A 60,948-nucleotide genomic window follows, 5' to 3' on the forward strand; every position below is an offset into this window, starting at 1 on the left:
GAAAGATGATGCTGTGAAAGTGCTGCCCTCAATATGCCAGCAAATTTGGAAAACTCAGCAGTGGCCACAGGACTGGAAAATGTCAGTTTTCATTCCAATTTCAAAGAAAGGCAATGCCAAAGAATGTTCAAACTACCTTACAATTGTACTCATCTCACACGCTAGTAAAGTAATGCTCAAAATTCTCCAAGCCAGGCTTCAGCAATACGTGAACCGTGAACTTCCTGATGTTCAAGCTGGTTTTAGAAAAGGCAGAGGAACCAGAGATCAAATTGCCAACATCCACTGGATCATCAAAAAAGCAAGAGAGTTCCAGAAAAACATCTATTTCTGCTTTATTGACTATGCCAAAGCCTTTGACTGTGTGGATCACAATAAACTGTGGAAAATTCTGAAAGAGATGGGAATAGCCGACCACTTCACCTGCCTCTTGAGAAATCTGTATATAGGTCAGGAAGCAACAGTTAGAACTGGATATGGAACAACAGACTGGTTCCAAATAGGGAAAGGAGTATGTCAAGGCTGTATATTGTCACCCTGCTTATTTAACTTATATGCAGAGTACATCATGAGAAACGCTGGACTGGAAGAAGCACAAGCTGGAATCAAGATTGCCGGGAGAAATATCAATAACCTCAGATATGCAGATGACACCACCCTTATGGCAGAAAGTGAAGAGGAACTAAAAAGCCTCTTGATGAGAGTGAAAGAGGAGAGTGAAAAAGTTGGCTTAAAGCTCAACATTTAGAAAACGAAGATCATGGCATCTGGTCCCATCACTTCATGGGAAATAGATGGGGAAACAGTGGAAACAGTGTCAGACTTTATTTTGGGGGGCTCCAAAATCACTGCAGATGATGATTGCAGCCATGAAATTAAAAGACGCTTACTCCTTGGAAGGAAAGTTATGACCAACCTAGATAGCATATTCAGAGAAGGCAATGGCACCCCACTCCACTACTCTTGCCTGGAAAATCCCATGGATGGAGGAGCCTGGTAGGCTGCAGTCCAGGGGGTTGCTAAGAGTTGGACACGACTAAAAGACTTCACTTTCACTTTTCACTTTCATGCATTGGAGAAGGAAATGGCAACCCACTCCAGTATTCTTGCTTGGAGAATCCCAGGGATGGCGGAGCCTGGTGGGCTGCCATCTATGGGGTCGCACAGAGTCAGACACGACTAAAGCGACTTAGCAGCAGCAACGGATAGCATATTAAAAAGCAGAGACATTACTTTGCCAACAAAGGTCCGTCTAATCAAGGCTATGGTTTTTCCAGTGGTCATGTATGGATGTGAGAGTTGGACCGTGAAGAAAGCTGAGCACTGAAGAATTGATGCTTTTAAACTGTGGTGTTGGAGAAGACTCCTGAGAGTCCCTTGGATTGCAAGGAGATCCAACCAGTCCATTCTAAAGGAGATAGGTCCTGGGTGTTCATTGGGAGGAATGATGCTAAAGCTGAAACTCCAGTACTTTGGCCACCTCATGCGAAGAGTTGACTCATTGGAAAAGACTGATGCTGGGAGGGATTGGGGGCAGGATGAGAAGGGGACGACAGAAGATGAGATGGCTGGATGGCATCACCGACTCGATGGATGTGAGTCTGAGTGAACTCCGGGAGTTGGTGATGAACAGGGAGGCCTGGCATGCTGCTATTCATGGGGTCACAAAGAGTTGGACACAACTGAGCGACTGAACTGAACTGAACTGAAGTCTATTTAAAAAGCCATGAGACCCTAATGACTCCAAATAGAGAAGTTTTTTTTATTTTCAAATAAAAAGTCCTATACTCAGGTTAATTTTATTCAGGTCAAAAATATTTTGTTTAAATTTAACTGTAAGTAATAAACCATAATGGAAAGGAAAAATATTAACTGAAAGGATATTTTCAGGATGTTTTCATTATACCCTTACAAAAGGTTAAGACTCTTCCCATGGATTGTCAGTGATGATGCTCATGAGACTTTCTGCTCTGTCAACGTATGATGTTGGAAGGGGAGGAGAGGGGCATGGAGGGTGTTGGGGAGCAAACTAAAGACTGAAATGACAACCTCAAATTTGCAAAATAGGTTTGTATCAGACAACCTAACATTACTAACTAGATTTTAGCCATCTTGTGCCATAAAATGATTTGATTCTCCCTAAATTCCATCCTTTGTATCCTAGCCAGCCACAGGGTGAGTTTTGTTGACCCTCACAAAGGCTCTAATTCAATATGGTATGTGGAATTTTTGTAGCCCGGTAATCCTTAAGGTATTGTCTCATAACTGTACTCTCTTTGATGGTGAATGTACATGTTTAAGAACACTTTTAAAATTATGCCTAGGACCATGGAGCTTATAATGTGATGTAGGATAGTGTGCCTTTCCCAAAAGAGAAATCTATTAAAACCCTACCAGTTCCCTCTTCTAAGCAGAGGCAAACAGCTTATTTCATGTAGTAAAAAGATTGGAGAGGGTTACCTAGGAGCTGGAACTCCCAATATAGAGAGTAAATGAGGATAAATGGAATAAATGCACAGAGTCCTTCCTTAGTCTGGGTGGTAGAATTTGATGTTGGAAAATTCCTAGACTGATAATCAAATCAGAATCCAATGCATTATAGTTCTGTTTTTAGAAGCGTCCTGGCTTCACCCATCTTGGTGATGATTCTTCCATGTGTTCTAGAACATTGAAAGAAGACTTCTCTGGATGGAATTTTAATTGTACCAAATTTGAATTAACCACTTCATAAGTTGAATTATTTAAAAGGTCTATATGATCAACTACATGCTTAACATCAAAATTTATTTTTTCTGAGTGAAATAATGTATTTGCAGCAACATGGATAGACCTAGAGATGATCATACTGAGCAAAGTAAGTCACAAAGAGAAAGGCAGATACCTTATGATATCACTTATATGTGAAATCTAAAATACAACACAAGTGAATCTATCTCCGAAACGGAAACAGACTCAGAGAACAGACTTGTGGTTGCCACAGGGGGAGGGGGAGGAGGAGGGAAGGGTTGGGAGTTGGGGATTAGCGGATGCAAACCATCACATATAGAATGGATGAATAACAAGGTCCTACTGTAGCACAGGGAGCTATGCTATAATGAAAAAGAATGTGTATGTATAACTGAATCACTTTGCTGTACAGTGGAAATTCATACAATATTATAAATCAATTATACTTCAATAAAATTAAAAAAAAACAACAATTTTTTACAGTGCACATGAGAAAAAACACTCCCCTCCATATTTTACAAATAGAACTTATATTTGTAATTCCTAAGATAATTTTTATATGATTTTGATTATTTTTCATGTATCAAAAAGAAATAGAGTTACATCCCACATATAAAGGCTGTGCGGTTTATGCCATGCTACTTGGCATTATTAAGAATGGGACAACCAGTTGTACTGTGTCTCTTGAGATGCAGAATGCAGTGCACAGCTGCACATCGGCAGTGCTCTTGCCTGAAAAAGAAAAAAATCTTGAACCTGAATCTAATCAACCAGTGGATCCAACCACACTTTAAACAACATCACAAGGATATAATCGGCCTAAAGCTACTTTTATGTTAAAGAATATCACTACCTTTCAGATAATTGGTATACACATTTAAACTAGTTTCAGAAAATTAAATGTTAATTCACCATAGTCAACAAGAATTCATCTTACTGCACCTTGACTAGAATTGCTTTTATAATTAATTTTTAATAATGTACACTATTTGAATTAAGCAAAATGGCTTTTGTTATATTAATTTGCATACAGTTGAGGCTAAATATATTTTAACCTATTAATTAGCTAATTAATTAATTTTTCTTTTTTTTGAACTATTTATATTTTTTGTCTGTTGATCTGTTTGATCCTTGATGGTTTTCTTATTTCTACGTGAGATCTTTATTTGGTAAAGACATTTATTATTCATCATATTTACTGCAATCTTTTTCTAGCTTCTAGTTGGTCTTTTAATTTTGTTTATAGTCTCATATAGATTTCAAACATTTTAATGTTGTTAAATATGTTGCTACTTTCCTTTGAATTTCTAACATTGCTCTTTAAATATGCAACTCTTTTTTTCTATTTATGGCTTGATGCTTATATACTTAACTCCTTGATCTACCTATATATTTTTTGCCATAAGGTATGAAGTAAGTATGAAAAGAACTTATTTCCCCCAAAATAAAAAACCAGAGGCTTGAATACCATATTGAATAATTCCTATTTTCATGTAATTATTAGTAAGTGAAGTTATAATGTTATTAAGACCCTGTGTTCCTTCTGTATTATTGATCTAGAAAGACCAGTTTTGCCGAAACCTGAATGGCTTTTGTCTGAATATATTTTGCTCTATTTTGTTGTTTCTTTAAGGTGGAAATGGGGACTAGCTTTTTCCTCACTCATATTACTGAGTAACAAACAAGGAGATCAACTCATTGGCACTGATCTTAGTGAATATTTTGCCTGTTTCACATTTTGTAAGTTAATATCATTTAATTTTCACTGGTAGCAATCACATTTTGATTCTGTTTGCATGCACTAGTCTAAAGTTAGGAAAGTCAGTTTCTTAACTCTCTAAAGGTGAAATCCTGACTGATTCTGGCTTTAAAATATACTCCTAAAGGGAAGTTCAAAAAAAAAAATCAATTCACAGTGAGAATAAATAACAGCCAGCATGTCTATTGAATTGAAGGATCATATGAAATAAAGAGAAGGTGAATTTTGTCATGGGAGGAAGTGAGAAGAGGGCTGCCTGTCTGCGGACAGTGCCAGAGCAGAGCGGGCTGCCCAGACATTCCAGAGTCGCTGTGAGATCCAGGGAGAACCCAGCAGGGCTGCATTCTGGTATGCTGCTGGAAGACGTCTTTTAATATATTTTTAAACCCCGTGGTGAAAACACTGTCTGCCTCAGATATACCACTGGGTTTAGATATACTAAATGATGCCAAAGACGGAGCATATGCCAAGTTTATATGCACCTTCTACAGCCATTCCTGTGTGTCAGATAGCACAGGGACTGAGTAGAAAAACCATCCAGGGAAGATAGTGGAGTTGTGTTAGCCATTGAATTATTAATACATTATTAAAATATTTCAATCTTCACACATCTGACATTTTGAGTGCATTCCTTTACACATTAGTAAACAAACAAGTCAAATTGTTCAGGCTAAGTTATACAAACTTTTCAAAGGTAAGAGCAGAAAATGTTCATTGAGGGCACACACCCAGCTAGACCGGAATGTCTAAATAAAGATGCACCTTAGTTTACCATGCTTCCATAGCAAATATAAAGTGTTTGTATTGACATTGCATTTTATGCTCTCTCCCCAAAGGGGGTAAAAACACTCATAAATGTCTGTCCTTAGAAGCAGAGAGTATTAATGATATGACTCATCACTGAAGGGTAGCCTGGAAAGAAAATGGAAAGCGTTGGAACAACCTGTGCCTTCATTGGACATGTAAAACATCTCCACCTGATGTCATTACAGCATAATGGAACACTCTGTGCCTAAGGTCTGTTTATCTACTGGACCAAGGTGGAATTGGCCATGCAGGTGAGTGACACAATGCAGCATCTTCAAGTGTATGCTATAGGTCTCTCCCCAACCACAACCGTTAACTCCTGGGACCCTTTGTGGGTCTCACTTTGCCCATGAACTGACAGGGATGGGGCACTAACCCCTGAATGTTCTTGCTTCTGGTCTAGCTCCCAGCAAACTCTCTACGCACTCACTGAAGAGCATTCCACAGGGGCCCACAGTTTACAGAGACGCTGTCTGGAAGGTCTCACAGACATTCATTTATATTTAGAAAAAAAGGAAAAGAAAACATTTGGGAGAACCATGGCTACTTTTGTGTGCAAAATAAAATTCTGCACAAAAAGATGTTTTGCCTTTTAAACAATAGATTCCTTTGCCGCTGAACTTCTAGACCCACAGTTTTTAGTCCTTGATTTATACTTGAAAAACGAGCAAAAGCAGATGGTGAAAGATGTCTGCAAGGTTGTGGAGAGTATTGACGTCAGAGTCAGAAGAACAGAGTTTAAATTTCTGTTCATTTAGTTTCTAACTGTGTGATCTTGAGCAAGCCACTTGACCCATAAAAGACATAAACAAAATAGAAGAAAAAGTTAATATTAACAGATACACACTAATGTATTTAACATCCCGTATCCTCTAAATAATCTTTACAAGATTGTTTTCTATAATAATCAGTAATAATAATTTTCTTGATTTGTTCTTTAGCTTTGTAACAACTATTTAAAAATAATAATCAATATAAATCTTAAAGAAATTTCACACGTGAAGTAAAATTTGCACTTACCAATAAAAAATATATTTCACAATGGACACGCTATTTCAATTTTCAATTTTAAACACAAGTAAAAACTCCAAGTCAAACCAGTCAATCCTGAAGGAAATCAACCCTGAACATTCATTGGAAGGACTGATGCTGAAGCCGAATCTCCAATACTTTAGTCACCTGATAAGAAGAGCCAGCTCTTTGGAAAAGACCCTGATGCTGGGAAAGATTGAGGGCAGGAGGAGAAGGGGACGGCAGAAGGATGAGATGGTTGGATGGCATCACAGACTCAATGGACACGAGTTTGAGCAAACTCCAGGAGATAGCGAGGGACGGAAGCCTGGAGTACCGCAGTCCATGGGGTCTCAAAGAGTCAGACATGACTGAGCCACTGAATAACAACAAGGGAAATACTCCCAAGAGGTCATGAAGAGTGATGAAATTGAAGTACCTCAGGCTCTGCTTCTTCATCTTTATAACTTGTGTCATCTTTGCTTATGTCAAATTTACCATCTAAACGCATCTAAATGCACCTAAAATTGCATCACAAGCTCTGTGGGCGCGTACAACATCAAAGAGAACTTGAAGAATCATGAATGGTTTGAGCTGAACCTCAAAACTAAAGTGCATAGGTGAGTGTTGGGGTCAGCTATATAACTGAGAGTTTTTCAAATTAGTCTCCACGTAAAGTATGATGCTTACCAAAGTATGTGATAGACAAATGTGCTAATTTGGAGCTTACACGTATGTTCTTAAAATTCAACAATAACTACTATTGTTTAGAATGTAGACCAATAACATTTTTTAGAGGGGGAGGGAAGAGTATTTTTTAAAAAAATTTATTGAAGTATAGTTGATTTATAGTGTTATGTTCATTTCTGCTATACAGTAAAGTCACTCACATAAATATCTGAGTCATATGTATATGTCTCTCTGAAGCATATATATATATATATATATATACACATACATATACATATATATATATATACACATGCTGCTGCTAAGTTGCTTCAGTCGTATCCGACTTTGTGCGACCCCATAGACGGCAGCCCATCAGGTTCCACCGTCCCTGGGACTCTCCAGGCAAGAACACTGGAGTGGGTTGCCATTTCCCTCTCCAATGCATGAAAGTGAAAAGTGAAAGTGAGTCGCTCAGTCGTGTCCGACTCTTAGCGACCCCATGGACTGCAGCCTACCAGGCTCCTCCGTTCATGGGATTTTCCAGCACATATACATACAGTCTTCTTGGGTCAGCAAGATCCCTGGAGAAGAAATGGCAACCCACTCCAGTATTCTTGACTGGGAAATCCCATGGACAGAGGAGCCTGACGGGCTACAATCCATGGGGTTGCAAGTCAGACATGACTTGGTGAATAAACCACCATCACCACCACTATATATATATAAATCAGATTCTTTTCCATTAGTTTATCACAGGATACTAAATATAGTTCCCTGTGCTATACTGTAGGAACTTGTTGTTTAATCCATCCTAGATATTAATATAATAGTTTGAATCTGGTAATCCCAAACTCCCAATGCTTCTCTCCCCCTGGAGAAGAGTATTTTATCATTGACATTTTTTAGAATTGTCAAAAGTAGTGATAACAGAAAGCAGATCAGCTTTTAGTCAGTTTTAATATTTTAAAATTCTCTTCAATGTTTCCCTGTTGCCTGCTTCCTTCACCCTTGGTAATCCACCCTCCCAAGTTACTTGCATTTTGTGACTTTAACGGTGAGACAACCACTGACTCACTCCCGGCCTCACCCACCGGCCGGCCTATCATGGCCCAGACCTCGTATTCACAGATCTGCCATATATGAGGCTACACTTGTGGCCACAGAGATAGACCAGCAGGAATGAAGGAAGATGTTCACCTTACAATTTTTGACTTGTGTCATTACTGGACTGCTACATGTACATTAATTTTGTTTAAAAATCTGAAATTTTCTTGTGATTAGCGCAAGCATAATGGATTGTACATTTGAGGTATTTAAAATAGGTGTATACCCAAAGCAGAAACTAACATCACATTGTAAATCAACTATACTCCAATAAAACTTTTGAAAAAAGTTATAAGTAAATATTAAAATGTACCACAATTTTTAATAACCGTTTTGTCATTTCTACAAAATGACAAAGTAGTAGGTGTATTGAGCCTGTAAGCACTGCTAAAGTGAGCAATCCTATGAGTTTTCCAGGGACTCGGGTTTTCCAGGATACAGGACATTCAGTGCTAAAATTGGGACAGTTCAGGCAAACCCAGGTGGTGAGCCACCCTACCTGAGCCCCTCGGAGAGCAGCACACCATGATCTCACAGAAGGCTGGTTTCTCACTGGCTGAGTCTTTTCTGGAGGGATGGAGAAGCCAGCCATTTCTTATTGATGCTGAAACTGGCTCTCAGACTAGGAGGCTTCAGCCTAGAAGCATGGCCGCCTCTTTATACTGATGTCCTCTCCTCCCTAAACTGACCACCTTTCTCTGACTCAAACAGAGCATTTGTTTGATGACAACAGCAAATGCTATTAGGGAATGTCCTTTATATAAGTCACCGTAGAGTGTTTTACAACTAAACACATGGTGAATGTAGAAATTTTGCAATTTTTAAAGAACATAGCAGAGACTTAGGTTTCTGAAGATCCCCGAGGCTGCTGCCACACCTGTGTGATGTAAATCAGAAAGCCCTAGATTTGGGGTTCCAGAGTTGAAATTTGAAGTGTCCAAGATAGTTGGGGGATCCAAACCCTTGAATATGTAATGAAACAAGAGGCTTGGAAAGTATATTATCCTGCTAAAACTGTACCCCGTGTGAGTTAAATAACTAAAAAATCAATACATAGTGTTACTGACAACCAAGCTATTGTCTTTTGGCGATTTTGTGCTGAAACAGACAGTTGTAAAAGAGAATGATGGTGTTTTTCATGCATCATATGTTGCCCTCAAACCAATGGCATGATCTATAAATAATGATTTGTGGCCAGACTCAAGCATTGAGATAAAGTCATTTGTGAAAGTTTGATGAACACCTTTGCCTGTTTTTATTTTCAAAACAGTAAAATAAAAGACATCCAAGCCTGAAAGATAATGTTTAAAGAATAGGTTACAGCTTTCTGATGGCAAAGTCTGAAAAAGATGTGAAGAAGTGATACTTCACAAGGGGAATGAAAGAAGGAAGAACAGGCCATTTTCTCCTTCAGGTTTGGCCCTCAGGTGGCTGGAGAGAACAAGTATGTGGTGTTGCCACATCTGTGCACTCTGCAATGACACTTTTGTGCACGTCACTGATCCTTCTGGCAAGGAAGCCATCTCCTGTGTAACTGGTGGGATGAAGGTGAAGACTGACTGAGATGAATCATCTCCATATGCTGCTATGTTGGCTGCCTGGGATGTAGCCCAGAGGTCATGGAGCTGGGTGTCATTGCTGTCCACAGCAAACTCCAGGCCACAGGAGGAAATAGGACCAAGACTCCTGGCCAGGGGTCTCAATCAGCCCTCAGAAGCCTGCTTGCTCAGGAATGAAGATTGGGCAGATTGAGGATGTCACACCCATCCCCTCTGACAGCGCTCACCAGAAGGGGGTTGCTGTGATTGCCATCTGTGAACAGGACTCCTCAAATTATTATTGTTTTCTGTTAAATTGCTGTGACGTAAGCTCAAAAAAAAAAAAAAAAAAAAGACTAGGTTACAGAAACGTCATCCACTGACCACTTAAAATTTGGCCTTTTGCCACACCTGTGAGGCTTAAACTTCAAGGTCAGTCAAAACAAAGGCAGTTGTTGTTGAATGATTGAACATGCATTAGCTTTCTGAAAGTGGAGCACCAAACAGGAAGGTCCCACTACTAGAACACTAGCATCTGTGTTTGTTGGAAGGTATATTGGTACAAATTTTTGGAAGATCATTTGACCTTATAAACAAAATTTTAAATGCAATGTCCTCTGATCGAACAAGGCCATTTCTAAGAATTTGGTACATTAACATAATGGCACAGATTTGCAAAACAAGGAAAGCTTATTGCTGAACATTGATAATATTTGTGATAGTTGTCCATCTAGACAACCTGAATCTAACAGTAGAGTTAAGAACTTTATTGTAGTTACCAGAGGCAGAGGTATGGGGAGGGAGGACTGGAAGAAGATAGTCAAAAGGTACACACTTTCAGTTATAAGTACTAGAGATGTAATGTACTACGGATGTAATAAATGTCATTAACACTGCTTTAATTTATATAAGAGTTTAGAGAATAAATCCCAAGAGTTCTCATCATAAGAAAAATATTTTTTTTCTATTTCTCTACTATTGTTACCCATATGATCACTAAGTTTACTGTGATAATCATTTCATATGTATGAAAGTCAAATCATTGTGCTTCCACACCTTAAATTTATACAGTGCTGTATGTTAATTGTATGTCAGTAAAACTGGAAGAAAAACAACTTTATTGGTGTTCCACATTGAAGAAAACTAGCCACCAGGAAGAAGGAGGTAGGTTATGTGCATTGGCTTGGGAATAAGGCTGGAATATACTGGGGAGAAGATGACAAGTTGCAGAGCAGCATGCATCGTGTGATTTTATCTTGTAAAATAAATATAAGAAAACAATCTGCATACACATTTGTGTGTGCACTCATAAATCATTTAGGAAATATGTTCATGGCAAACTGTTGAGTGGTTAATGCTTAGAAACGGGAGCAGAGGTGCTCCATTTGAATTTTTTGGGATGTACTTACATTACTTTCTCTGTTTGAAGGCAGAATTTCCTTTTTGTTTCTTTTAAGAACAAGGAAGCATGTTTTCAGTTAGGTCCTGACTGAAAATCACTGTACTTCTTTCTTGCACTGACCATATCAGAGACGGATGGCAGTGTTGACTGGATATAAAAAGACACCATGGACAGTAGGTAAAATCAGTCCTCTCCACCTAAAGAGAGAGCCGCTCTATCCTACAGTACTTCTGGCAAAAGGCTTCAACCAGGTAATGTACTAAAATCACTTATCAAATAAAGGTAGTATATTATTTATGGAATTAAAATTATCTATTTGTATCTATTTATATCACTCTATTTCAAGTTTGGAGGATGAAGGATGCTTTTTCCTCTTACCCAAGTTATTTCTCTTCCCAGGCCTACATCTGTCTCTCCCTAGACACTACTCAATTAAAATAAATTTTAAGATATTTTAAAACAGGAGGCAGAAGCTATCTCACGAATGGTTCTAAAAGAAGTGTTATTTCTGGAAGTTTCCAAATGGGCTAAGGGAATAGAGTGGGTCAGCACATACTTGTGGGATCCAACAAGTAACCCAACAATTATTAAGAGACCGAAGAGCAACTACCCGAAGACCAAGAGTAACTCACCAATATGGCACTTGTATCTCCACCTGTTAACAATGCCTGTCTATCAAGTTAGTACCTGTGAAAGCAACCCAAGAACTAACAGAAAGTGTTAAAAATATATTACTCAATTACTTTGAATAATAGCAGTTTAATCTTGTAAAACATCATTTGAATTTTTAAAAGGGATTAAAAAATGTTCACTGCAGTATATAAACACAAAATTACACATATAATAAATGAACAGCTTGTTAGATTTTCACAAACGCAACTCTTCCATATAAACGGCATCCAGATTAAGAAACAGTACATTATCAATACCCCAGAAACAACTAATTTTTTTAAATGTCAGGGGACAATACATTTGTGGGCCTGTTTTTGGATTGTCTTGGGAAAGATCAATGTCACAATATTGAATTCTCCAATTTATGAAGGTGGTTTATCTTTGTAATTTAACAGGGAAGCTTTGTAATTTAACAGCCTTCCTGGAAATGCTGGAAAATCAGGAAGAGTGACTAAGTCCATCAGTTTCCTCTGAGAGTCCCTGCAGGGAGATGTCCTGCTTCACTGCGTCCTCCTTGACTTCGTGGTATGGGTAGAAGTGCCCAGGTGAAGCCTCCAGTTTTCTAGCCATCACTCTCATCTTACCATCCCAGTCACGGCAGGCGTTCAGTGTCTTCCTCCCTGCACAGAACATGCTCCATCATCTTATGCCACTTTTTCCCCTCCATTTCCTCTGCCAAGAATTTGTAGGTTGGCTCAGAGCAACGCACTTTGGTGATCTTCCATCTTAGTGTGGGGCTCTTGGTCCAGCCTCCTTCTTTGCTGGTCATTCTAGTGGTGCTGCTGGCTGGTCCTTGTAGATTTTGACCTCCTATCCAGGAACTTTCCTTAATTTGTTCTTCATACAAGTATGTCTTCAGGGCAAACAGGGATATATTCTTAAAGTATACTTCTATACGTTAAATAGAAGTATATAAAGTATATATTGATGCACAATATAAGTCACAGGTATACAACATAGGATGCACAACTATTAAAGGTTACACTCCACTTATTATAAAACATTGCCTGCATTCCCTGTGTTGTATAATATATCCTTGTAGCTTAATTTATACCTACTGGTTTATACTTCTTAATCCCTACCCCTATGTTGGCCCTCCCTTCTCTCGCCCCACGGGTAACCACTAGTTTATTCTCTATGTCTGTCAGTCTGTCCTTTTTCTTATAGTATTCACTAGTTTGTATATTTTTAGATTCCATATATAAGTGATACCATACAGTATTCGTCTTTCTCTGTCTGACTTCTTTAACTTTAGCATAATGCCCTCCAAGTCCATCCATCTTGCTGCAAATGGCAAAATTTCATTCTTTTTTAAATGGCTGAGTAGTATAGCATTGTGCGTATGTATACCACATCTTCTTTATACATTTATTTGTTGATGGATGTCAACAAATATCTTGGCACGTTCCATATGCCATATCTTGGCAATTGTAAATAATGCTGTTATGAATATTGAGGTGCATGTATCTTTTTGAATTAGTCTTTTAATTTTTATAGCAGTATAGTTGATTTACAATGTTGTGTTAGTTTTAGGTATAGAGCCAAGTGAATCCATTAAACATACACATATATCCATCTTTTTTAGATTCTTTCTCCATATAGGCCACTACAGAGTACTGAGTAGAGTTCCCAGTGCCATACAGTAGGTCGTTATTAGTTATCTATTTTATATAGTAGTGTGTGTTTGTAAATTCCAATCTCCCAATTTATCCCTTCTCCTTCTTCCCCCCGGTGACCATAAGTTTATTTTCTACATCTGTAGATATAGCTAGAAGTGGATCTATACCCAGGAGTGGAATTGCTGGGTCATATGGTAGCTGTATTTTTAGTTTTTTGAGAAACTGCCATATTGTTTTCCACAGTGGCTTTACCAATTTACATTCCCACCCACAGGGTACAATGGTGCCCTTTTCTCCACATCTTCCCAACGTGTGTTATTTGTGTTCTTTTGGATGATTGCCATTCTGACAGATATGAGATGATATCCCAACGTGGTTTTGTTCTGCGTTTCTCTGATGATTAGCGATGTTGAACATCTTTTCACGTGCAGTTTGGACACCTGCATTTCCTCTTTGAAATAAGTGTCTATTGAGGTCTACGGCCCATTTTTTGATTGGGTTATTTGTTATTTTTATGCTGAACTGTATGAGACAAAAGGGATACGTTCTTAACCTGAAATGCTTCCCCCTAATTTCCATGATAAAATTTTTAACATAAAAAAAGAACAAATTGAATAGTTCATCAAATAAGCTAGAGTTAACAATTGTTAATGTTGACCATATTTGCCACACTGATCTTGTTAAGATGTTATAAAACAGATATTATCATATTTCACCCTAAATATCAGAAGGCATCTCTAAAGTTAACACCTTTTCCTACATAACCAGAAAACATTATCATCTCTAACAATATTAACAATAATTTCTTCGTATAATCTAATATCTAGAAGTTACTTAAGATTTTCCAACTGTTTCCAAAATATCTTTATACCTGGTTTATTCATGTTATTTCATTGTATGTTTCATCTTTTTTATGTGTACCATTTTAAAAGTCTTTATTGAATTTGTTATAATATTGCTTCTGTTTTTTATGTTTTGGGTTTTTTTTTTTTTTTGGCCACAAGGCTGTAGGATCTTTGTTCCCTGATCAGGGATCAAAGCTGCACTCTCTGCAAAAAAGGCGAAGTCTTAACCACTGAACCACCAGGGAAGTCCCTACATGTTTCATCTTCAGCTACCTTACCATTCACTTGTTGAAGCACCGTCTAGATTTATCTGTTTGCTTCCTCACAGCAGTGTGAGTTGTTTCTTCATCTCTTCTACTTCCTTTTACCTAGAAGTTAAACATTTTTCGGCAGAAAATACTTCATAGGAGAGGTGATATATACTTTCTATTTCATCATATTAGAAGGCTCATGAGTCTGATTCTCTTAATATTTGCAACGCTAAGATTGATCCTTGGATTAAGATGATAACAGCCTGATCCTAGGATTATAAAGTTACATTTTCTTGCTTGTGCATAGCAAGTAATCTTTGAGGTGAAATTTTGCAAATATGTAAAACACTGGTTCCCCATTGATCTTTCACATAATGCTTTTAACATCTTTGTTGATCCTTGCCTGAATAAACTATTTCACTAAGGGATTGTAAATTGATTTCCTAACTCTATTATTTTTTACATTTATTATCTAACATTCTTCTATTACTAAGACTCTCATCAGCAAGGTTTAGTTGATTATGCTGATAATAATTCCTAATGGAAAGTGGAATAAATGCCTAATTACTTTCTTTTAAAAACCTGTTTTCAAAGTAAGAAAGTAATTAACAATTTTCAAAGTTACTGTTATAGCCACCACCACTGATAAGAAGTGAGTTTATTGTTTTATTCTTATTTGAATATTTTTTGTGGATTTTTAGTATGATATCATTATGAATTCTAAATATTTCAAACAATAACATTAAGTATTTTTTGGTGTTCACATTGTTATACTTTTGGCCAGTAAAACCCCTTCAAGCTGGCTTATTCCTTTGACAAACTTAAAAGCCTTTGAAAGTTCTTTACTTTCTGACATAACAAGATCACCCAGGCTCACCAGTTCATCAGCTTGAACAAGTTTCTTAAACTTTCCAAGCTCCAGCATCTTCATTTATAAGATACTAGCAGTGGTACCTACCTCATAGGATTAATATGAAGAATAAATGAGATAGTGTGGTTTGGCATGGTAACTGACATTCAGTAGGCAGGTAAGGAGTTTCAGTATCTTTTATTATTATCGGCCCAAGCTCTGCCTTTAACAACACTAGTGTTCTTGTTGTTTAGTCGCTCAGTTGTGTCTGACTCTTTGCAACCCCATGGACTGTGGCTCACCAGGCTCCTCTGTCCATGGGATTTCCCAGGCAAGAATACTGGAGCGGGTTGCCATTTCCTACTCCAGGGGATCCAATTCAGGGATCAAACCTGAGTTCCTTGCATTGGCAGGCGAATTCTTTACCGCTGAGCCACCACGGAAGCCTCAATAACACTAGTAACCTTGGATAAGACATTTGTCCTCTTTGGGCCTCAGCTTCTCTCTCTGTACAATGGGAGATTTAAATTTGAAGTCCTTTCCACTTAATTTTTTTGGGTAACCAGATCAGTGGTTTTGTATGAACTTAATAAGAAAACACAAACAAAACAACAGAAAAGTCCCAAGAAGGGAATTTATGAAAATCCCATGGCTAACATTGTATTCTGGAGAAGGCAACGGCACCCCACTCCAGTACTCTTGCCTGGAAAATCCCATGGACGGAGAAACCTGGTGGGCTGCAGTCCTTGGGGTCGATAAGAGTCGGACACGACTGAGCAACTTCACTTTCACTTTTCACTTTCATGCATTGGAGAAGGAAATGGCAACCCACTCCAGTGTTCTTGCCTGGAGAATCCCAGGGACGGGGGAGCCTGGTGGGCTGCCGTCTATGGGGTCACACAGAGTCGGACAGGACTGAAGCGACTTAGCAGCAGCAACATTGTATTCAATGGTGAAAGACTGACAGTTTTCTCCTTTCTCCTGAAAGTTTGATCCTTAATATCAGAACCAAGACAAGGCAAGAATGTTCTCTTTCATCACTGCTGTTCAACATTATACTGGAAGTTCTGGCCAGAGCAATTGGCAGTTGAAACAAGTTGAGGAAGCATTGGAGGAGTGCCCTAGGATGGAGCCAGAGTGAAAGGGTTAAGAAAGGTTTTTTTCTCTGTGTATCTCTTTATGTCTGTCTCCCATTCAGTTTGTGGTATCCAAGGAAATCTGTCAAAATGTTAGCTGAACGTAAGTTAAATGCTAGCTGAACAAAGCTAATGGAGGTGATGGAATTCCATATAAGACTTCAGAGATCACATATAATGGAGATTACAGACTTTACAAAAATAATTTAAAAAAGTAATTCAGCAAACAAACAGCTAAAGCCTACAGTAAACAATGAAAACAAACACAGAGAAAAAGAACAAACTGAATTTCCAGAGTTGCTACATTATAACATTCAAAATGCCCAGTTTTCAAAAATTATGAAGCATGAAAAGAAACAAGAAAATATAGCCCATTCACAGAAAATGTTAACAGAAACTGTCCCTAGGGAAGTTATTGAACTTAAAAGACTTAAATCAATCATCTTTTTTATTCTCAAAGAACTAGTGGAAACCATGAACAAATAGATAAAGGAAAGCTGGAGAACAATATGACAAAATATGAAATATTAACACAGAAACAAAAATGCTAAAAAGAGCCAAACAGAAGTTCTGGAGCTGAAAATTACTATAATGGAAATGGAAACTCACTAGAAGACTTCAAAAACAGACTTGAGCAGGAAGGAGAGAAAAATGGTAAACTTGAAAATAGATCAATTGAAAATACCCAGTTTTAGGGACAGAAAGAAAAAAGAATGAATAAAACCTAACAGAGCCCAAGAGACCTTTCAGACACCATCTATCATACCAATGTATGTACAGTGAGAAAAGAGAGAAAGGTACACAGAGAATATTTGAAGAAATAATGGTCCAAAACTCCCCAAATTTGATATAACATTGTGAATCTACACATTCAAGAAAGTCAACAAATTTCAAGAAGGATGTGTGGATCCTGTGTGGATCACAAAAAACTGTGGAAAATTCTTGATGGGACTATCAGACCACCTTACCTGCCTCCTGAGAAATCTGTATGCACATCAAGAAGCAACAGTTAGAAGTGGACATTGAACAATGGACTGGTTCCAAATCAGGAAAGGAGTACATCAAGGCTGTATATTGTCACCCTGTTTATTTAACTTATATGCAGAGTACATCATGTGAAGTGCCAGGCTGGATGAAGCATAAGCTGGAATCAAGATTGCAGAGAGAAATATAAATAACTTCAGATATGCAGATGACACCACCCTTATGGCAGAAAGTGAAGAGGAACTGAAGAGCCTCTTGATGAAAGTGAAAGAGGAGAGTGAAAAAGCTGGCTTAAAACTCAGCATTCAAAAAATTAAGATTATGGCATCTGGTTCCATCACTTCATGGCAAGTAGATGGGGAAATAATGGAAACAGTGACAGACTTTCCTTTCTTGGGCTCCAAAATCACTGCAGATGGTGACTGCAGTCATGAAGTTTAAAGACGCTTACTCCTTGGAAGAAAAACTATGACCAACCTAGACAGCATATTAAAAAGCAGAGACATTACCTCGCCGACAAAGGTCCATCTGGTCAAAGCTATGGTTTTTTCAGGAGTCATGTATGGATGTGAGAGTTGGACTATAAAGAAAGCTTAGCACAGAAGAATTGATGCTTTTGAACTGTGGTGTTGAAGAAGACTCTTGAGAGTCCCTTGGATGGCAAGGAGATTCAACTAGTCTACCCTAAAGGAAATCAGTCATGAATATTCATTGGAAGGACTGATGCTGAAGCTGAAGCTCAAATCCTTTGCCCACCTGATGCGAAGAACGGTCTCATTTGAAAAGACCCTGATGCTTGGAAAGACTGAAGGCAGGAGGAGAAGGGGATGACAGAGGATGAGATGGTTGGATGGCATCATCAACTCAATGGACATGAGTTTGAACAAGGTCCTCGAGTTGGAGATGGACTGGGAAGCCTGGCGTGCAGCAGTCTATGGGGTCACAAAGAGTCTGACATGACTGAGTGACTGAACTGAACTGAAAGGAGAAATTGAAACATCCCTGTGTGTGTGTGAAGTCAAGTCAGTCCTGTCTGACTCTTTGTGACCCTATGGACTGTAGCCCACCAGGCTTCTCAGTCCATGGAATTCTCCAAGCAAGAATATTGGAGTGGGTTGCCATGCCCTACTCCAAGGGATCTTCCAGAACCAGGGATTGAACCCATGTCTCCTGTGGCTCCTGCATTGCAGGCAGATTTTTTACCACTAAGCCACTGGGGAAGCCCTAGGACATCCCTAGATGGATACAAGCTAAGAGAATTTATTGGTAATAGAACTGCCATACCAGAAACACTGAAGGTGTTCTTTAGGTTGAAGGAAAAGGGCACTAGCAGTAACCCAAAGCCATATGAAAAAAAAAATCTTTTGTAAAAATAACTACATAGGTAAATATAAAAGCCAATATTATTGGTTTCTAACTCCACATTTTACATCCTACATGAATAAAGACAAATGCATAAGACAATTATAAATTTGTGTCAGAGGGTGCAAACATATAAAGATATATTTTGTGAAAACAACAATATAAAGGGGGAAATGGGGCTGTATAGGAGCAGTTTTGTACGCTAATGAAATTACGTTGGAATAAATTCAAGCTACATTGTTATAAATTTAGAACATTCATTGTAATCCCCATGGAAACTACTGAGAAAATATCTAAAAGATACACAAAAGCAAGTGAGAAGGAGGCAAAAATTGCACACTACAAAAAATTAAGTGCAAAAGAAGGCAGTAATAGAGAAAATGAGGAACAAAAAGGTGTAAGACATACAGAAAACAAATAGCAAAGGGCAGAAATAAGTCCTTCCCTATTAGTAATTACTTTAAGTGTAAATGAGTGAAATGACTCTAAAAAAAAGGCAGAGATTGGCAGAACTTTAAAAAAAATTATCCAGCTATATGTTGTCTATAACAGAGGCACTTCAACTCTGAGAACATGCATGGGTTGAAACTAAAAGGATGTAAAAAGATATTCCCTGCAAATGCTAACCAAAAGAACTGGAGTAACTAAACTGAAATCAGAGGAAAGAGACTTTAAGTTAAACACTATTACAGGAGACAAAGAAGGACATTATATATTATTTGTAAAAGGGTCAATTCATCAAGAAGTTACAGGGACTTCCCTGGTGGCCCAGTAGTTAAGAATCTGCTTTCCAGTGTAAGAGATGCTGGTTCAATACCTGGCTGGGGAACTAAGATCCCATATGCTGCAGGCAACTGAGCCTACATACTGTACAGCCCAGGCCACAGCTAGAGAGAAGCCCGTGTGCCACAGGGAAAGATCCTGCGTGCTGCAACTAAGATCCAACACAGCCAAAATAAACATATGACAGGCCCCCCAAATACATGAAGTGAACAGCCACGGAAGAAATAGTCCTACAATAGTAGCTGGAGATTTCAATATTCAACTTGCAATAATGAATAGAACATCTAAACAGAAGGTCATAAGAAAATAGCACGACAATATAATAATAGAGCGACACTATACACCAACTAGATTTGACAGACATATTGGACAGTCTACCCAATAGCAGCAGAATACACATTCCACTAAAGTGCATGTGGAACATTCTCCAGGATAGCCCACGTTTTAGGCCACAGAAAAATCTCAGTACGTTTAAAAAGGCTGAAATCCTCTGAAGTTATCTTTTTCAACCACCATGGAATGAGGCTGCTGCTGCTGCTGCTGCTAATTCGCTTCAGTTGTGTCCGACTCTGTGTGACCCCATAGACGGCAGCCCACCAGGCTCTGCCGTCCCGGGGATTCTCCAGGCAAGAACGCTGGAGTGGGTTGCCATTTCCTTCTCCAATGCATGAAAGTAAAAAGTGAAAGTGAAGTCGCTCAGTTGTGTCTGACTCTTAGCAACCTCATGGACTGCAGCCTACCAGGCTCCTCCGTCCACGGGATTTTCCAGGCAAGAGTACTGGAGTAGGGTGCCGTTGCCTTCTCCATGGAATGAAGCTAGAGCTGAGCAATGTAAGGAAAACTGGGAAGTTTTAAACTGTGTGCAAATTAAACAATGTAGTCTTAAACAACCAAGGGTCAAAGAAGAAAGGGAAATTGCAAAGGGTTTAGAGATGAGTGAAAATGAAAACACCATATACCAAAACATATGGAATGCAGTGAAAACAGTATCTGGAGGAAAAATCTATAGCTGTAAATGCCTATGTTAAAAAAGAAGAATGATCTCAAATCAATAACCTAAATTTACAACTTAAGGAACTAGAAAAGGTATAGAAAATTAAACCCAAAACAAGCAGAATGAAGTATAAAGATAGAGAGGAGATAAGCAAAATAGAAAATAGAATTATCTATTTTTATAGAGATTATCAATGAAATCTGAAGTTGGTTCTTAGAAAAGATCAATAAAATTTACAGACTGTTAGCTAAAATTACCAAGAAAAAAAAAAAAAAAAAAGAGAAGAATGAATTTAAACAACTAAAATCAGAAATGGAAGTGGGACATTAATACTGACCTTATGTGAATAAAAAAGTTCGTAATAGAATATTGTAAAGAACTGTATGCCAACAAATAGGATAACCTAGATGAAATGGACAAACTCCCACCAAACTGCCTTAAGAAGAAACAGAAAATCTCAGTAGACTGCTGGGAGCCAGCGAGAGACATTCCACTCGTGACAAAGGTCATGAGGAAGGAGGCTCGACATACGCAAAGGCGGGATCCAGCCTCGGGAGTCCCCCCGGATATTCTCGAGCATCTTCCCCCAAAAACCAGAGTCTGCCTACTTTATTGCTTTGTGCTCTCACCTCTGACTTTACTGGGGTCTGTCCCCCACCACCATCTCACTCTCTCTGTCAAAGAGCTAACTTACAGCTCCAGTTAATAAAGTTCCTGGGCAACTAGGAGTGTTTAAATCCAAACCCCTCAGATGGCTCTCTAACTCGCCTGACAAGTTTACCCGGACTCCTACAGCTATGCATACGATTGTTTACAGTCTCCCAGCCCCGAGAGGCACGGGAAGCTTAAGATATTCAAATAGCTTAGAGCCTCTCAGAGAGTTAGAAACTGTCAGAATAAAACTAGTAAAAGATTTCATTGATGAGCCAATGTTTGTTGCCAAGTTTTCACATCCCCTGAATTGTATCCTTGAATGTGTATTAATTAATATAGTTGGTATGTAGAAAAAATAAGTAGTGGCCTTGGTGTTAGTAACTTTAGACCCTTAAGGTAATAAATTCTTTCCTTTGTTGTAAACCCATTACACATCCGCCCTATAGGAATGCAATTTTATCTTCGGAAGATGGCGCCAAACCTTAAAATAATTACTCTTAGAGAAGATAAGTCTTTGTTGATAAGTCCTTGTCAAGAGTCATAAAATGTTAATAAGCCTTCTGGCCAGAAGATGATGTAAATCACCTAAACCATTTGTATACGATAAATTTGCAGGAAAGAAACCCTGGTTTTTGATAAGGATCAAAGACTGCTGACTTTGCACCCCCTATTATCTTCTATGTGTAACTTAGGGTATAAAAGCCCCTGTTGAAAATAAAGCTACGGGCCTTGCTCACCAAAGCTTGGTCTCCCCATGTCATTTTTCTCCTTAACCTCCAGCTGAGTCTCCATCTGGAGCGCGGATATCCTCTGCAACCATTTATTTGCCTGGGCTTCTAAGACCCACTCGAGAAGGTGTCTAAGGTGGGGCACCTTCCGCTATTCGAGAGGGCGCCTGCGGCCTCCGTGGTCAGAGCTAACCTGGTGTCATGGGTTATATTGATTTTCTGCGTAAACCAAGCTACTCAGCTTCTTTTCTCCACTGAATTTTCCTACTGAGCTATCCTCATTCTATTACTCTTTATATCTCTAATTAACATTTGAATAGGTCGCCAACGAAGTCTCCCCTTCGAATACCCTGGATCAGCCGGGGCTGGACCTCGGCAGTAGACCATCAACAAGTAAAAAGACTGCATCAGTAATTAAAAAAATTCTCAATGTAGAAAAGTCCAGAACAAGATGGTTTCAATAGTGAATTCTGTGAAACTCTAAAGAATAATTAATACTAATTCTTCTCTAACTCTTGCAAAAAATAGAAGAGGAGGGAACACTTCCTCAGTCATTCTACAGAGCCAGTATTACCTTGATACCAAATCCAAAGATGTCATAAGAAAGAAAACTATAGAACAGTATATAAATATAGATGTAAAAATTCTCAACAAAATACTAGGAAACCAAATTCACAGCATATTTAATAAGGACTATACACCATGATCAAGTGTGGTTTGGCTTTTTTCATTCAGAGTTCTTTGGAGATTCATCCAAGTTGTCACATCAATAACTCTTCTTATTGCTGAGTAATATTCTGTGGCATAGATGTACCAGAGTTTGTTTAACCATTTATCCATTGAATGACAATTGAGTTGTTTCTAGTTTTTTGATTATTATGAACAAAGTTGTTCTTCACATTCAGTTTTTGTATAAGTACATTCTTAAGTATCTTGGATAAGTGCCCAAGACTGTATGTAATTCCTGAGTCATATAACTGTTTCATGTTTAATTTTAAAAGAAAATGCCCAACTGTCTTCTAGAATGGCTACATAATTTTATATCCCACCAGCAATTCCTAGTGATCCTGTTTCTCTTATCATCAGTAACATTTGATGGCGTCACTATTTTTATTTTAGCTATTCTAATGTGTGTGCAGTGGTATCTCATAGTGATTTTAATTAGCAGTTCTTGAAGGGGACAGAGGATGAGATGGCTGGATGGCATCACTGACTCGATGGACGTGAGTCTGAGTGAACTCCAGGAGTGGGTGATGGACAGGGAGGCCTGGCGTGCTGCAATTCATGGGGTTGCAAAGGGTCGGACACAACTGGGCGACTGAACTGAACTGAACTGAATGACCAATGATGTTGAACATCTTTTCATGTGTATTATTTGTCACCTCTATATCCTCTTCAGTGACATGTCTGTTTATATCTTTTGCTTATTTTCTAATTGAATTTTTTTCTTTTAATCTTCAGTTTTGAGAACTCTTTATATATTCTAGATACTAGTCCTTTGTCAGATTTGTGGTTTGCAGATATTTTCTCTAAGTTGGTAGCTTTTCACTTTCTTAACAGGGTCTTTCTTTGAGCAGATGTTACTAATTTTTATGTTGTCTAACATCAAATTTTCTTTCTTGTATAGATTATGCTTTTAGTTTCAAGTCTAAGAATTTTTCACTTAGTCCTAGATCCTAAAGATTTTATCCAGTTTTTTTTCCTTAAAAGTTTTATACTTATATCTGTAATTCATTTGAAGTTAATTTTTATATAAGGTGTAATGTTTGGGTCGAGTTTCATTTTTTAAACTATAAATGTCCAATTGCTTTAGCACCATTTCTCCAAAAAAAATTATCCTTTTCCATTGAATTGTTTTTGCATTTTGGAAAATATCAGTTGAGCAGATATGTCTGGGCCTATTTCTGGATTTTCTATTCTGTTCCATTGATCAATGTGTCTATCCTTCTGCCAATACCACATAGTCTTGATTGCTGGTTAACACTTTTAAAGCTCTGCACTAATTATAAAGTGCAGTAAGGACTGCTGGAGTTAGAGAAAAGGTCCCAAGAGATATAACATTTGATGACAAGTTTGCTGCACTTAGATTCAAATGACTTGGGTTTTGTAGTCATTGCATCAGGATGTGACTGGGTGACCTGGCCAAATCATTTAGTCTGGGACTCATTTTTCTCATCCATAGAATTGTGATGCTAATACCTGTGTAGCCTACCCTCCCAGTATCCTTGTGAGCATAAAAGAAAAATATAGAGTCTATAAGGTTTAGACTAAAGCCAGTATTCAAATATAAAGGGTTATTATTTGAGGGATAAGGACAACAGACATTAAGGTCCTTCTTACCTAAGGTCGCCTCAAATCCCTTATGATTATACAGTGGAAGTGAGAAATAGATTTAAAGGACTAAAATAGATAGAATGCCTGACAAACTATGGACGGAGGTTCATGACATTGTACAGGAGACAGGGATCAAGACCATCCTCATGGAAAAGAAATGCAAAAAAGCAAAATGGCTGTCTGGGGAGGCCTTACAAATAGCTGTGAAAAGAAGAGAAGCAAAAAGCAAAGGAGAAAAGGAAAGATATAAACATCTAAATGCAGAGTTCCAAAGAATAATAAGGAGAGATAAGAAAGCCTTCCTCAGCGATCAGTGCAAAGAAATAGAGGAAATCGACAGAATGGGAAAGACTAGAGATCTCTTCCAGAAAATGAGAGATACCAAGCAAACATTTCATGCAAAGATGGCCTTGATAAAGGACAGAAATGGTATGGACCTAACAGAAGCAGAAGATATTAAGAAGAGGTGGCAAGAATACACAGAAGAACTGTACAAAAAAGATCTTCATGACCCAGATAATCATGATGGTGTGATCACTGACCTAGAGCCAGACATCCTGGGATGTGAAGTCAAGTGGGCCTTAGGAAGCATCACTATGAACAAAGCTAATGGAGGTGACAGAATTCCAGTTGAGCTATTTCAAATCCTGAAAGATGATGCTGTGAAAGTGCTGCACTCAATATGCCAGCAAATTTGGAAACCTCAGCAATGGCCACAGGACTGGAAGTCAGTTTTCATTCCAATCCCAAAGAAAAGCAATGCCAAAGAATGCTCCAACTACCGCACAATTGCACTCATCTCACACGCTAGTAAAGTAATGCTCAAAATTCTCCAAGCCAGGCTTCAGCAATATGTGAACCGTGAAATTCCAGATGTTCAAGCTGGTTTTAGAAAAGGCAGAGGAACCAGAGATCAAATTGCCAACATCCGCTGGATCATAGAAAAAGCAAGAGAGTTCCAGAAAAACATCTATTTCTGCTTTATTGACTATACCAAAGCCTTTGACTGTGTGGATCACAATAAACTGTGGAAAATTCTGAAAGAGATGGGAATAGCAGACCACCTGATCTGCCTCTTGAGAAACCTCTATGCAGGTCAGGAAGCAACAGTTAGAACTGGACATGGAACAACAGACTGGTTCCAAGGAGTACATCAAAGCTGTATATTGTCACCCTGCTTATTTAAGTTATATGCAGAGCACATCATGAGAAATGCTAGGCTGGAAGAAGCACAAACTGGAATCAAGATTGCTGGGAGAAATATCAATAACCTCAGATATGCAGATGACACCACCCTTATGGCAGAAAGTGAAGAAGAACTAAAAAGCGTCTTGATGAAAGTGAAAGAGGAGAGTGAAAGAGTTGGCTGAAAGCTCAACATTCAGAAAATGAAGATCATGGCATCCGGTCCCATTACTTCATGGGAAATAGATGGGGAAACCGTGGAAACAGTGTCAGACTTTATTTTTGGGGGCTCCAAAATCACTGCAGATGGTGACTGCAGCCATGAAATTAAAAGACGCTTACTCCTTGGAAGAAAAGTTACAACCAACCTAGATAGCATATTGAAAAGCAGAGACATTACATTGCCTACAAAGGTACGTCTAGTCAAGGCTACGGTTTTTCCAGTGGTCATGTATGGATGCGAGAGTTGGACTGTGAAGAAAACTGAGCGCCGAAGAATTGATGCTTTTGAACTGTGGTGTTGGAGAAGACTCTTGAGAGTCCTTTGGACTGCAAGGAGATCCAACCAGTCTATTCTAAAGGAGATCAGTCCTGGGTGTTCTTTGGAAGGAATGATGCTAAAGCTGAAACTCCAGTACTTTGGCCAACTCATGCGAAGAGTTGACTCATTGGAAAAGACTGTGATGCTGGGAGGGATTGGGGGCAGAAGAAGGGGACGACAGAGAATGAGATGGCTGGATGGCACCACTGACTCGATGGACGTGAGTTTGGGTGTACTCCAGGAGTTGGTGATGGACAGGGAGGCCTGGCATGCTGCGATTCATGGGGTCGCAAAGAGTTGGACACGACTGAGAGACTGAACTGAACTACCTAAGGTCATCTTCAATTTGATTAGGTAGCATTAGCCAGAAAGTTTCATATGTTATTCAATAGATACTTACACATTCTTCCAGACACTGTGAAAAGTCCGTGGGACATAGATACAAAAATACAAAGTCCTGTCCTTACAAATCTTCCTTTTTTGTGGGAACGTATTCCATTTTTCAAAAGTTAAGTGAATTCAAGTTAAATGTATATTGAGCACTTCTTTAGAATTCTGGGACCTTTCTAGGTCGATGGATCCATGGAGCAAAAAATCATAGTGAATTCTATGAAACTCTAAAGAATTAATACTAATTCTTCTCAAACTCTTCCAAAAAATAGAATAGGATGGAACACTTCCTCATTCATTCTACAGAGCCAGTATTACCTTGATGCCAAATCCAGACAACTATGCCACAGGAAAGACTGCTGCTGCTGCTAAGTCGCTTCAGTCGTGTCCGACTCTGTGCGACCCCATGGACTGCAGCCTACCAGGCTCCTCCGTCCATGGGATTTTCCAGGCAAGAGTACTGGAGTGGGGTGCCATTGCCTTCTCCCAGCAAAGACTATAGAACAGTATATAAACATAGACATAAAAATTCTCAACAAAATACTAGGAAACCAAATTCACAGCATATTTAATACAGATTATACACCATCCTCATATTTTCAGGAGCTGCACACTGACCCTAGCAGAGCCAAAAGGAAAAGGGGAGGATTTTCCTGGACAAAAGTAAAAAACTCTGAGGCTCACATTCTTGTCACCCTTTCCAGCTAGTTTCATCTCTATTTCCATTTCTTTGCATGCATTTATTAAAATGAAACGAAAACATCCCATGGAGCCAATTTAGAGTCCTGTACATTGTGAATAAAAAAATCGCATTTGCCTACCTCAAATAGGACAGAACCTGTTGAAAGGATCAGCCGGCCTCATCTCTATTTTCCCAGGTCTCGTTTTACAAACTGACTGCAGTCCCTTGTCTGCATCGTACATTGCTGAAATCAATTTGTAAAATGAAGTAGTTTTAACAGTCAGAGAAAGACCGGTATGCATCATTCCTCTAGACAGCCTGCAATAAAGAAAATCTCACTTGGAGAAAAAGGCTATTGTCCTTTAAAGTGTTTTTACATGCTACTTGGTGTATAGAAAACAAAGCATGAGCGTAAAACAAAACACACAACAGCAAAACGTGCTTCAGCACAACAAAATCAGAATCCTGTTCCTAGACTCATAGCTGGAGGGATATTTGGAAATAATTGCCAAGTATAATCCATCCTAGCCATTGGTGGGGCTCTGCTGCCCCCAGGTGGCTGAAGCCCTTCTCTGACAACTCCAGTGTTCAGTTCAGAAGTTAGTGATTTTTAGAACGGAGCAGAGAATGGATGGATAGGGTGATGATTGGGATTCGTTCATTTATTTATTCAATTAATAAATATAGAATTTCAACTATATTGCCAGTCACTGTGTCAAGTGCTGTTAGGAAATGACATTTGAGATCAAAGATCTGAAAACTGCCTTATCATTAAGAAGTCAAGGGCCATGCTCAGGGCTGCCCTGGGCATTGGTCTCAGGAGAACAGTAGGAGGGAGCAAGGACTGGGGAAGTGACCGATGATAATGGAGGCAGGGTTTTCCAAATATTTTTCTTCCCCCAGGGGCACAAACATATCTTATAGCCTATTATTAATAATTTAAATCCATTGGGTTAACAAGAATAGGAAGTAAAAGTAAATGTGAGCATTAGATATACACTAGAAGGTTTATACAAGGAAAGTTTGAGGTGGGGACAGGAAGAGAAAATAGGCAAAACCCTTTGCTTCACTGAAAAAAATAAACAGATTAATAAAAAGCAGGATGCCATATTTAACATGGCTTATTCTCAGAGATTACGACAGCCAGTATTAGTAAGTCACTGTAGTCTTGATAGGTATGGAAACTGGCGCATTCCATTTGACACAGCAAACCCAGCATTAGGAATTCATTGTCCGGAACTACTTGCGGAGGTATGTAGAGAAAAGAGCAGATGATAAGACCACGTGCCCTTCATTTCACCTAGGCTTAAATGGTGGCATCACAGATGCTTAGAGTTCCTCAGGGGTTCCTTCTTGAGATCAAAATTGTGTTGGCAGTTGTCTCTGTGGCTGGTTACTACTCTTATCTCCTGCTATGATTCTGTAAAAACATTTATAAAATCCCCAACCTTTTAATTTCAGTTGACCTCAAACATTCATTTGCTGAGCTCCTGTTGAATGTAAGACTTTGGCTCGTTGGGAAGAACAATGAAGGAATGACTTAGATTTGGTTCCTTGCACTCAAAGACCTTGGTCTAGAGAAGTTTGACTTGTAAAAACATAAGCTACAGTAATTCAGTAAAATAATGGCTATAACACAGCATTATGGAAATATGTGATAAGGAAGATACAGTTCATTCTAATTAGAGAGATAAGGGAGGGGTGGATTCCTAGTAGATGTTATATTTGAGACTTGAAATATTTGAGTCAGGTGGCACTGTGATAAAGAACCTGCCTGCCAATGCAGGAGACACAAGAGATGTGGGTGTGATTCCTGAGTCAGGAAGATCCCCTGGAGTTGGAAATGGCAACCTGTTCCAGTACTCATTCCTGGGAAGTCCTGTGGATAGAGGAGCATAGAGGGCTACAGTCCATGGGGTCACAAAGAGTTGGACATGACTGAGTGAGCACACACACACACCACTGCCCCCACCTCCTCTAAGCTTCTGGATTTTGGAAAAAAAAAGTTATTGTTTTTATTTTCTATCAATCATATAAGCAATGCATGTTTGTGTTTTTTTTTTCCCCAAATGATCTCTAGTGTATTTATGTGAATATATAACTCTGCTGTGATTTTACATAAATGGATATATGTGTTTTTCTGCACTTCAGGAAAAACTCAGTACCATATTTTGGATATTTTTCTATGTTAGTACATACAGTTTAAACTCTTCCTTAACTAGAATTTCACAGTAAGGCTATTTCACCATGTCCATTTTGATGGTCCATAAAGTGAGAGAAACTAAGGTCTTATTTGCATAAGCAAAGCAAGCAAAAAAACCCACCTCAACTCTGGACCTAACAAACAGACATCTTTTTTTTCATATTTATTTATTTTTATTGAAGTATAGTTGATTTGAAATGTGTTAATTTCTGGTGTACAGCACAGTGATTCAGTTTTATATATATATATATATTTATATTCCTTTTTCACTATAGTTTATCATAAAATATTGAACATAGCTCCCTGTGATATATGATCGTGTTTTTATCTACTTTATATATAGTAGTTTGTATCTGCTAATCCCAAACTTCTAATTTATCCCTCCGCCACACTTTTCCTCTTTGGTAACCATAAGTTTGTTTTCTATGTCTGTGAGTCTGTTTTTTAAATAAGTTCATTTGTATAATATCTTAGATATATAAGGGATATCATGTGATATTTATCTTTGTCTGATTTACTTCACTCAGTATGATAATCTCTAGGTCCAGCCATGTTGCTGTGAATGGCATTATTTCATTCTTTTTATGGCTGAGTAGTATTCTATTGTATACATAATATACTACATCTTCTTTATCCATGTCTCTCAAACAGATATCTTATTTTAAACTCTCACTTAAAGCTCCTCACCCAATTCCCTTGAACTCTACCCTGGAAAGAGAGACACAAACAATCTTTGCAACCTCCAAACCTGTCCAGCGTTCTGTCTGAAAACTGCAAACTTTCTTCTCTACTCCAAGAAATTTTACTCTTCGTGGGGGAAGTAGATCTTCCATCTCCTGAATCCACCCCAGTCTATGGACTTTGCTCTCCCACATGTCCAGTTTCCTTGATTTTTGATATCCAAAGCAAGTATATCCACTAAAATACAAACAAAACAAGTTTACAAAACAAAACTTTTTACCTGAGCAGTAGCTCCTACAACTGTATTTTGACTTTCAATCTCACCATGAATTGGTAAAAACTCAGGTCCTCTTTTAAGTCTCTGAGATTCTAGCTGGCCTTCTCTAAGGCAAGTGCATTGATATCTCAATGGTGGCATGAAAGGGAACAGGACAAGGAAGCCCAGATGATATCTCAAATATGATCTACTAGAACTTGAACATTTTCCCAAATTAAGTATATTTTATAAGCATCATTTTAATGGTTGCCAAGTATTCTAACCAACAAATATAATTTACTATTCTCTTATTTTAAAAAAATATATTATAGATGATCTATTATGGTTATCTTATGACATATTCCCTCTCACCCTGAATTTGTGTAATTTACACAATCGTCAGTCAGTCAGTTCAGTTGCTCAGTCACGTCCAGCTCTTTGCGACCCCATGGACTCCAGCATGCCAGGCTTCCCTGTCCATCAACAACTCCCAAAGCTTGCTCAAACTCATGTCCATCGAGTTGGTGATGCCATCCAACCATCTCATTCTCTGTTGTCTCCTTCTCCTCCTGCCTTCAATCTTTCCAAGCATCAGGGTCTTTTCAAATGAGACTGTTCTTTGCATCAGGTGGCCAAAGAATTGGAGTTTCAGCTTCAATATCAGTCCTTCCAATGAATATTCAGGACTGATTTCCTTTAGAATGGACTGGTTGGATTTCCTTGAAGTCCAAGGGACTCTCAAGAGTCTTCTCCAACACCACAGTTGAAAAGCATCAATTCTTCGGCACTCAGCTTTCTTTATAGTCCAACTCTCACATCCATACATGACTCCTGGAAAAACCATAGCTTTGACTAGATGGACCTTTGTCAGTGAAGTAATGTCTCTGCTTTTTAATACGCTCTCTAGGTTGGTCATAGCTTTTCTTCCAAGGAGCAAGCGTCATTTAACTTCATGGCTGCTGTCACCATTTGCAGTGATTTTGGAGTCCAAGGAAAGAAAGTCTGTCACTGTTTCCATTGTTTCCGTATCTATTTGCCATGAAGTGATGGGACTGGATGCCATGATCTTCGTTTTTTGAATGTTGAGTTTCAAGCCAGCGTTTTCACTTTCCTCTTTCACTTTCATCAAGAGGCTCTTTAGTTCTTCAATTTCTGCCATAAGGGTGCTGTCGTCTGCATGTCTGAGGTTATTGATATTTTTTCTCCCTGCAATCTTGATACCAGCTTGTTTCATCCAGCCTGGCATTTCGCATGATGTACTCTGCATATAAGTTAAATAAGCAGAGTGACAATATACAGCTTGACATACTCCTTCCCTGATTTGGAACCAGTCCATTGTTCCATGTCTGGTTCTAACTGTTGGTTCTTGACCTGCATACAGATTTCTCAGGAGGCAGTTAAGGTGGTCTGGTATTCTTATCTCTTTAAGAATCTCCACAGGCTGTTGTGATCCACACAGTCAAAGTCTTTGGCGTAGTCAATAAAGCAGAAGTAGATGTTTTTCTGGAACTCTCTTGCTTTTTCAGTGATCCAATGGATGTTGGCAATTTGATCTCTGGTTCCTCTGACTTTCCAAAACCAGCTTGAACATCTACAAGTTAACGGTTCATGTACTGTTGAAGCCTGCTGGGAGAATTTTGAGCACTACTTTGCTGGCGTGTGAGATGAGTGCAATTGTGCAGTAGTTTGAGCATTCTTTGGCATTGCCTTTCTTTGGGATTGGAATGAAAACTGACCTTTTCCAGTCCTGTGGCCACAGCAGAGTTTTCCAAATTTGCTGGCATATTGAATGCACTTTCACAGCATCATCTTTTAGGATTTGAAATAGCTCCACTGGAATTCCATCACCTCCACTAGCTTTGTTCATAGTGATGCTTCCTCAGGCTCACTTGACTTGGCACTCCAGGATGTCTGGCTCTAGGTAAGTGATCACACCATCATGGTTATCTGGGTCACGAAGATCTTTTTTTACAGTTCTTCTTTGTATTCTTGCCACTTCTTCTTAATATCGTCAGCTTCTGTTAGGTCCATACCGTTTCTGTCCTTTATTGAGCCCACCTTTGCATGAAATGTTCCCTTGGTATCTCTCATTTTCTTGAAGGGATCTCTAGTCTTTCCCATTCTATCATTTTCTTCTATTTCTTTGCATTGATCACTGAGGAAGGCTTTCTTATCTCTCCTTGCTATTCTTTGGAACTCTGCATTCAAATAGGTTTATCTTTCCTTTTCTCCTTTGCCTTTAGCTTTAGCTTCACCTATCCTATTTGCTTCAAATGCCAAATGACAGTAGAATGATTGACATTGAGTTCTTTGACAACTTCTCCTGTAGCTATAAGAGGATTATCTTTGATGACTGCTCTCAACTGGTCAGTTAACTTCAGGTGGCTGGCCACTATGCTTCCCCATTTTGACATTTCCGAGTTGTTGTAACGGCCAGGCTATTTGTCTGTCTTTCTACCAGTCACTTCCTTCTGCACAGCGATCTTGTTTTAGGCACAGCAAGTCCAGTTCCTGGAATAGGCAAAGGCCACCGCACTCACCCTTTAAAGCCTCAATATTCCCCTGGGCATCAAGATTTTGCCCTGCCTTCCCCTGATGGAAACCCACTCCAGTATTCTTGCCTGAAAAATCCCATGAACGGAAGAGCCCGGTAGGCTACAGTCCATGAGGTCGCGACTTCACTTCACTTCACTTCCCCTGATAAGGCCTTCCAAGGCTTAGCAACCATGTGTAGGAGGGCGGGGCCAGGCGCCGTGGCCCCACCCACTGTGTGCGGCGCTAATAGGGGGCGTGGCCACGGCCGTTCGCGATCCTCAACCCCGCCCCCCTCCCCAGGGCTTCTGCGCTTGCGTGCTGGTGACAACCGTTGCGGGGCGCCCGGGGCCCCGAGGAAGGACGGTCGTCCCGCCAACCCCCTCCCCTTTCGGACTGAGGTACCCGGCCTGGTGGCCCCAGGACGTTCCCAACGCATGGCGGAGTGCTGTGGATGATGCCCATGAAGTTCTTAGTCCTTCTAGTTGCGCTGCTGCTATGGCCTTCGTCCCTGCCAGCGTATCGAAGTGAGTGGCCAGAGGCGGCTGCCACTCCAGGGGACACTTGTGGGGGAACCTCCCAGGGTTCCCGGGCCCGCCTAAGACCCAGCTCTTCCTTTTCTGGGTCCTACATGCCTCCCAAACCCCATTCTCCAGGGGCTTGGCCTCAGGTGCCGAGTTGTGTCCCAGTTCTGGTCCGCCCCACCTGCGCGTGGTGAGGCAGTGATCCAGGCTTTGGGTCCCAAGCGTGGCTGGGGTGAGCCGGACTGGGCACCTGGGACACCCTGGGCAGAGACAACCCTTGTTCACCTGGCCTCGTTTACCGGAGAGTCGCTGCAGGTGTGGTAAAGCAGGGTGGGAGCACCTGCGGCCAGGAGGCCGGGGTGGCCGGGTTTTGGATGGCTGCCTGGCTGGCTGGGGGGCATGGTTTTTACATTGTTCGCTACCTTTTTCGCTGTAAATGTAATCTTTCGTAACATATGCAAAAGTATGAAATTCCAGTTTCATTGTTCGTCAAGTTTTGTTGAAACACAGCAGTCCAGGTTGCTTTCCCGCCTTTTAATAGCAGAGTTCAGTAGTTGCCACGGAGACAGGATGGGCTGCAAAGCCTGAACTGTTCTCTTTCTGGCCCTTGACAGAAAGACTTTGAGCCCATGTTTAGACAGGGAGAGTGTGTGGATTGTGGACAGCTGTCTAGGACTCTCGCTGACCTATGCACGCCCACTGAGCATCCTCAGGTGCACAGAATTCAAAACCTTAGTAGAGCAGAATTATGACTTAACTACTTGTCCCTCCCCAGTGGCTGAAAACTAAGGTCATATTCAGGGGTGCTGAGACTGCTATATTAATATCACATGAACACCTTGAGGTATTTAAGTGTCTGATATCTGGTATTCCAGATAGACCATGAGGCCTATTCATCTAGACTAACTTTAGTTCACTGTAGTATCTAGTGATGTTGGGGTTTGGTTTAACTATCTAAATAAAATTTAACAGGTAGGTGTGAAAAAAGTACTAAAGTGCATGCTAGTTATGCAGAGCTATATTTCAGACTTGTTAAAAGCTCTTAGTTAACAATTAAATTTCAAAAATGAAAACACAGAACAACCAAAGTCATAAATAGTAGTGGTTAAAGTTCTGAATAAAGTGCCCTAGGTAACTAAAGTCAGCCCTTTCAGTACTAGCACTTAATGATTGTTAGTTGTTTTAAACAAAAGTCTTTGCAAAAATTTTTGCTGTAAAGAACTGAGCACTGAAGAATTGATGCTTTTGAACTGTGGTGTTGGAGAAGACTCTTGAGAGTCCCTTGGACTGCAAGGAGATCCAACCAGTCCATTCTAAAGATCAGTCCTGGGTATTCTTTGGAAGGAATGATGCTAAAGCTGAAACTCCAATACTTTGGCCACCTCATGCGAAGAGTTGACTCATTGGAAAAGACTGTGATGCTGGGAGGGATTGGGGGCAGGAGGAGAAGGGGATGACAGAGGATGAGATGGCTGGATGGCACCACCGACTCGATGGACCTGAGTGTGAGTGAACTCCGGGAGTTGGTGATGGACAGGGAGGCCTGGCGTGCTGCGATTCATGGGGTCGCAAAGAGTCGGACACGACTGAGCGACTGAACTGAACTGAGCAGAGCATACTGAAGATGATAATTGTCTTTTCTGGCTGTTACTAGTGGTCATTATTACTAACACCAGAGATTGAATTTTGGTAGTTGTAGAGCAGTAGGTCACAACTGACTAATATATATGCAGACTTCAGCTGAAGTGAAATACTGTCACACAGTATTCTCTGAGACTGCTTGAAAGCAATACCTGGTTACTCAACTCAGTTCAATCTCTTGTCTAACTCCAAAACTCCATGGCCTGTGCTCTTTCTTTGTACCCTCTTAACCTAAATTTTCTTAAGTAGAAAATGAAAAGATACTTCTCAGAAAAAGGAATGATTTTGTGTTGAATATACAGATGATACAAGAGAAAAGGAAATATATATACAGGTCATAGATCATGAAGATCTCTTAGAAAATGTACTTTACATCTTTTCCATAGAAGTAGATTAAGGGGGATATGTAGGGCAGTGCTAACATGGCTACTTTTCCTGTGAAACCAGGTTTATCACTGTGTTCAATTTAAATCGGGTATGTATTCTTTGATTTGTATGTCTGCTCTTCCAACAGTACTGTCAAGAGAACCATATAAAACACTGCTCTCTCATGCCAAATAAAAGACACATTGGTTTTTTTAAGGAAAAGTGCATCTTTAACAATTTTTTTAGAATACTAGATAGCTTGGAGGTTATCTTAAGCAAACATCACAGGAATTATTATACTTGTTGAAAATATCAGTACTTCTTTGGCATCTGTCTTTGTCTTTAGGAAGACTTTAGTCTTAATGGACCACAAAAGGCAAGGGAAGTAGTAAGGCAATAAATACTCATATCTATTGGCAACTGATTGGAATTGAAAGGGAAAGCAGATTGCTTTTATTTCAAGAACACTGAGAAATTCATTTGGTTCTGCTGCTGCAAGTTCATTTTTCACTATTTCAAGGCTCAAGGCCATGGCACTTGGGAGAGTCTTTCAAACCTGTGAATGGAATGTTATGACACACTTCATTAATGTTTTGGATAATGAGGAGTGTGTCTTCTAATGCAGATGTCAAAGGGTGGCCTTTGGGGATATAGTAGTTTCATTAGCCTATTAATATTTTATGGGAAAAATTCTGTCTTTCTGTTCTTTGGAGCTCTTGTCCGTGTTCTTTTGATAGGGTTTCATGTTTTTTAAGACTTCTTATTTTCTGACAGTAACCAGTTGTACCAAGACCACTTTGTATATTCTGTGTTCTGAATGGGATTAGCCGTCCTTCTGAGAAGACAAAATAGTACATGGTGTTAGAGAGCCAAGTACTTGGGATATATATCAATGCTGAGGTAATATTATTATTTAGGTCATTTTACTCAACAGAACTAGAAGAGATATATTTCATGGTCATGAATTTGTTTGGGTTCTGATTAAATTTTAACATTACTCATAAGATAACTTTCTGATTTTTGACTCTTCACCTTAACTAAATGTGTATTCCTTTTTCAAAATAAATTTAGTATAGTTATTTTGGTTTTCTGTTGCAGCATAAAAGACCACCCTCAAATGTTATCATTTCTCATGATTCTGTGGGTTGTCTGCACTCAGCTGAGCCGTTCTGCTTCATGTGGTGGAACTGAAGAATGAAGAAGCTCAGTTTGGATGAGAACATCCAGCATGGCTGCTCATCTTTCAGGGTCTTTCTCTACATCACTTCTCATTTCTCAGTAATCTAGCCCAAGTGTCTTTATATCATGGGAGCTTGCTTCCCAGACAGAACTTTATAAGCCCTCAGTATGCAAGTTTTTATAAAGCCTGTGCCACTTTGGATTTGCTAGTGTCCTGTAACAGGCCAAGACAGTCACACGAGGAGAACCTATATTCAGCGTGGGAAGAGACACGTTAACCCAAAACATAAATACCAAGAAGAGTAAAGCCATAAAGTAATGTTTCTTCTTTTTTCAGCTTCATTGAGGCACAATTGATTAATAAAATTATAATATATTTAAAGTGTACAATATGATAATTTGACATATGTATTAATATATATATATTAACTCCCACCATGGAATTAATTAACACATGTCACCTCACATCTTTACCTTTTTGTGTGTATCATCAACTATTTTCACCATATTATACATTAGATCCTCAGACTTTATTTTTCTTATAACTGAAAGTTTGTATTTTTTTTTTTTTACCAGACTTTCTCCCCATTTCCCCTATCCCTGACCCTGAAGTTGTTTCCTTAACATGAACACTTAATTAATATAACATAATTACTTGTTTGTTTTACCTGCTAGCAAAAGTTAAAATTTGAATTAACAAATTCAAATTTTGAATTAACAAATTCAGGAAAACTGCTGCATGAATAACAAGATACGACATTTTCTTTTCTGATCATTCTTTGAGTATACCCTACTAATGAAGCATAGTTATTACAGCTTTGAATTGGAAGTACTTCAGCTCAGTTATTCAAGTTTCTTATAATTTGAAGGTGTTGGTGTTTTAGCTGGAAGTTCTTACATGCTGACAGCTTTCAGGTATTCTTACTTGCAACACTTCTGTAGAGTATGGGAAGTCTGTTCTTTATGAGCTCATTTCATGATTTGGATGGAAAATACAAGCAATTTGTTCTCTAGAGCTAAGACATTCAGGCAGAGTCTGGCCCATTTATAAATGATTCAATGCGTGGGTATATGTTAAGCTTTATATACATGAATTCTTTGTTGACAAAGCCACTCACTCTTGTGGTAATACAAATCCTAGTTATATTTGAATCTTTTAAAAGATGAGCATCCACGATTCTTGTTTTAAATTGGGTGCAATCACCAAGTACTATGTTAAGATTACAGTAAAAACATATGAGTTCTAAAGCACAATGACCAATCATATTCTGTTGAACTTTAACTTCTTTTGTCTGTATCTGAAAAGTTTAAAAATTTATCTTTCCTTCTTTACCGAGCTACTATGTTTCCCCCAGTTATATTGAACATTTTGTTGTTACCTTTAACTTACCTGGTATTTATTGTTATGCCAATTTTTTTTGGTTTAAATCAATAATATTATTGGGCTTTAAGGCCTTAGTTTTTAAAAACATAAATTACATTTTAAGCACATGATCAGATAGCACTCATCTTATTTTGTTGTTCAGTCGCCAAGTCGTTTCTGACTCTTTGTGACCCTGTGGACTGCAGCACGCTAGGCCTCCCTGTCCCTCATCATCTCCCAGAGTTTGCCCAAGTTCATGTCCACTGAATCGGTGATACATCCAACCATCTCATCCTCTGTTGCCCTTTTCTCCTTCTGCCTTCAATCTTTCCCAGCATTGGGGTCTTTTCCAGTGCATCAGGTGGCCAAACTATTGGAGTTTCAACTTGAGCATTAGTCCTTCCAATGAATATATGGGGTTGATTTCCTTTAGGATTGACAGGTTTGATCTCCTTGCTGTCCAAAGGACTCTCAAGAGTCTTCTCTAGCACCATAGTTTGAAAGCATCAATTCTTCAGCACTCAGCCTTCTTTATGGTCCAACTCTCACATCCATATGTGACTACTGGAAAGACCATAGCTTTAACCATACGGACCTTTGTCAGCAAAGTGATGTCTTTGCTTTTTATACGCTGTCTAGGTTTGTCATAGCTTTCCTTCCAAGAAGTAGTCATCTTCGAATTTCATGGCTGAAGTTACCATCTGTAGTGATTTTAGAAGAGGCAGTCTGTCATTGCTTCCACCTTTTCCCCATCTGTTTGCCAGGAAGTGATGGGACCAGATGCCATGATCTTAGTTTTTTTAGTATTGAGTTTTAAGCCAGCTTTTTCACACTCTTGTTTTACCCTCATCAAGAAGCTCTTTAGTTCTCTGCTTTCTGCCATTGGAGTGGTGTTATCTGCATATCTGAGATTATTGATATTTCTCCTGGCTGTCTTGATTCCAGCTTATAACTCATCCAGCCCAGCATTTCACATGATGTATTCTGCATATAAGTTAAATAAATGAGGTGACAATATACAACCTTGTCATACTCCTTTCTCAATTGTGAACCAGTCAGCTTTTCCATATAAGGTTCTTGACCTGCATACAGGTGTGTCTTCTGCATACCTCAGAAGACAGGCAAGATGGTCAGATATTCCCATCTCTTTGAGAGTTTTCCACAGTTTGTTATGATCCACACACTCAAAAGCTTTAGCATCATCAATGAGATAGAAGTAGATGTTTTTCTGGAATTCCCTTGCTTTCTCTATGATCCAGCAAATGTTGGCAATTTGGTCTCTAGTTCCTTTGCCTTTTCTAAACCCACCTTGTACATCTGGAAGTTCTTGATTCAAGTACTATGGAAGCCTGGCTTGAAGAATTTTGAGCATAACCTTACTAGCATGGCAAGTGAGCACAATTGTCTGATAGTTTGAACATTCTTTAGTACTGCCATTCTTGGGAATTGGGTGAAGAATGATCTTTTCCAGTCCTGTGGCCACTGCTGAGTTTTCCAAATTTGCTGACATTTAGAGTGCAGTACTTTAATAGCATCATCTTTTTTTTTTTTTTTTAAGATTTTAAGTAGCTCTGCTGGAATTTTATCACCTGCACTAGCTTTATTGGCAGCAGCGCTTCCTAAGGCCCACTTGACTTCACACTCCAGGATGTCTGGCTCTAAGTGAGCGATCACACCATCATCGTTATCTGGGTCATTAAGGTCTTTTTCCATACAGTTCTTCTGTGTATTCTTGCCATCTCTTCTTGATCTCTTCTGCTTCAATTAGGTCTTTACCCTTTCTGTCCTTTATTGTGCCCGTCTTTGCGTGAAATGTTACTTTGATATCTCCAGTTTTCTTAAAGAGATCTCTAGTCTTTTCCCTTTTGTTGTTTCACTCTTTCTTTTCATTGTTCATTGAAGAAGGCCTTCTTGCCTCTCCTTGCTATTCTCTGGAACTCTGCGTTGTTAGGTATACCTTTCTGTTTCTCCCTTGCTTTTTACTTCTCTTCTTTTCTCAGCTATTTGTAAGGCCTCCTCAGATAACCACTTTGCCTTCTTGCATTTCTTTTATCTTTGGGATGGTTTTGGTCAGTGCCTCCTGTACAGTATTACAAATCTCTGTCCATAGTTCTTCAGGCACTCTGTTTACCAGATCTAATCCCTTGAATCTATTCATCACATCCACTGTATAATCATAGGGGATTTGATTTAGGTCATACCTGAACTGCCTAGTGGTTTTCCCGGTTTTCTTTAGTTAAGCCTGAATTTTGCTAAAAGAAGCTGCTGTTCTGAGCCATAGTCAGCTTACGGTCTTGTTTTTGCTGACTGTATAGAGCTTCTCCATCTTCGGATGCAAAGAATGCATAATCAGTCTGATTTCAGTACTGACCACTTGGTGATATCCACGTGTAAAGTCATCCCTTGTGTTGTTGGAAAAGGGTGTTTGCTATGATCAGTGTGTTCTTTTGGCAGAATTTTGTTAGCCTTTGCCTTGCTTCATTTTGTACGTCAAGGCCAAACTTGCCTGTTACTCCAGGTATTTCTTGACTTCCTACATTTGAATTTCAATTCCCTATGATGAATAGAACATTTTTTGTTGATAGTAGTTCTATAAGGTCTTTTAGGTCCTCATAGAACTGGTCGACTTCAGCTTCTTTGGCATCAGTGGTTGGGGCGTAGACTTGGATCACTGTGATGTTGAATGGTTTGCCTTGGAAACGAACTGAGATCATTCTGTTTTTGAGATTGCATCCAAGTACTGCATTGGGGCTCTTTTGTTGATTATGAGGGCTACTCCATTTCTTCTATGGGATTGCAAGGGAACTCATCTTACATTGATAGATGTTTTTTTAGGATTTAGGGTTTTTTAGGATTCTATCTTGTAGTGTTTTTGAGCATATTTCTTTGTACTGCCTGGGTATTACATTATGTATACATAACTTATTACAGTCTATTGGTATCAGCATTTTGCTAGTTTCAGTGAAATGTAGAAACCTAACCTCCCTTTATGTTCTTTTACCCTCTCTCATTCATACTGTTAATTGTCATATATATTTCTTTAGCATACATAGAGAACCACATCAGATAGTATTATAATTTTACTTCAGCTGTCAATCATAGTTTGAAAAACTCAAGAGGAAAAGAAAAGTTCACTGAATTTTCCCATATTTTTGCTCCTTCTGTTACTCTTTCTTCCTTGCCGATGTTCAGGATACCTTCTTTTATGATTTCCTTTTTTTTAATGTTGTTGTTTTATCCCATGGATGGAGGAGCCTGGCAGGATAGTCCATGGGGTTGCAAAGAGTCGGACCCAACTGAGCCACTTCACTTGTTTAGTTACTAAGTTGTGTCTGACTGTTTTGTGACCCTCTGGACTATAGCCCACCAGGCTCTTCTGTCCATGGGATTTTCCAGGCAAGGATACTGGAGTGGATTGCCGTTTCCTTCTCCATGGAATCTTCCTGACCTAGGAACTGCACCTGCGTCTCCTGCATTGTAGGCAGATTCTTTACTGCTGACCCACTAGGGATGCCCTCCTTTCTGTTTAATGAGCTTAGTTTAGTCATTCTTTTAGAATAGGTCTTATGGCAACAACTTATCTTAATTTCCCTTCATCTGAGAGGTATTGATTATCCTTTCATTGCTAAAGGATATTTTCCCTTGATAAAGAATTCTGGATTGTTAGTCCTTTCCTTTTATCACTTGAAAAATATTATGCCTTTTACTTCTGACATTCATGATTTCTCTTGAGAATTCAAATTGTAATTTAACCTGCTTCTTTTCAAGATTTTTTTCTTTGTCTTTAGAGTTTTTCTTTGTCTAAGATGACCATGATACATCTTAACATGGATTTCTTTGGGTTTATTCTGTTTTGAGATTCAGATTCTTGAATCTGTAAATTCATGTCTTTTGCCACATTTGGGAAATTTTCAGTAATTATGTTTTTGAATACCTTTTCTGTTTATCCTTTTTCTTTTCTCTTTCCAAGGCTCAGGTGACATGAATGTTAGATCTTTTTGTTACAGTCTCACAAGACCCTGAGGCTCTTTTCATTTGTTTGCATTTCATTTTTTCTCTTTTATTCAGATTGGGTAATTGCTGTTATTCTATCTTCCAGTTCACTGCTTATTTCCTCTTTCCTCTCCATTCTGCTGTTGAATCTATCTACTGAGTTTTTCAGTTCAGTTATTGTGTTACTCAATTCTAAAACTTAATTCATCCTTATATATGCTATTTCTTTGCTGAGATTTTCTACTTATTTATTAAGACTTTTTATTTTTCATTTGTTTCAAGAAATCCATAATTGCTTGTTGAAGCATTTTTATGATGGCTACTTCTAAATCCCTGTCAGATAATTCTGACATCTGCATCATCTCAGTGTTGGCATCTGTTGGGTTTCTTTTCTTAATCAAATTGAGATTTTTCCTGGTTCTTGTAATGACCACTAGCCTTTGATTCAAACCTGGATATTTTGGGTATTATGTTGTAAGACTCTGGACCTCATTTAACTCTTTTGCTACAGATTTAAATAGGTCTTTGACACCACTTTAATGGTGGATGCGGGGTGTTGCCTTGTTACCACAGGAAGGAGCTGAAAGTCCTAGCTCCTTACTTGGCCTTCTCTGCTTGAAAAGAGGAGGTATTCATATTTGTTGCAGCACTTTGTGGGATAAGGGCAGAGGAATTGGGGAAGCTTAATGAAACTTGATGAGGGTGAAAGTCTATGTTTTCCACTCAGCCTCTGCTGATGGGGGTAGGATTGCAAGGTTTTCTGTGCTTTTGGCTTTTTTTTTTTTTAATTAAAGGATAATTGCTTTACAGAATTTTGTTGTTTTCTGTCAAACCTCAACATGAATCAGCCATAAGTATACATATATCCCCTCCCTTTTCTGTCTTGCCAGTTTACTCTTTTCCTGGTCCTTTGGCCATGAAGAAAGCAGTCTTTCTCTTTGAGCCTTTTTGGTCTGTGTCCATTGGTGTTTTTGGATTGCCAGCATCTCCAGTTCCCAGTCTAGGATATATATGGCAAAAAGAAAACCCAGGGAACTCACTGCTGTGTCGTTACTCAGGTCCTGAAGTCCCTAGTTGGTCTACCTTCATCGCTCTGCCTTTCAGAGTCTTTTCATCTCATGCTTGTCTTACATATAATGTTGAGGATTTTTAACTGTTAGTAGGAAGGATAGAGGGAAAATACATATTGTCTATCTTTTTGGAAGTAGAAGTCCAAATATATTGTTTTAAAACATTTTATTTGGGGCTTATGGAAGAGGCATTATGTTTTACAAGTAAACAAGATTACCTAAGTAGAACACACATAGGAATTGTGTGATGACCTGTTTTTAATTTTGGTCAAAATATGTTGGAATTAAGTTTACAGTTGTCTTGTCTATGTTATTTTCCAGTTTGTGTATAAGGTATGTCGACTTAAAAAAAATGCACAATGTGAGTGTTGTGAGTTAAGTTTTATTTGGGAAAAAATGAGTGTAGCCCGGGAGACAACACCTCAGATTTTGGAGGAATTGCTCCAAAGAGGCAGGGGGGAAGGTCAGTATATATGTGATTTTGGTTAAGGAGGAATACATGCAACCAGACACATATTTTTCCAGAAAGCTTCTGCTAGTCTTGTGAAGCTTTCTGCCTGTCATGAGGATCATTCATCACCATGCAGGATTTTAGTGCTTTTTAAAATATGAGTAGATACAAGAATTGGGCTCATAAAATCGGCTCCTGAAAACATCTAACTATCTGAAGACCTGTCCTGCCAGTTTTTCCCTGAGTAGGGTGCCTCATTTCTGTTCACCCTGAACTCTTTTTGAGGGGGGCAGGTATTGAAAATCAGCAGCTGCAGTAGCACATGATTTAATCCTTGTAGAGGTGGATGGCAAGTGCCAGTGGCAAATGCCAATTTGTAGTTGATAGGTACTAGTTATTGGAAAGAAGAGAGAAGTCTTAATTGACTATCAGATATCTAAGTTATTTAGATACAATTTTATCTGAGTAGTGATTCATAGTACTCTAAATTAGAAAGAGACTATAAATAAACTCAGTATTTTGAGAGTTTATTTAAAATTGTCCTTTAATTTTTTATTATTATAAGCAATTAACCAGTATATTTTACTAGCAAAAGTAAAATTGTTTTTACTTTAAAATGTTTGATACCAAACCTCAAGTTTTTGTCTTTTAAAAGCCTTTAGATTAATACATATGCTATTAATTTAAAATTGTTTTAGTTTGCAGGTTCATAATTAAGAATGTCAGGAATTATAACCAAGTTAATGTCAAAATAAAATGGAATTCATATTAAATGTTGTCAGAGAATTATAGCAGTTAAAGACTATACATAGAATATTTTAATGGAAAAATTTTATTGGTCCTTATGATTTTACAGTATTGTATAAGTTTTATAATAACCAGTTTTTGAGATTCCAAGTGTTTGGTTTGTAATACATTTCAAGTGAAATCCCATATTTACATTTTATGTATGTGTTGTTTGATACTGTTCTTGAAAAGTTTAGCTATATGGACTTCAAGTGCAAAAATCCAAATTCTGCATAGATTTGGATGTGTCCTTACTTTCCAGTTTTGTATTCTGCGATAACTACACAATCACCACATAAATAAAACACAGAAAAATATGTTTTTAAAAGTAAAATTTTTTAAAAGTCTTAAGATTTACCACTTTTCTTTTGAGATTTTAAATTGTTACATTAAATAAGGAACTTACCAAAGAAATATTAAAATTACCTAGTTTTCTTACAGTCCTACTTTTTATTACCCTTTGAAGTAAAGATTTCTCATATTAAAGCTTCCAAATTTGAGGGTATACATCTTTTAAAAATTGTAGCTCCTTTCCTTTTTTTTAACCAAAAAGCTGGAGTTTTTAGTTTAGTTTTTCTTTTTATTCAGCTTAGAAGCTATTGGTTCTTTGATCAAGATTTAGGGTGACATTTTTTTTTCTTTTTTTTTGTTGTTTATTTTTTTTTAATTTAATTTTATTTTTAAACCTTACAATATTGTATTAGTTTTGCCAAATATCAAAATGAATCCACCACAGGTATACCCGCGTTCCCCATCCTGAACCCTCCACCCTCCTCCCTCCCCTACCCTCCCTCTGGGTCGTCCCAGTGCACCAGCCCCAAGCATCCAGTACCGTGCATCGAACCTGGACTGGCGACTCATTTCATACATGATATTATACATGTTACAATGCTATTCTTAACACTTTAGTCTCAAAGGAACTAAGTAGGAATCTTTCTAATAAGCTTTTTAATGTTAGCATTAGTGTCATTGCTTTTTATTGTTATTTTTGGCATGTAGTCATCTCACACGCTAGTAAAGTAATGCTCAAAATTCTCCAGGCCAGGCTTCAGCAATACGTGAACCATGAACTTCCAGATGTTCAAGCTGGTTTTAGAAAAGGCAGAGGAACCAGAGATCAAATTGCCAGCATCCGCTGGACCATCGAAAAAGCAAGAGAGTTTCAGAAAAACATCTATTTCTGCTTTATTGACTATGCCAAAGCCTTTGACTGTGTAGATCACAATAAACTGTGGACAATTCTGAAAGAGATGGGAATAGCAGACCACCTGACCTGCCTCTTGAGAAACCTATATGCAGGTCAGGAAGCAACAGTTAGAACTGGACATGAAACAACAGACTGGTTCCAAATAGGGAAAGGAGTACGTCAAGGCTGTATACTGTCACCCTGTTTATTTAACTTATATGCAGAGTATATCTGGAGAAGGAAATGGCAACCCACTCCAGTGTTCTTGCCTGGAGAATCTCAGGGACAGGGGAGCCTGGTGGGCTGCCGTCTATGGAGTCACACAGAGTCGGACACAACTGAAGTGACTTAGCAGCAGCAGCAGCAGAGTACATCATGAGAAACACTGGGCTGGAAGAAGCACAAGCTGGAATCAAGATTTCCGGGAGAAATATCAATAACCTCAGATATGCAGATGATACTACCCTTATGGCAGAAAGTGAAGAGGAACTAAATAGCCTCTTGAGGTTAAAGAGGAGTTAAAGAGGAGAGTGGAAAAAGTTGGCTTAAAGCTCAACATTCAGAAAACGAAGATCATGGCATCTGGTCCCATCACTTCATGGGAAATAGATGGGAAAACAGTGGAAACAGTGTCAGACTTTATTTTTCTGGGCTCCAAAATCACTGCAGATGGTGATTGCAGCCATGAAATTAAAAGACGCTTACTCCTTGGAAGGAAAGTTATGACCAACCTAGATAGCATATTAAAAAGCAGAGACATTACTTTGCCAACAAAGGTCCGTCTAGTTAAGGCTATGGTTTTTCCAGTGGTCATGTATGGATGTGAGAGTTGGACTGTGAAGAAAGCTGAACACCGAAGAGTTGATGCTTTTGAACTGTGGTGTTGGAGAAGACTCTTGAGAGTCCCTTGGACTGCAAGGAGATCCAACCAGTCCATTCTAAAGGAGATGGGTCCTGGGTGTTCTTTGGAAGGAATGATACTAAGGCTGAAACTCCAGTACTTTGGCCACCTCGTGGGAAGAGTTGACTCATTGGAAAAGACTCTGATGCTGGGAGGGATTGGGGGCAGGATGAGAAGGGGACGACAGAGGATGAGATGGCTGGATGGCATCACCGACTCGATGGACGTGAGTCTGGGTGAACTCCGGGAGTTGGTGATGGACAGGGAGGCCTGGCATGCAGCAGTTCATGGGGTGGCAAAGAGTTGAACACGACTGAACTGACTGAACTGAGTCACTTTTTAGTTGCATAGAAACTCATGCCCCACCCCACTTTTTAGTGTAAGTTTTCTGGAAAAAATTTTTAGTTAGAACAGTTAATGTACTTTGCTGCTGCTGCTAAGTTGCTTCAGTTGTGTCCGACTCCTAGTGACCCGATGGACTGCAGCCCACCAGGCTCCTCCGTCCATGGAATTTTCAAGGCAAGAGTACTGGAGTGGGGTGCCATTGCCTTCTGCATAATGTACATTAGTTTTACTAATTAGGAAAATCTCTCCAGAAACAGATAAAGGTATAACTGTTGAGGTTTTTACAAAACAATACATTTATATATTTCCATTCTTTTAAATGGATATTGTGAAAGAAATTATTTTTACACCTATTACGAATTGAAGTTTTTATTTATGCAGTTTTATATTAGCTTCCTCATGCTTTAAAATAGTAAAATTTGGCATATGTTATGGCATAATGATCCACTCCAGTGTTCTTGCCTGGAGAATGCCAGGGACGGGGGAGCCTGGTGGGCTGCCGTCTACGGGGTTCCACAGAGTCAGACACGACTGAAGTGACTTAGCAGCAGCAGCAGCAGCAGCATCGCATAATGGCATAATGAAAAGATATAGCATAATGAAACTGATAAATAAAACACTTGGTTTATGCATGACTTCAGTTAGAAAGATGGTAATGATAACCCTGTATGCGAGACAGCAAAAGAGACACAGATGTATAGAACAGTCTTTTGGTCTCTGTGGGAGAGGGAAAGGGTGGGATGATTTGGGAGAATGGCATTGAAATATGTATAATATCATATATGAAACAAATCGCCAGTCCAGGTTCGATGCACGATACTGGATGCTTGGGGCTGGTGCACTGGGACGACCCAGAGGGATGGTACGAGGAGGGAGGAAGGAGGGGGGTTCAGGATGGGGAACATGTGTACACCCGTGGCAGATTCATGTTGATGTATGGCAAAACCAATACAATATTGTAAAGTAACCTCCAATTAAAATAAATAAATTTATATATAAAAAATAAATGAAAATAACTTCTATTGATAAAATTAAATTTTATTAATTCTAGCTCTTTTAAAATGATTTTTAAAATCTTTGTGTTAATGTCCAGTAAGTATAATGCAAACCAGTTACCAATATGAGATTTTAAATATATAATATACATAGAATAAGGTGCACAGTCTAATGTATAGTTTAATCAATTTTTATAGTTAATGCTTCTGGGTAACCAATGCATAAACAAAGAAACAAAATATTTCCAGCTAGTTTAGTTTGCAAGTGTTATATTTTAACGTATAGAAATAGTTGAAATCTTACATAGAAATTTATTTTTTATTTTTTAAAATTTATTTTAATTGGAGGCTAATTGCTTTACATTACTGTCGTGGTTTTGTCATACATTGACATGAGTCAGCCATGGGTGTACATGTGTTCCCCATCCTGAACCCCCTCCTACTTCCTTCCCAATCCCATCCCTCTGGGTCATCCCAGTGCACCAGCCCTGAGAACCCTGTCTCATGCATCGAACCTGGACTGGCAATCTGTTTCACATATGATAATATACATGTTTCAATGCTATTCTCTCAAATCATTCCACCCTCGCCTTCTCCCACAGAGTCCAAAAAGACTGTTCTATACACCTGTGTCTCTTTTGCTGTCTTGCATGTAGGGTTATCGTTACCATTTTTCTAAATTCCATATATATTGCCAGGAGAAATATCAATAACTTCAGATATCCAGATGACACCACCCTTATGGCAGAAAGTGAAGAGGCACTAAAAAGCCTCTTAATGAAAGTGAAAGAGGAGAGTGAAAAAAGTTGGCTTAAAGCTCAACATTCAGAAAACTAAGATCATGGCATCCAGTCCCATCACTTCATGGCAAATAGATGGGGAAACAGTGGAAACAGAGGCTGACTTTATTTTTCTGGGCTCCAAAATCACTGCAGATGGTGATTGCAGCCATGAAATTAAAAGACACTTGCTCCTTGGAAGGAAAGTTATGACCAACCTAGACAGCATATTAAAAAGCAGAGACATTACTTTGCCAACGAAGGTCCATCTAGTCAAGGCTATGGTTTTTCCAGTGGTCATGTATGGATGTGAGTTGGACTATAAACAAAGCTGAGCTCAGAATTTATGCTTTTGAACTGTGGTGTTGGAGAAGACTCTGGAGAGTCCCTTGGACTGCAAGGAGATCTAACCAGTCCATCTTAAAGGAGATCAGTCCTGGGTGTTCATTGGAGGGACTGATATTGAAGCTGAAACTCCAATACTTTGGCCACCTGATGCAGAGAGCTGACTCATTTGAAAAGACCCTGATGCTGGGAAAGATTGAGGGGCAGGAGGAGAAGGGGACGACAGAAGATGAGATGGTTGGATGGCATCACCGACACAATGGACATGGGTTTGGGTGGACCCTGGGAGTTGGTGATGGACAGGGAGGCCTGGTGTACTGCGGTTCATGAGGTTACAAAGAGTCAGACATGACTGAGCGACTGAACTGCACTGAATTGATACTGTATTGGTGTTTTTCTTTCTGGCTTACTTCACTCTGTATAAAGGCTCCAGTTTTATCCACCTCATTAGAACTGATTCCAATGTATTCTTTTTAATGGCTGAGTAATATTCCATTGTGTATATGTACCACAGCTTTCTCATCCATTCATCTGCTGATGGACATCTAGGTTGCTTCCATGTCCTGGCTATTATAAACAGTGCTGTGATGAACATTGGGGTACATGTGTCTCTTTCAATTCTGGTTTCCTCAGTGTGTATGCCCAGCAGTGGGATTGCTGGGTCATAAGGCAGTTCTATTTCCAGTTTTTTAAGGAATCTCCACACTGTTCTCCATAGTGGCTGTACTAGTTTGCATTCCCACCAACAGTGTAAGAGGGTTCCCTTTTCTCCACACCCTCTTCAGCATTTATTGCGTGTAGACTTTTGGATAGCAGCCATTCTGACTGGCATGAAATGGTACCTCATTTTGGTTTTGATTTGCATTTCTCTGATAATGAGTGATGTTGAGCATCTTTTCATGTGTTTGTTAGCCATCTGTATGTCTTCTTTGGAGAAATATCTGTTTAGTTCTTTGGCCCATCTTTTGATTGGGTCGTTTATTTTTCTGGAATTGAGCTGCAGGAGTTGCCTGTATATTTTTGAGATTAATTCTTTGTCAGTTGCTTCATTTGCTATTATTTTCTCCCATTCTGAAGGCTGTCTTTTCTCCTTGCTTATAGTTTCCTTCATTGTGCAAAAGCTTTTAAGTTTAATTAGGTCCCATTTGTTTATTTTTGCTTTTATTTCCAATATTCTGGGAGGTGGGTCATAGAGGATCCTGCTGTGATTTATGTCAGAGAGTGTTTTGCCTATGTTTTCCTCTAGGAGTTTTATAGTTTCTGGTCTTACGTTTAGAGCTTTAATCCCTTTTGAGTTTATTTTTGTGTATGGTGTTAGAAGTGTTCTAGTTTCATTCTTTTACAAGTGGTTGACCAGTTTCCCCTGCACCACTTGTTAAAGAGATTGTCTTTTCTCCATTGTATATTCTTGCCTCCTTTGTCAAAGATAAGATGTCCATAGGTGCGTGGATTTATCTCTGGGCTTTCTATTTTGTTCCATTGATCTATATTTCTTTGTGCCAGTACCATAGTGTCTTGATGACTGTATCTTTGTAGTATAACTTGAAGGTTGATTCCTCCAATTCCATTCTTCTTTCTCAAGATTGCTTTGGCTATTTGAGTTTTTTTGTATTTCCATACAAATTGTGAGTGGAATTTGATTCCTCCAATTCCATTCTTCTTTCTGAAGATTGCTTTGGCTATTTGAGTTTTTTTTGTATTTCCATACAAATTGTGAAATTATTTGTTCTAGCTCTGTGAAAAATACTGTTGGTAGCTTAATAGGGATTGCATTGAGTCTATAGATTGCTTTGTGTAGTATACTCATTTTCACTATATTGATTTTTCCAGTCCATGCACATGGTATATTTCTCCATCTATTTGTGTCCTCTTTGATTTCTTTCATCAGTGTTTTATAGTTTTCTATATATAGGTCTTTTGTTTCTTTAGGTACATATATTTCTAAGTATTTTATTCTTTTTGTTGCAATGGTGAATGGAATTGTTTTCTTAATTTCTGTTTCTGATTTCTCAGTGTATAGGAATGCAAGGGATTTCTGTGTGTTAATTTTATATCCTGCAACTTTACTATATTCATTGATTAGCTCTAGTAATTTTCTGGTGGAGTCTTTAGGGTTTTCTATGTAGAGGATCATGTCATCTGCAAACAGAGTTTTACTTCTTTTCCAATCTAGGTTCCTTTTATTTCTTTTTATGCTCTGATTGCTGTGGCCAAAAATTCCAAAACTATGTTGAATAGTAGTGGTGAAAGTGGGCACCCTTGTCTTGTTCCTGACTTTGGGGGAAATGCTTACAATTTTTCACCACTGAGGATAATGTTTGCTGTGGGTTTGTCATATATAGCTTTTATTATGTTGAGGTATGTTCCTTCTATTCCTGCTTTCTGGAGGGTTTTTTTTTTTTTATCATAAATGGATGTTGAATTTTGTCAAAGGCTTTCTCTGTATCTATTGAGATAATCATATGGTTTTTATCTTTCAATTTGTTAATGTGGTGTATTACCTTGATTGATTTGTGAATATTGAAGAATCCTTGCATCCCTGGGATAAAGCCCACTTGGTTATGGTGTATGATCTTTTTAATGTGCTGTTGGATTCTGTTTGCTATAATTTTGTTAAGGATTTTTGCATCTATGTTCATTAGTGATATTGGCCTATAGTTTTCTTTTTTGTGTGGCATCTTTGTCTGGTTTTGGTATTAGGATAATGGTGGCCTCATAGAATGAGTTTGGAAGTTTACCTTCTTCTGCAATTTTCTGGAAGAGTTTGAGTAAGATAGGTGTTAGCACTTCTCTAAATTTTTGGTAGAATTCAGCTGTGAAGCCATCTGGACCTGGGCTTTTGTTTGCTGGAAGATTTCTGATTACAGTTTCAATTTCCATGCTTGTGATGGGTCTGTTAAGATTTTCTATTTCTTCCTGGTTCAGTTTTGGAAAGCTGTACTTTTCTAAGAATTTGTCCATTTCTTCCACGTTGCCCATTTTATTGGCATATAGTTGCTGATAGTAGTCTCTTATGATCCTTTGTATTTCTGTTGTCTGTTGTGATCTCTCCATTTACATTTCTAATTTTGTTGATTTGATTCTTCTCCCTTTGTTTCTTGATGAGTCTGGCTAATGGTTTGTCAATTTTATTTATCTTATCAATGAACAGCTTTTGGCTTTGTTAATATTTGCTATGGTCTCTTTTGTTTCTTTTGCATTTATTTCTGCCCTAATTTTTAAGAATTCCTTCCTTCTACTAACCCTTGGGTTTTTCATTTCTTCCTTTTCTATTTGCTTTAGGTGTAGAGTTAGGTTATTTATTTGACTTTTTCTTGTTTCTTGAAGTAAGCCTTTATTGCAGTGAACCTTCCCCTTAGCACTGCTTTTACAGTGTCCCATAGGTTTTGGGTTGTTGTGTTTTCATTTTCATTTGTTACTAAGCATATTTTGATTTCTTTTAAAATTTCTTCTGTGATTTGTTGGTTATTCAGCAGCGTGTTGTTCAGCCTCCATATGTTGGAATTTTTAATAGTTTTCCTCCTGTAATTGATAATCTAATCTTACTGCATTGTGGTCAGAAAAGATGCTTGAAATGATTTCAATTTTTTTGAATTTACGAAGGCTAGATTTATGGCCCAGGATGTGGTCTATTCTGAAGAAGGTTCCATGTGCACTTGAGAAAAAGGTGAAATTCATTGTTTTGGGGTGAAATGTACTATAGATATCAATTAGGTCTAACTGGTCTATTGTATCATTTAAAGTTTGTGTTTCCTTGTTAATTTTCTCTTTAGTTGATCTATCCATTGGTATGAGTTGGGTATTAAAGTCTCCCACTATTATTGTGTTATTGTTAATTTCCCCTTTCATACTTGTTAGCATTTGTCTTACATATTGCGGTGCTCCTATGTTGGGTGCATATATATTTATAATTGTTATATCTTCTTCTTGGATTGATCCTCTGATCATGATATAGTGTCCTTCTTTGTCTCTTTTTATAGCCTTTATTTTAAAGTCTGTTTTCTGATATAAGTATTGCTACTCCTGCTTTCTTTTGGTCTCTATTTGTGTGGAATATCTTTTTCCAGCCCTTCACTTTCAGTCTGTATGTGTCCCTTGTTTCGAGGTGGGTCTTTTGTGGATAACATATATAGGGGTCTTGTTTTTGTATCCATTCAGCCAGTCTTTGTCTTTTGGTTGAGCCATTCAACCCATTTACATTTAAGGTAATTATTGATATGTATGATCCCATTGCCATTTACTTTGTGGTCGTGGGTTCGAGTTTATACACCCTTTCTGTGTTTCCTGTCTAGAGAAGATCCTTTAGCATTTGTTGGAGAGCTGGTTTGGTGGTGCTGAATTCTCTCAGCTTTTGCTTGTCTGTAAAGCTTTGATTTCTCCTTCATATTTGAATGAGATCCTTGCTGAGTACAGTAATCTGGGATGTAGGTTTTTCTCTTTCATCACTTTAAGTATGACCTGCCATTCCCTTCTGGCCTGAAGAGTTTCTGTTGAAAGATCAGCCATTATCCTTATGGGAATCCCCTTGTGTGTTATTTGTTGTTTTTTCCCTTGCTGCTTTTAATATTTGTTCTTTGTGTTTGATCTTTGTTAATTTGATTAATATGTGTCTTGGGGTGTTTTGCCTTGGGTTTATCCTGTTTTGGACTCTCTGGGTTTCTTGGACTTGGGTGACTATTTCCTTCCCCATTTTAGGGAAGTTTTCAGCTATTATCTCCTCAAGTATTTTCTCTTGGTCTTTCTTTTTGTCTTCTTCTTCTGGGACTCATATGATTCGAATGTTGGGGCATTTAACATTGTCCCAGAGGTCTCTGAGGTTGTCCTCATTTCTTTTCATTCTTTTTTCCTCTTTGCTTCTTTTATTTCTACCATCCTGTCTTCTACCTCACTTATCCTATCTTCTGCTTCCATTATTCTACTCTTGGTTCCCTCCAGAGTGTTTTTGATCTCATTTATTGCATTATTCATTATATATTGACTCTTTTTTTATTTCATCTAGGTCCTTGTTAAACATTTCTTGCATCTTCTCAATCCTTGTCTCCAGGCTATTTATCTGTAACTCTATTTTGTTTTCAAGATTTTGGATCATTTTCACTATCGTTATTCTGAATTCTTTTTCAGGTAGATTCCCTATCTCTTCCTCTTTTGTTTGGTTTGGTGGGCATTTATCCTGTTCCTTGCTGAGTATTTCTCTGCCTTTTCATCTTGTTTATATTGCTGTGTTTGGGGTGGCCTTTCCATATTCTGGCAGTTTGTAGTTCTTCTTTATTGTGGAGGTTCCTCACTGTAGGTGGGGTTGGACATGTGGCTTGTCAAGGTTTCCTGGTTAGAGAAGCTTGTGTCAGTGTTCTGGTGTGTGGAGCTGGATTTCTTCTCTCTGGAGTGCAATGAAGTGTGCAGTAGTGAGTTTTGAGATGTCAGTGGGTTTGGTGTGGCTTTGGGCAGCCTGTATATTGAAGCTCGGGGTTATGTTCCTGTGTTGATGGAGAATTTGCATGGTATGTCTTGCTCTGGAACTTGTTGGCCCTTGGGTGGTGCTTGGTTTCAGTGTAGGTATGGAGGCTTTTGATGAGCTCTTATCAATTAATGTTCCCTGGAGTCAGGAGTTCTCTGGTGTTCTCAGGTTTTGGACTTAAGCCTCCTACCTCTGGTTTTCAGTCTTATTCTTACAGTAGCCTCAAGACTTCTCCATCTCCTTTAGAAGACAATGGGCTGCCTTTCTGGGTGCCTGATGTCTTCTGCCAGCATTCAGAAGTTGTTTTGTGGAATTTGCTCAGCGTTCAAATGTTCTTTCGATGAATTTGTAGGGGAGAAAGTGGTCTCCCCGTCCCATTTCTCCACCATCTTAGGACCGCCTCCTAAAGTGTTTTCAAATAACCAATATTTTTAAGTCTATGAGATAAAGGGCAGATTTAGTATCTTAATTTTATAGTTAAGTAAATATTCAGAGAAATTTAGTAGGTAGTAATTTAATAGTAGAGAAATTTAGTAGTAGAGAAATAAGGTCATGATGCCAGAAAGTGGTAGAACCAGAACCAGAATGAAAGATATTTTTTCACTGCACTAGGTCACAAGTTAATTTTCCTTAGTATTTTCCTTCAGAAAAACCTCTAGATTCAGGACAATGCATTTTATAAATATTTGCTTTTGTTTAGTCACCAGGTTGGGTTCGACTTTGCTACCCCATGGACTGCAGCACACTAGGCTCCTCTGTCCTACACTGTCTCCTGGAATTTGCTCAAACTCATGACAATTGAGTTAGTGATGCGTTTCAACTGTCTCATCCTCTGTCATCCTCTTCTCCTCCTACCCTCAATCTTTCCCAGCATCAGGGTCTTTCCCATTGCGTCAGCTGTTTGCATCAGGTGGTCTAGGTATTGGAGCTTCAGCTTTAGCATCAGTCCTTCCAATAAATACTCAGAGTTGATTTTCTTTAGGATTGATGACTAGTTTGATCTCCCTGCAGTCCAAGGGACTCTCAAGAGTCTTCTCCAGCACCACAATTTGAAAACATCAATTCTTCACCACTCAGCCTGCTTTATGGTCCAACTCTCACATCCATCCATGACTACTGGGAAAACTATAGCTTTGACTAGATGGACCTTTGTCTACAAAGTGAGGTCTTTGATTTTTAATATACTGTCTAGATTTTTCTTAGCTTGCCTTCCAAGAAACAAGTATCTTTTAATTTCATGGTGCAGTCACCATGCAGTGATTTCATCCCCAAGAAATTAAAATCTGTTAGTGCTTCCACTTCCCCCTTCTATTTGACATAAAGTGATGGGATCTGCAGCTATGATCTTAGGTTTTTGAATGTCAAGTTTCGAGCCAGCTTTTTCACTCTCCTCTTTCACCCTTGTCAAGATACTCTCTAATTCCTCTCTACTTTCTGCCATTAGAGTGATATCATCTACATATATGAAGTTTTTGATATTTCTATGGGCAGTCTTGATTACAGCTTGTGATTCATCCAGTCTGGCATTTCACATGATGTATTTTGCATTTAAGTTAGATAAGCAGGATGATAATATACAGCCTTGTCATACTCCTTTCCCAATTTTGAACCAGTCAATTGTTCCGTGTCCAGTTCTAACTGTTTGCTTCTTGACCTACAAACAGGTTTCTCAGGAGTCAGGTAAGGTGGTATGGTATTACTCTTTAAGAATTTTCCACAGTTTGTTGTGATTCACAATGTCAAAGGCTTTACCCTAGTCAGTGAAGCACAGGTAGATTTTTTTTTTTGCCTGGAATCCCCTTGCTTTCTCTGATACAATGAATGTTGGCAGTTTGATCTCTTATTCCTCTGCCTTTTCTAAACCCAGAAATTTTCCAGTTATTTCCAGTTGTATATCTGGAAATTCTTGGTTCACATACTGCTCCAGCCTGACTTGAAGAATTTTGAATATAACCTTACTAGCATGTGAAATGAGCACAATTGTATGGTAGTTTGAACATTCTTTGCTATTGCTCTTCTTTGGGGTTGGAATGAAAACTGATCTTTTCCAGTCCTGGGGCCATGGCTCAGTTTTCCAAATTTGCTGGCATATTGAGTGCAGTACTTTAACAGCATCATCTTTTAGGATTTTAAAATAGCTTAGCTGGAATTCCATCACCTCTGCTAGCTTTGTTGGTAGTAATACTTCCTAAGGCCCATTTGACTTCACACTTCAGGATGTCTGGCTCTAGGTGAGTGTCCATACCATTGTGGTTATCTGAGTCATTAAGATTTTTTTTTTTTTTTGTATAATTCTTCTATGTATTCTTGCCACCTCTTCTTAATCTCTTCTTTTTCTGTTAGATCCTTACCGTTTCTGTCCTTTATTGTGCCCATCCTTGCATGAAATATTCCCTTGATAGCTCCAGTTTTCTTGAAGAGTTCTTTAGTCTTTCCTATTCTGTTGTTTTCCTCTATTTCTTTTCATTGTTCATTGAAAAAGCCCTTGTTATCTCTCCTTGCTATTCTTTGGAACTCTGCATTCAGTTGGATATATCTTTCCCTTTGTCCTTTGCCTTTTGCTTCTCTTCTTTCCTTAGCTATTTGTAAAGGTTCCTCAGACAACCACTTTGCCTTCTTGCATTTCTTTTTCTTTGGAATGATTTTGGTCACTGCCTCCTGTATAATGTTACTAACCTCCATCCATAGTTCTTCTGGCATTCTGTCTACTGGACCTAATTTAATTTATACACATAAGAATATGTAAATAAGTATTTTCTTTTTAAAATATGGCCTTTAATTGTTTACTGTGTTAAATGATTGGGTGTGTGTGCTTAGAGAGTAAAAGTTAAGACCCCTTTAATGTCCAACTTCAGTCCCATTCTCTCTCCTCAGGGGCAAATGCTTACATAAATTTGATAATGATATCCTTCTAATCAGTAAAAAAAAACTCAATTCCCAGACAAATGTATGATGCTATATCATTTATTCATAAAAAATTATGAGGATAATATACAAATAAATCTACATTCTCTTTCTTTTTTTCATGTATCATCAAATGGATCTTGAAGTATGCCAGACTTTTCTAAACATGACATAAAATGCAGAGTCTGCTTTTAGAATCTAGATCTCTAGTAGACATGTCTAGTATCTTTCCACTATCACATTGCCTATTAAACTTCTGATTAAGACTTTTTTAAAATTTAGAAATGTGCTTTCAACTTTGATTAAAATTCCATCTGGTCTAAATTTAACAGATGAGTTAAGAAAGAGAGGAGGAAAAGCATTTGGGGACTACTTTGTGCTTGCTAAAGAGCTGAATAAAAGTGCCTCCTGGGCAGAAAGTTTGTTATTCCATTTTGCCTGCAGAGGGAATGTTCAGTTAGAACTTATTCACTAGTGTTTGGGGAAAAGTAACTTACCTCCTTGAATTAAATCAATTTCTATCCATCAGAGTAGGGGAGTTGAACAGAATTTCAGAGTATATTATTCAGTAATCTTTTCTGTTTTCCACATTGGAAATGAGAAGATGCAACAAAATACCAGTATAAATAGAACTGCCATTTTATTGTAAGAGTTAAGTGTTGATGATTTAAACGAGAAATCAGTAAACTTTTTCTGTAAAGGCCCAGATAGTTTTCTAGGCCATAAAGTCTCTGTTCCAACTATTCAGCTCTACTGAACAGCCAAAAGTAGCCCTATACAATACATAAACAAAGGAGCAAGACTGAGTGGGAAAAAAAAAACCCACTTTATTTATAAAAACATTTGGGTGGATATGACCCACAGGCTGTAGTTAGATCTTTTCTGGGTTGAAAGGAGTGGTGATGGTCTAGTTGCTAAGTTGTGTCTGACTGATATACTGATAAATATTTAACAACTGGCTTTTCTGAGAGATGAGTACACCCTGACTTATAGCATTTGCCCATTTACATGGTATAAATACTCTCACCATGGTCGAGTTCAAACTACCTACTTGACATCACTCAACAGGGAGGTGAAAGAGATAAACAGAGGCATACCATTATATAGGATTTATAATGTACTAGAAGGCAATGGCAACCCACTCCAGTACTCTTGCCTGGAAAACCCCATGGATGGAGGAGCCTGGAGGGCTGCAGTCCATGGAGTCGAGAAGAGTCAGACACGACTGAGCGACTTCACTTTCACTTTCATGCATTGGAGAAGGAAATGGCAACCCACTCCAGTGTTCTTGCCTGGAGAATCCCAGGGATGGGGGAGCCTGGTGGGCTGCTGTCTATGGGGTCGCTCAGAGTTGGACACGACTGAAGCAACTTAGCAGCAGCAGCATAATGTACTAGATACAAATTTTCCAGACAAGAATACTGGAGCAGGTTGCTATTTCCTACTCCAGGGGATCTTCCTGATCCATGGATTGAACCCACATTTCCTACATTGGCAAGCAAATTCTTTACCACTAAGTGACCTGGGAAGCCAACCACTACATAGCATTTATAACATACTAGATATAAATAACCTCAAGAGCATAAATAATAGTAATATGAAATAAAATAATAAGAAAGGATGAGTTTTGAGTATTTATTACCTTGTTTTGAATATATTTACTTAATTGTAAATACAGAATTTAATTTTTAATGTCTGTGTTTACCATCTGGCTCATGATGTTCATTAAAATTTAATAGTTGGCTTTAATGAGCCACTGTGAGTCTACTATAGCACACCCCTGTGTTAGAGAACATAACCAAGAATTTTGTTTTGATAAGCTACCTACTGAATCGTAAGTTATATGGGAGAGTAAAAGCAAAGAGAAATAGAGAATTGTGTTAATATGCAACTTTTACAGTAATCTTGCTCATGTATTTTAATAAGAATCTGAAAAAATAATTTTGTTTACTTAGGTAAGAGTTGACTGTGTCAGGTGCTTTATTTCTTGGTCCTTTATCTCAACTTTTAAGTGATAGCACGTGAAGTAAACTTAGGCGAGTAGATACTGTCAATATGTCATATATAATAATAAATGTTACTTTTTCTTTTTTCCTTAAGGAGTAACTGTGACGCCTGATGAAGAACAAAACTTGAATCATTACGTACAAGTTTTACAGAACCTAATACTAAGTGTTCCCACTAAGGAGCCAGGTCGTCAGAAAAAATCAAAGTCTCCAAATAATGCTAATTTCATAGGACCGAGAGTATCAAGAGTTAAGGAGCTAAAATATACACATGATGTAGGTCCAGGTGACAATGATGTTTTAATCAATCCTGTCAGTGAAGAAACTACAACTTTCCCTACTAGGGGCTTCACACTGGAAATAGACAAGAAAAAACGTACTAAAAGCACAGCATTCTGGTCGATTAAACCAAGTAATGTTTCTGTTGTTTTACATGCAAAAGAACCTTTTATTGAGAAAGACGAGCCAGAGCCAGAGCCAGAGCCAGAGCCAGAGCCAGAGCCAGAGCCAGAGCCAGTTGAACATCGCACTGGGGCACCAACGCAAGTGCCAAGTGTTACTGAACCAAGTCAAGATGTCACCTCTTTAAGTGGGAGCACTGACTTGGGTACCGCCACGGAAGAAGAAGATGTTCCTCAGCTCTCAGGTGACAATGAAATGGATTATCTTGAATCACATGACATGTATAATGAAGACGTTTTGAAAAGAATTGCAGATATTAATTCACAGTTGCATCACGTCCCTCTTCCTGAGAGCTACAAGCCAGAATATAGAGCGGACATTCGAGCTTCTAAAGAACACCTAAAACGAAGCCTTGCTCTAGCCATAGCAGCAGAACATAAATTAGAAAAAATGTATAAATCCCAGATGTTACCACAAGGACGAAGCAGTGGTGGAGTTTATGACATTATAACTGTTATTAACATGCTGTATAGTTCTAGATATAAATTATCTGAATATTTAGATATAAAATATGTTCCATTAGAGATGAGAGGAAAAGCTACTGTAGTAGTCCATACATTGAAAAGAATACTATGTGTTGGTCATGGAGAAGAAACTCACAACCTCCTTAAGCAGTTATTAAATAATAATATAAGAATTTTACACATACTTGATACTCATGACAAAGATGATTCAAGCTAACTGCATTCATTCATGGGAGAAATATGCATACTAGTGATTCAAAAATTGTATGAAAATATTTTCTATTGTAGTTCACTGTGTTAACATCTTTATATGTCACATGTTATGAAAAATTTTCATATGCACTGAAACCTAACAATTTAAAATAAAATTTTGGTTCAGGAGTTTGTATTTTCTCTCATTAATTTTAAAAGTTATGAATATCTAATCTTTAAAGTGTTTAAGCTTTGATTTTACTTGATAGGTTAGTAAATTCTCCCGTTTTATAAGACTTAAGAGACTGTGCAGTCCACTATATATGTAGTAGTGGTAGTGGTAGTCGCTCAGTCGTGTCCAACTCTTTGCAACCCCTTGCGCTGTAGCCCACCAGGTATCTGTCCATGGGATTCTCCAGGCATGAAAACTGGAGTGGGTTGCCATTCCCTTCTCCAGAGTAGCTGGTTTTAAATAATTGCATATAAATGTAAAATTTTAGGATATGTTATCTTATTACTCTTTTAGAGGATCTGAGTATTCTATCCAAATAACATAATTGGAGCTTGTATCAAAACTTTTATCTGAATATATATGTGCCACCTTTGAAAGGTAGATGATATATTAAGATACATCCCTATTCCTTTGTTGTTAAATACTTCTGGAGTATCAGTGAAGGACTGTAAGCTGGATTTGTAATGAGATCATTCTCACTTATTTTCTCTTTTTGTTTGTTTATACACATATACATGGAAGCCTTCCAAATTTTGTATTTGGGAGTATGAGTAACATGGTCTTCCCTGGTGGCTCAATGGTAAAGAATCCAACCAGCAGTTCAGGA

The 60,948-nt window shown here is 38.5% G+C and overlaps 1 protein-coding gene and 1 pseudogene across 1 annotated transcript; both read left to right on the forward strand.

Annotated features, from left to right (window-relative positions):
- Window positions 1-8,267: 8,267 nt before the first annotated feature.
- Window positions 8,268-14,065, forward strand: LOC109564185 (small ribosomal subunit protein uS11-like; annotated as a pseudogene).
- Window positions 14,066-33,009: 18,944 nt separating this feature from the next.
- On the forward strand, window positions 33,010-60,299 carry SPESP1 (sperm equatorial segment protein 1). Its single transcript, XM_070796984.1, has 2 exons — window positions 33,010-33,229; window positions 59,086-60,299. The coding sequence occupies exons 1-2, from the start codon at window positions 33,157-33,159 to the stop codon at window positions 60,132-60,134; spliced, it is 1,122 nt and encodes a 373-aa protein (XP_070653085.1). The 5' UTR covers window positions 33,010-33,156; the 3' UTR covers window positions 60,135-60,299.
- Window positions 60,300-60,948: the final 649 nt, after the last annotated feature.

This window comes from Bos indicus, chromosome 10, assembly GCF_029378745.1.
Source record: "Bos indicus isolate NIAB-ARS_2022 breed Sahiwal x Tharparkar chromosome 10, NIAB-ARS_B.indTharparkar_mat_pri_1.0, whole genome shotgun sequence".
Classification (NCBI taxonomy): domain Eukaryota; kingdom Metazoa; phylum Chordata; class Mammalia; order Artiodactyla; family Bovidae; genus Bos; species Bos indicus.

Coding starts and splice junctions, on each gene's coding strand:
- SPESP1 (XM_070796984.1), top strand. CDS start 33,157: ATGATGCCCATGAAGTTCTTAGTCCTTCTAGTTGCGCTGCTGCTATGG. Junction 33,230..59,085: donor GTCCCTGCCAGCGTATCGAA/GTGAGTGGCCAG, acceptor TTTTTCCTTAAG/GAGTAACTGTGACGCCTGAT.